The following is a 60,948-nucleotide window of genomic DNA, read 5'->3' as shown; positions in this document are numbered from 1 at the left end:
CAAAGGTGTCTTTGAGAGGCTTTACTGTCACCTTGTGGTCAAAAAGAATAAGTACTGAAAACCTTCCCATTTTACAGTTTTTTCTGATTGCTTACAGTTTTTTCTGAATGCTTAAACCCTAACTGTGATTCCTGTAGCACAATCTCTAAAACTATTCAGACTTATAGCAAAACCACTCACTGAGTTTGCAAAACTAAAAGCTGCTTTGCACTCAGTTTGCAATTTTGTAACACACACTTTGCAAAACTGTAGGCACAATTCACTGCACAACACTCAATTACCAAATTTCCAACACACTCCTAGCAAAAGTATACACATGTATGGCTATCATTAACACTAATTTTCCAACTGTCTGGCACACTTTCACATGTGAAAACCTTTTTTAGATAATTAGTTCACTTTGCAATCAGCCTAAGCACTATAATACAGGTAAGCTGTGTGTGCGGAGTACAATGGAGGGAGCAGAAAGAGTGAGAAGTAGAGGAGGCCGAGGAAGAGGACGTGGAGGTGAAGAAGTAGGATGAAGAGGACGACAAGGACAAGGAGGAGCAAGAGGAAGACGAGGAGGGGGGAGAGGAAGGGTAGGAAGAGTAAGAAATAGAATTGCTGATGACATCAGAGCTACAATAGTGGACCATGTAATCAACCGTGGAATGACCCTGAGGGAAGCTGGCCAACGGGTCCAGCCTAACTCGAGCCGCTACACTGTAGCAAGTACCATAGGGACATCTTGAAATGAGAATTGGTTAGTACAGTCACTTCGCACAAAGATTTGTAGCACTGCCATATGCCAATGAGAAACACACCAATACCATTGATGTAAAAATACTGAAATTGTTACTTTACAGAATTGCCAATAAATTAGCCAATAGTTACAAAAAATGTGCTTAAGCAATCAGAAAAAACTGTAAAAACAGAGATGCAGTGAGCAATAACTGGTTTCAATATTTTAATGCAAACATAACAAATCCTGTTTAGAAAACAGCAACCGAGTGTGTACAGCATCTTAAATAGCTAATTAAAAAAGAACAACAAAAGCAGCAGAACAATGAAAAGCAACAGTTAAAAAAATTAATGGATGAACTGAGACAAAAAACCCCTCATATTTTCTAACTGACATCATGACCAACATGCTCATGTTTCTTAAAGATTATACTGCACAAGTATTCAAAATGATGTGACAACCGTTTGCCATATGTACAAGACAGCTTCACAAGTACGAGTAGTCAGACTTGGTGACTTGACCCTGACGGTTAGCTACAAGAATTTAAGTTACAACTTTTATTCCTCTTAACTCTCTTTATAAAAACGATTTGCAAACTAGTACTTAGCATTTCTCCTGTCTCTTTTTCCCAGCCTCTTGCTTAACAAGAACTCTTGGCACTCGCAGCTTGTAATCAGTGCAGGGCAATTTTTTTATACACCTGAACTGTAATTTTGTAAATTGAAAGACACTGAGGTAAAGTAATTCGATACATGTCTTTTATTTTAACACTGCAAACTGATTACCACACGGAACACAAATATTACCAGGTTTTATAATCTTCATTATTATACACGTAATCCACATGCAGCACCAGGAATATGAAAAACATGGGAATGACATTACTCTCCAAATCAACAGAAAGAGAATTATTAACGTATGCATATTGTATACTGAAGTAACAAATAGTTTAATTGATCCAAACACAACTGTGTAAGTATGTGTAACACAACGAATAATAATTGACTTCTGCTGGACTGCTGATCATAGCTTCAGGGAGTTGACCTCTATGATCTGCTGCAGGATGTTGTCTACATCATTGGTGTCCAGGCTGATGCCGGCCAGGTCCAGCTGGGGCAGGAGTGCCGTGAGAAGCACTACCACGTTGTGGCGGATGTCATGCAGATTCTCTTGCACAGACCTGAGCGTACAACAGATTTGTCACTACAGCAAGAAACCCAAACAGCTCACATTTCACTTCTTGTTCCAAGAAAATTTTTTCTGGGAGAACTGAGCTTTTGTATCGTGTATGAATAGGTGTAAAAGGCTACAAGTGAGATGTTTACGAGGTGTTCCTTTATCATTTTGTTAAAACCTGTTAAAACCTATCAAGTTGATGTGAAATAAATCACAGTCTTGACTGATACTCGATCGATTTATCTACACGTACTTTGTGCAGATGAAGATAAATATAAATTAAGCATTAGGCATTCAAATTAGAACAATATCAATATATAGCTTGGGATCCCTGTCTACACAGCTGCATGTGGATGTCTGTATAACGCACTCACCTGTTGTCTTCACGGGCCTCAGTGTCACTGAGTCTTGTTCTCGTCTGGCTGTCAGTCTTTTCCTTCCTGGCTCTGCTCAGTTCAGGCTGGTTGTTGGACTCACTCACAGCTTTTAACCCGTGAAGTTCTGCAGCCTGAATCAGGCCAGAGGATGAAGTAGAGCACTGATAGACAGCAGGAGATAATCAAAGTTTTCATTTAGATTTCATTTAAATCAGATTTAACAGGTTTAAAATAAATCACATTACACTGCAGTATTTATCATTCTTCTTAATAATTCACTATTTTGTGCTTGATTTGTTCGTATGATTACAAAACACTCAACTACTTATTAAGATGATCAAACCTTATACTTGGGATTACCTTAGATTAATATATTTTAGTAGCTAAATTCAGCTCTGCAAGTCAAATCAAATTTCACTTTTTTTTAATTTAAAGCTCCAATCACAAAGAAGTCACTTCAAGGTGCTTAATATTGTAAGGTAAAAAGACCCTACAACATCAGAAAAAATGACGTCATCATACGATGCTCTATGAGCAAGGGCTTGGCGACAGTGCCAAGGGCAAAACTCCCCTTTAACAGGAAGAAAGCTCCTGCAGAATCAGCCTCAGGAAGCTATCCGCTGTGACCGGATGGTAGTGAGAGGAAAGAAAAGGGAGACGAGAGAGAGAGACGGGACAAAAGGAAACTATGGAAGAGAGAGAGCCAGAGTTTAATAACTGCTAATGATTAAATAAAGCAGTGGGGTGTGAAAAGATATCACCTAGAAACTCTATATTGTTGAAAATATATGCTTTAAATCAATGTATACAGGCCACTTTAACCAGAAAGAATTATTATTACATGTCCTTCAAGTGTTTAATAACTACTAAAGTAAATATCAAAAGAGGCTCATTACAAGAAGGAATGATGAGAATCAAAAGAAAATCATGATAGGATAAATGTGACTACATTAAACTTTAGTCTAACCAACATTTAAATAAACTAAAAAGGCAAAAATGGTTCTAAATGGTTTCTGACCTCAGCCATGTCCGTCTGACAGCCGACCTCTTTGCGTCCCGATGGTTTCTCCAGCGTCTGCGTTGGACTTTTTTCGTCGCAGTCATCATTTGTCATCGTTCCTTGAGTTGTCTTTGTGATTTCCAGACCTAGAAGGCTGCGGAGCTTCTCAGCCTCTTTCTCCAACCCAACCAGCCTCTGCATTTTAGCCTCCCGGTTAAGCCCTTCCGTGGGCAGCACCCTGCTCTGCTGCCCTTCTGTTCGGCTCAGCGGGGGCACTTTCACAGTCTGTGTGGAGGGGAGTGAGTGCTGCCACGTGTTGCCGGTGTGGGTTTGCGGTGGGTTTGTGTCTGAGTTCTCTACCCGGCTGCTGGCGTCCTTTTTGTTTTTTTCTGGGGATAATGTCTTGACTATATCACTTTGTTTCCCAGAATGCAACTCCTTATCCGTAACTGCTGAATCGGACTGGTGAAGCTTCCAAAGGTACCGCTTCTTTTTAACAACGCACAATATTGAATCTGACATCCTTTTGGGGTTACAAAAAAGGAGGGTTAATCGGTTAATACAAGGTATTAAACACTGATATATCTATCTACACACACACACACACACACACACACACACACACACACACACACACACACACACACACACACACACACACACACACACACAGATATATATATATATATAAATTAACTACTACACTATATCCAACCATTATCTAAAGCACAAGTTTGCATCAATACACTTGGATTAGACTGGAATTAGATTCTCTTTTTTATTTTATTCAATCTTTCCCCACCTTAAAGTTTCTAAGTGCTCCTCCTCTTCTGTCTCCATGTCTGCGTTTTCCGTTTTGTCGCTCTCTTCATCCTGAAGCCTCTTGTCACTTATCTCATTTTCCTTGGGCGACGCTCCTTTTGCAATTTCATTCTTCTTTTTAGTGACCGTGTCTCTTCCAGCGGCCTCCTCCTGCGTTTGCGTGTCCGTGTCCGACTGTGACTCCGCATCGTCATTCGCGAAAGTGTCATTTAGATCTGTGAGTTCATCTGCGTTTTCCACTTTGGTGGGCTTAGATGAACTCCGTAAGACTATTTGATGTTTAGACACTTGTTCCTCTACCTCAGACACCTGCAATGAAAACAGCAGAACGCACCTGTGAGATACAGTACGGGACCTTTACTGTTGGTGAGAAAAACACAACAAAGATAAGAAAAAAACAAATTTACATACCTCTAATGATTTTCGCTTTGTGCCTCTGGAGTACTCTCTGCAAGATAAAAACACGGATAATCACGTTATGCTCTGGTTTATCGTCAGTAAATATAATTGTCTCTGCTGGAGCTAACTAACTAACTGAACCTATGAAGGCTATTCGGGGATTGCGCACACAAGTTATTCTGCTTAGTAAATCTGAGCCCTAATCAGACATGATGAATCAAGTTGTCTGTAAGACTTCGCTGTTATTTGTTGATTTAAGGATTATTTGTGTGACTCCTGCGGGCACTGGATTTTCTGAATACGATGCCGTGCAACGGTGATTAAAACTAAACGTAAAACAATATCTTGGGCAGCTTTGTGTGCATAGTGGTGGTTTTAAATAGGCTTTGGGCTGGAAACCATCAGTATCTGGTAACGCTGGGGTATACCCTCGACTGGTTGTCAGTCTGCAGGGCTAACGCAGAGACCCGAACAACCATTCACACCTACAGCCAATTTAGAATCAACTTAGCAAAGAATATCTTTGGACTGTGGGAGGAAGTTTGAGTAACCGTGCACCGAAAAAAAACCATGTTAACTTTCCAGAGTAATGCTATAAGTAAATGCCACACAAATACCCAGGGCTGTAAAACAATCAGAGTTTCTTGGTGTAAGTTCAACAGAATATTTCTCAGTTATTTAGTTATAAAACAAAAATTATGCTGCAACAAGCAAGTCATCGGGAAAGTGTTTACTAAATTCATTAAGGAACTAAGCAGTAGGGTTGTTTTTGTCACAGACCATCAGGTTTCTTTTTGTTACATAAGTAGTCGCCCCTGTCATCCATTAGGAAGATTTCAGGTTCAAGTCACATCCATCTTTTACATACAGTCTATGGGCAGACCACAGTCACTTTAGTCTGTGCATCACTCACTAACTGCTGTCAGTGAGCGGTTTATAACCTTGTGGTTTATCTTAGTACATTTGTATTTAACAGATTTCTGTCAAAAGTTGCCAAATTTAAGCAAATTAGATGTGACCCTTTCTGCTGACGTCTGCTTAAGTGTCTAAATAACAGACCTAAAGCGTTTTGTGTACTGATGAGCAACATAGAACCATATTTTAAAGAGCTAATTGATTCTTATCAGTTAGAGGATACCATAAGTAAACTTTTCTCAGACACGCTTAGAGTCACATGGACAACCGCCGGAAATAAGTGCATGAAACCACAAAACGGCATGTGAACCCACAAGAGCAAGCAGGCATGCAGAAAGAGCTGCAGTGCGATATATCCGTCCATGTACGAATTTTCACATACAGTCAAAGTTTCAGAGGGGTAAAGAAATGGGAATTTACAGTTTCTTGTGGCTTTTCTGATAGCTCGGTGTTAACAGCTCCTCGTGTTCTTCTGTTTCCTCTGGTGACGAGCAGCTTCTGTAAAGACAAAGAGACTTGTGCTTACTTTCAATTCAGTCAGCAGTGGCTTTGGCGAAAATTGAAAATGACGTTTTGCATCATACAAGCCATTAGAAATATCTGTCTTTTTTAAGAAAAGCAGTGAAATAAAAAGTAAACAAGGGAGAAAATGAATGCAAAGGACACGCAGGGCTCAGAAAGGGCTCGTGCTCGATCAATTAACGCTAAAATATGACCATGCAGAGTTAAACGATTAAAGACAGACTAAAAAAAAGGAAATGGTGACTACTGATGCTGAAGAGGCTAAAATATCTTGACCTCTAGTCCACAGAATAGCTCAAGAGAAAAAATATAGGTCTGCCTGCCTGCTAAAATTCAGTGTCTCCACTCTGTGCTCTGACTTCATTAAGATAATACTAAAATTTGAAGTCTTAATTTTAGCAAGATTAGAACATGCTTGTTAAGTTACCTGGTAGCTGATTAGCTTCACTTGATAAAATGACGAGTATATCAGAGGAAGAGCTGAGGTTCAGCTTTCAATTTTGTCTCTAGAATGGTGTTCATTGGTGGCATTGTGATGTGAAGTGAGAGCAGGTGGAAGCGAGCCTGGAATGGTGGAGGTATGCTCTGAGGGAGGGGGAATGAAAGCCAGCAGAAGCGACAAAATGTGTGTGAATGAGAGGGAGACAAGTGGAAAGGCGAACACACACAAGCGAGGGGAAGAAGAGAGTGCAGCCAGGGTGGAGTGACTGAAAACAAATGCCAGAGGTGATTCGAGACAGAAGAATAGCATCTAGAGCGAGCATTGTAAATGATCAGAATGGGCCAAATTAGAAATGAATATATCAGCTCAAGATGAGCAGCTTGGAGAGACAAAGTTAGTCTACGTCCACATTAGCCTGGATAAATTTCAAAACAGCGTTTTCCGCGTCCACACTATCGTTTTCAGAGAGTTGTGTGTCCACATTGAAATGACCGAAAACGGCCGCATGTGCATGCGTGAAATGCGAGACGATTGGCCTGCCTCATTTCTGTCTGCCGTTTATTTACTTTCCGGCTTTACCGAGTTTTTTAAATAGACTAATAATGAGGTGGAGTTGTTGCTGCGAGTAACACAAAAGTACAAAGTTGCAAAAGCGAGTGAGAATTAAAGAATTTGAAGAAAAGCTATCTGGAACATGTACAGACTGATATTAATCTTTAATAGGGCTGTCAAAATTGAGAGCAAACAAACATATATATATATATATATATATATATATATATCGTGGCTCAAGAGTTAGGAGTTCGCCTTGTAATCGGAAGGTTGCCGGTTCGAGCCCCGGCTTGGACAGTCTCGGTCGTTGTGTCCTTGGGCAAGACACTTCACCCGTTGCCTACTGGTGGTGGTCAGAGGGCCCGGTGGCGCCAGTGTCCGGCAGCCTCGCCTCTGTCAGTGCGCCCCAGGGTGGCTGTGGCTGCAATGTAGCTTGCCATCACCAGTGTGTGAATGTGTGTGTGAATGGGTGGATGACTGGATATGTAAAGCGCTTTGGGGTCCTTAGGGACTAGAAAGGCGCTATATAAATACAGGCCATTTACCATATATATATATATATATATATATATATATATGTGTGTTAGCGTGACAGAGGAGGATGTTAGGAGTTAGGGTTATGTGGAAGCTGATGCTGCTGTGGCGGCCCAGCAATGGAGCAGCCGAAAGAAGAATAGACTGATAAATGCTGCCTGACACAAATAATTAGGTTTTCCAGCAGTGTAATGTTGCTCCTGAAAACAGTGTTGTTGAACATGATTCAGCTTTTGCATTCATTATGTAATTGTGCTTCTTACTCAAGTCAGTGGTGCAGTTAAAATCACGAGAAATAATATGAAATACCCACCTGTAACGTGAATTTGGGTTCTGGCTGCAGGTCCAGCTCTCAGGAGCAATTCTGTAAAAGCCGTCAGGGATGCTTCGCCACTTGAGACACTCTTCACACTGTAACCACATGGGACCCCTGTAAATACAACAGCTGTCAGTAAGATAAAGTTGGCAATAAAGATATACTTAACTATTTTTATCTCAGTAAGTCTAGACTTGTGCACACAACAGATCTCTTCAAGATCTATCTATCTATCTATCTATCTATCTATCTATCTATCTATCTATCTATCTATCTATCTATCTATCTATCTATCTATCTATCTATCTATCTATCTATCTATCTATCTATCTATCTATCTATCTATCTATAAATAAACTTTTGGCTTAACGGATCATATAGATGATATTTTTATGTTCCTTGTCTCTGTAATTTTACCCCAGAGCCTGAGTCTCACTCCTCTGGTTTAATATAGATATGATATTATGACTTTGATAAATAGCCAAGTTCTAACATGCACTGGCCTGCCGCTGAACTGAACTTTGGAATGAGGATATGTTATTAACACTCCACATTTTGGTCATGAAAAAACCTGAAAACTGTGGGAAACCCTTCCGAGTTGAACAGCACGTTTCCTCAAAACAGTGTGCGGCGATGTGGAACAGAGGGGCTTTGAAGTACACTGATCTTATTTGATGGGTGAGTGAGGAGTGTTAGATTATCAGCAGTGACATGTTTGTAAACCACCTGTATAGAAAAGCAGTGCACTAATAATATTGGGCGCCACTGAACGCAGTGTAAGGGTTTATTGAGGTTTTTTTTATTATTTCCTCCTTTGATAGTACTATTTACCATGTGTCTAGCTTTTTGGCATCCGTTACTTTTTTATTCCTCTAGCTGTCTGCTCCACCCTACTTATTTATACTTGTCACCCAACCTTTATTTACCTTTCCTACCTTTCTGAGTTCTACATTTAGACTTTCTGTTTGAACTGCACTTAATACTCGGCACGTATTTAGAGCCAGATGAACTGGATGAGTGTTCACTGTTTGCACTACAGCTATATCAGGTCTGGGTCTATACTCGTTTTACCAGTGATGGACTGGCTTTTCTAGTCTTACTGACTCCAAGTGCTCTAGACTACAAGTCAAAACACACCATACAGTACGTTATTCCATACACTTCAAGCCTTCACGTCTCACGTCCATGGCCTGTTTCAAGTCACCAGTTAGCCTAACATGCTATCTTTGGTTTGTCAGAGGAAGTAGCCAGAGGGCACTCACACGAGCACATGAGGAACATGAAAACTCCACACAGGGTTCAAACCAGGAACTTTCTTGTCATTGGGCGACAGGGTTAACCACTACAACACCACGCAGTTTTGTTTTTTAGAACTAGAAATAAAATTTAAAGCTGAATTTTAAAAAAAGACTTATGCTGTATGTTAGAAATGGCCCAAGGGCACAGCCAGCCTATTGCATAATGACCACTTCAATTGATCTCTGTACAGCTGCAGCAGCCTTTGTGTGAGAACAGCAACAATGAATACCACCTGATGATACAAAGCAATGACGGACATGCAAGAGAACACTGAGGCCTCACCCCTCATAATGGCAACATCACTGAGTATAAAACACCTTAGTTAGCCAACAGACTCCACATTAATAGGCCTATAAAACTTTGTAATGACAACTTTAGAAATTATTATTAGTCTACAATAATGTCAGCTTGTAACAGTGTTATAAACAAGCATTTTTTCCTATATATTTATAGCTTGGTAAAATGACAAATAACCATAGCTTAATTATCAGCTTTCATACTGTAAACCTGTATTCAGAGCCTCAACATATAATGTTTATGCAATGTATTATTTGTTTATAATTTGTAATATGAAAGCATCACACATAACTTACAATAAAGTATTAACATTCTAATAATGCAGCAAATTTAACAGCAACTATTTCCACTGTCTGACCTCACTGTTTTTCAAAATCTGGCCCTGACTTCATCTGTGTAAAAAAAACAAAACAGTTAACACTTACTCATCGACATCCTCCTGGACCTCCTTCTCATTTTTGTCTAGAGCCTGAAACTCTCGCTCTCTGGCCTTCTTCTCTGTCACCTCCTTCCAGTAGTCGTTGAGTTTTAGGCCCAAAGCTCCGAGGGTCAGTCTTGGGAGTAAAAAGAGGAAACAACTGTAAATGTGTTTAAAATAAGACAATGACAGAAAAAGAAATTAACTGAAGATTACATGATCAAATTACCGCCTTCGCTCTTAACTTTGTACATACAGGATGAAACTATTTATTCCAACTCAACAGCTCATATTCACAAACAAAACAATCAAACAAAAAAAGCAACTATCTGATTTATTACTGTTTGTTACCTGTACTCTTTGGTGTACTCAAAGTCTTGCTTGTTATGAGCAGGTTTCAGAAAATTGCACTCAATGACGCCGATGACGCCAATGCCCGCTCTTAGGCCCGAAGTCTGAAGGAAATTTAAGAGTGACATTTATTAAGCAGAGGCAGGTACCCAGGGTAGCCTCACAGTATTTGTAACACACAACATTATTTTACTTTACCTTTAGCTGGCAGCCCACTTTCTCATACGCCTTAATGAGACGATTCTTGTGGTACATCATAATCCCATAGTGATCCTTGTTTTTTGGGTTAAGTCCAAAGGTCACCTTCACTTTGTCTTTCTGACAAAAACCAGTTAAGAAAACTGACAAAGTTTAGAATAATGATGCAATTTTCATATAATTAAAGGGATGTTACTAATGTAATTGTTTTAACAGAAAAACATGGAAAAAATGTAACATTGTTCATGCAATTATTATTAATGACCTTATTATTAATTATAGTAGAGTATAATTCAGAATTTTCATAACTCTTATCCTACCCCTGAGGTCTGGTTTGTTGCATGCATTCATATATTAGATAGGCAAACAGATAAAGTTCAGATTAAAAATTCGGTTTTGTGGGCGCTGAACCGATCCCTGGCACGATAACACAAAACCCCAGTTTCAAAATCTCAGTTCTCTAGAAGACATGAAAAGATTAAAAAAAAAATAATAACTAGATATGAGACCGCATGAACTGGCACTGTGAAGCTTGTTTGGATTTTCCCTTCATGAACATCTGTTAAGCACCAAAAGTGTGTGTGTGTGTGTTTTTTTAAACTTTTTTACCAGACCCCAGTAAAGTAACACAGATGCTTCATCTCCAACAGTCACACGAATCCCACTTCCTGTTTACACTTGAATTTGGCTGTTACACACACACATAGCGTAAGGATACACTGAAGTGGGGTTTGTAGACGTCATGCTCAATGTGTATCAGCCTCTTCGCTACCAGTTTGGCCTGAATCTTCTTCCCCCTCAGTATGATCTGTGTTTTCGGCTTCAGATACAGGATACTGAGGTAGGCCTGTGATAAACATGCAAGCAAATAAAACGGACAAGGTGGAAAAAAAAGAAAGAAAATAAGCGAGGCTTAAAACTGAAAACTCTAAATATGAAATACTCTTTTGTCGGTTGAAATCCACTCGTGAACGCACATTTTTCACCAGCGGGTTTATTTTTTAATCTTGAAACATGAAAAAAAGATGATTTACAAACAAAAAGTAAATTCTTAGAATTTGCGAATTATCATTTAAAACCTGCAAAAAAAAACATTTTTTTAATGAAACTGGGGCAGTGTTACTACAAAACCACAAGGTTGACAGTTTGTCTACAGTAGTGTGGAGGTACTCAGTGTCTGCCAAAAAGTGGAAGACACTCTTACACCCAGCCCCCAACACACACAGCACTTGTATGGCTAAACCCACACGTAAACCACAACCACTACACCCTGAATTTTTCTCTAACCCTGATCACAACCTTTAACACTAAAATCCTCCTGAACAGGTCCCCAAGCCCTGACAAATATTAATATTATGGACCACAGAGGCTCTAACATAATAACAGATGGTAAAGTGTTTTTTTACCCACTCACCCTGAGACTGTAATGCATGTCTGGGATGTTCTGCTCAGTTCTCAAGGATCCGCTATTCTTCAGCCCCTTCTTCAACTCTTCGATCTGAATCTCAGGCAAACGAATGTCATTCGGATCGGTCTCAAAGTCGAGCTCCATCTTACCGTCTTTAGCTCTTCGGGATAGCACGAAAGAAAGCAGCTGTTAGAACATGTAATTGTGTTTCACTGCACACGCTGTAATGGCTGTCTAGAAAGCTCCGCAGATGGCTTTGCAAGACATTTCATTAATTGGGAACGATTTGCAACACAAAGTCACTGTATGGCTTTACCTCCTGTGTCTAATTACTAGGATTTGAATCACAGGGCAATACTTGAAATGCTGGATGGTTATACTCATTGTGGTGATCATCTCTCTCTCCAGCATGAAGAGGAAGTGAAATAGGAGGTATGAGAAACCTGACCTGGTTCTTTTTACCACTTTACAAGAACCTGACTTCAGTCGACCATTTCTCTCTAAGAAATTTAGTTGAAGAAGGAAAAGAGAAAATTCAAAACTTCAATTTAGTTGGTTCTCTGTTCTCCATTTGAATGTGGGTCACTTTGCATAGATTTGCCTAGAACCATGCTTATACAAATACTACATATGTGTTTTTGTACCCACTTGCCTCCCTCTGATACTGACTGTGCTTGCACACTCCTCAGTGTCATGTGGTATTTTCAACCAATGGTCACAACACGCCAACTTGGAAACTCTAACCGAGATGTTTTGACTTGACTGACACTAAAGAAACAGTGTAATAAGGTCTGCGCTAATCTGCTTTGTTGTACAGAGTTCGACAAAATGACTGACATCATGACAGTTATCTAACAAGATTACAGATTTCACACATTTGGCTTCGTCAAACTGCTAGTGGTGGAAGGGAGATGTTTGTCGTGTGGAACACTCTTATCTTATCATGTTTCAACTTTAATGTAACACGAACATGTGATTCTGACCTGCGGATGTTCCAGATTAATATCTTGGTGCCTTTTTTGGAGGGAATTGAGTCAAAATGTGAATGTATCTGCTCCAGGGATTTGACGATCGAGTGGTCGAGGACGGCCGTCAGACTGGCCTGTGAATCCTCGGTCACAACTAATAACTGTAACACCGAATTAAGGTCAGAACATAAGGGAGCATGTATGGTAATAAACACATATACATAATATATTTGTTTCCTGTTATCTGCCTTAAACTTGGCCTGCCTATTTTAATTCATGTCACCCCTTGCCCACCGCCCCCACCCACACACCCTGTGCCATTCAAATGATCTCATCAGTTCTCACACTAAAAAAATCAGGAAGTCATACTGATGTAGAACGTCTACGCATCAGCAAATTCACAAAGTAAACCTAATATTGTATCCTAATATTTCCCAGTCCCTTTGTGAAGGATATTGGTTTGCTGGTTGAAAGGGACAATGGGGACGATGACAGCCTGGGCTTTAATGCTTTCCAGGTAGGTCTGCGACAGCATCCCCACAGTCTGACAGCCGCCGTTCTTGGTGAAGATGAGCGCGTCACGCCCCAAGCGCATGGAGCCCGACTTAAAGCCGTTCCCGTAAACCCCGATGGCCTGCTGACTGGCCCTACCCGAGCCCTTCTCTGTAAAACCAAAGCTGGACACAAAAGCGAGCAATTGTTAATTATCGAACACTGAGAAGCAAGCTGAGAAGACAAAACTAGCCTAATGTGTGAATGTGACACAAAGCGGCACATGTGAGGCCACAGTTGGAAACTGCGCGTGTGTGTCTGTGGGTTAAATGCAGAAAAGAGGAACACAATCGGTATGCAGCACTACTGTGTCTTTCTATGTTTCTTTTTTTCCTTGTGTGTGAACTTCACACGTGTCTCACCTGAGCATCTTGTGCAGTTTGTTGGGGGTCATGCCGCTGCCATTATCGATGAAAGACAGACAGAGGTGATCCGTTTCATGAACTACATCTATCCAGAACTGTTTAGCGGACACACCGGGGTCTGAGGCATTGTCTAGAAGACGACAGGCAGAAAATTGGAAATAAGAAAAACAAGAGAAGCACATGGGATGGCTAGTTCCTTATATTTCTTTACAACGTGAACTTCCTGCAGGCATAGTCAAAGTGATACTGCACATTATAGATGAGGAGACTCATGCTGCAGGAACAAATCATTAGATCTACAACTCCACTGCTGATCTCTGGATGCTACTGCTATGTGCTGTAATCTATACTTCAATGTGGGGCACAGCCACTAATTGCGTCACACCATGATCAACAAACATCGAACATACGGAGTTTGGGACTTTCTGCAGGGTTATTGCGAATCACTGCGAGCTTATTCCAAGAAGCACGTGGCTCCCTTTGTTGTTTCTAAAGTTTAGCCTGTACTTTCACGTGGGACAGTGGTGCGAATGCATTTCTACAGCGCACTCCCTTCGCTGTTCCGGTTTTTAAAAAAGCCTCAGCAGCCAACAGACGGTCAGCACGTCTGAACCAATGAGAGCGCACAGAGTGGAGGAATGGCAATGTTGACAGCCCAGACACGAACCATTTATGTCACATAAAGGCGCAAATAAGCTACTGCTGCATATTTACCAATAAGTCTTATATGTATTTTGTCAAAAATAATCCAAACTGATTCTGTTAATGCTCACGAGAAGTAAGAGTACCGACACTGCAGAAAACCTCACTGCAGTTGAGCAGTTACTAATATCTCAGCACTATGATTTCAAACTGCAGAGCGTTAAAGGAACGAGCTCCTCTATCCTTACTTTACGAAGGGATTATTACCACAACACAGCGTCTGCAGCTGCCAGCACACGTCTTTAGGCGTGTGAGCGCAAACTCGTGAAAGAGGAAGTCCGTTCGGTCCATTTTTGCACCAACACAAATGTCTGCTCAACACGCCAACTTTGTGCGCGACAGCGGAAGAGCGGTGCGAAAGAAACCACGAAAAGCTGCAGCAACAGGTGCAGGGGACTGTGCAGCGTTTCTGTATTATGCCTGAAATTTCTTATTGCCTACCTATTAATTCTGCCACAGCGCTGAAAGGCCAGGTATGACTCGTGGAGTTGCTGTTCAGGAAGGAAGGACTCATCTGGAAATGAAAAAAAGAATTTAAAAAAACAAGTTAAACTTTCACTTGCTCTTTTTTGTGAGCCGCTGTAGCGAACGTTTTCTAAAGTGTCGAAACAAATGCGAATCCTCTACAGCAAATATCTGAAATACTTACAGAACTCAGGCGAATCCCATGCTCACTTAACCTCGCCATGTTTTTCGTCTGAATATTTTGCTTCTCGTCGTGTGAGCTCTCCGTGCGCAGGTACGTAGCCATACAGAGCAGTGGGCGCGTCCTCGGGGCCTGTGTCAAAGGAAGTCAGCCGAAGTCGCGCTTCGAGCAGTCTGAAAGAGACACAGCTGAGGTATTTCTTTCTGCAGATCTTATGTTAATATGACGTTTTACCAAGTTCTTGCATTTATTACCAAGTTGATTTATTGTTACTTTGTTATAACGCGTGTTTGAAACTGGGCTGGTTTTTTTTCATTCAAAAATTATAATAATTCAGTTGCAGAATCAGCTAAATGCTTACAGTAAATGGCCGTTGTGTTAGGCACACCTCCTTAACTATCATTAAAAGAGATCTGACATGCTGAAGGTTCAAATCTGGCATCAAAATAGGGAAGAGACGTGATATAAGTGACTTTGAATGTGGCTTGGTGCCATATGGGCTGGTCTGAATATCTGAGGTTGTACTGAGAATTTCCCATACAACTTTCTCTTTACTGAACGTTTACTGAATGGTCTGAAAAGGGGAAAAAAAATCTGTGTTCAGCAATTCTCTGCTACTCACAGCGGTTCAAGTGTCTTGTTGATGCCAGAGGAGAGTGGCCGTGCTGACAGGAAGGCACAATCCAGACAATCCAAATAATCACTTGTTACAACAAAGGTATGAAGAAGAGCACATGGAACCTTAAAGGAGATCGACTGCAGCAGCAGAAGACCACACCGGGTGCCGCTCCTGTCAGCTAAGTGCAGCGCAGTGGTTTGCTGATACTAACAGGAAACTGAAGCTGCAGTTCACACCTGCTCACCAGAATTGGACAACGGAAGATTGGAAAAACATTGACCTGTCTGGTGAGTCTCGATTTGTGCTGCAACGTTCAGTAGTTATTTGGTGTAAGCTATGTGAAAGCATGAATCCGTGCTGTATCCTGTCAATGTTTCAGATTGGTGGAGGTGGTGTAATAGTGTGAGGGATATTTTTTGGTACACTCTGGCCTCATTATTACTACTTTAGCTAGTTTAGTTGTTCAAAACACCACATCCTACCTGAGAATTGGTGCTGACTATGTCCATCCCTTTATGACCACAGCGTATCCATCTTCTGATGGCTGCTTCCAACAGGATAACGCGCCATGTTACAAAGCTCAAATCATCTCAAACTGGTTTCTTGAACACAGGTTTGTCGTTACCCATGGGTATTCGGGGCTCTACTTCCAGATGTTTTTTCAGTACCCTCTGATCTCCCGGCTGAATGAAATGTTTATTAGAGGAAACCTGTATTTAGGTATGTGTTTGCCACAATTTATCTGGGGCGAAGCCCCACTCCCATCTCTGTCCGACCAATCACAGCAGAGCATTCCTCCTTTAGGTCCAACGTCAGCACCTGTTAGCTGTCACTGATGATTGGTCTGGATCTGACAAACTGGTGGTTGCTAACCAGCTAAAGCACTTCAGCAGAAGAAGTTTTTTTTTTTAGAAAAAAAAAGACAAAGTGAGGGGGAGGCGCAGGTGGAAGGAGCTGCCTCCTGTTGCTACTGTAGCAGACACAGGGCATGAAATGGCCACTGCATTAGATACAAACTCAGGGGGGTGAATTGGTGAAGTGCTTCTGACATGTTCGTTGCTACAAATCTGTTTCTCACACACTGAGTCAACGATTCACACATATTCCTCACACCCTGTCTGACCTTCATTTTCTCACGTAGGCCTAATCTGAAAAAAAAAATAAAAAAAAAATAAAAAAAAATAATTTATCATAACAAAGTTATTTAGACCATCAAGAGAAACCTGAGAAAAATACAAATAAATCTATTGATTCTTAAAATCATTCATGCTGCTCAAAGTAATGCCAGGCCTAAACAGCAGCACTTTCTCCTCTCAACCTGCACACGCAGTTGACAATGAGTAACCATGGCTACAGTGAGTAACCCTGGTGACAGGGAGATGCTCTGTACTTCGCTCTGAAGCACTCATTCCCATTCCCAATAAAAGAGCTCAGGTTATTATGGCCATTTAAAATGAAGAATGCACGTCAGTGCTGAACCCTTGTAAAAATATACTGTGTATGTATGTAGTCAGTTATGTTTTTTCTATAGGAATCATATCAGAGAGGCACAGAAATGAACTCTTCATTTGAGTGCATTTGTGTAATTTACTGTTCCAAGATATACTTGGAACAGTAAATATATCTTTATCTTTGATATAAATATATCTATATCTTTGTATACGAAGTCTGCCATAAACAAGATGACTTAGGTCTGTGTAGAATGTTAGGTCCCACATTCACTGTGGATTCATACATGAAATAAAGGAAATGCAGAAAAATAGAGAGCGATGACAAAAATAGCACGAATGAGGCGTGATTGTTAAAACACTGTGTGCCTGTAAACACAGACGTCATTAGGTGGAGAGGGCACAGAATGCCATAGAAATAAACATCCTGCAGAACACTGAGTGAAGCACGTTGTGTCTGCCCGCATTAACCCCTTAAGGCCTAGAGTATCATATTTGATACATGGGTTTTGTCAGTTTTGGAGACTTCTGCATCATCAGTGGGATTTTTTTCCCCCTAGTTAAATTACACAGTACATTTTTAACAAATAAAAAAAACCTCACCATGTTTTGGTGAGGTTTTTTTCCCCACAATCCTGATAATGATAAGCAGAAGATAATGGATGTATGGATATAGAAAATACAATAAAAATTTAAAAACTCATATATGCAAATGAATATTTAATAAAAAAAAAATCTAAAAACACATGATTTGGGCTATAAATCATAATTCATAAATATTGTAAGTGTCACTTAGTAGTGACTTGGATAACTATTAAAGCTTTTGATGATAAGAAAATTTTCATATTCTGCATGTTGATATTTGTTGAATGATAAATACAGTGTTTGAGTCCACATATAAACTAAGTTTGTACATAAAGAGTTAATAAATGAATTCAAATGGCCTCTGCAGTCACCAGATTTCAATCTAGTAGAGCACCTTTGGAACCTCTGTGGTGAAATGAGAAATTTGCATCCTGGATGTGCCACCGACAGATCTGCAGCAACTGTGTGATTCTATCAGGCCAATACAGAGTGAAATCTGAGAGCAATGTTTCCACCAGGATGTCGAATCTGTGCCCAGGGCCCTGTTTCAGGAAGCCGGTTTAGTGGAAAAACTGAGTAAGTATACCCTGAGTTAACGAAAACTCTGGGTTTTCGGTTTCACAAAGCGAGTTCAGATGAAGCCTCAGTGAGTCACTATGACGACACACTCCGTGAAGCTAACCTGCCCCCTAGCAGGTTTACTACAACTAACCCTGACTGTCTCCGCCCCTTTGTCGGAAACCTGACAGTAGGAAGTGTCGGACATGGCGTGCCCCTTCCTTGAAGAGCCAGTAGATCGTGAAGCCCAAATTCTCCGCAGAGCTCTCCGCCGGGAGAGAGTGATCAGAGCGCGTTTGGACATTTTATCATTTCCTGATGATTTTCTGTGTGAACGTTACCGTTTCTCAGCACAATCTATAAGTTATTTGGATAACATCCTCAGGCCATATATTACGCATGTGACACATCGTGGACATCCTCTCAGTTCTGTACATATTATTTGTATTGCACTTCGGTTTTTTGCAAACGGGAGCTTTCTGTATAATATTGGTGACGCTGAGCACGTTTCCAAGGCTACCGTCTGTCGGGCAGTCAGGAATGTTACAGTTGCACTGAAACGTCTCCTGTACTCGTTTGTGTTCCCCGGTCATAGACCCACAAGATTTATCAAAGAGGGATGCCACAAAATTGCAGGTATCAGGATGACCAAAACTTAATTTATGATGTGGTGCTACTTGGACTACTACTTAAATTTTACATTTATTTTCACGGTTCCCAGGCGTGATTGGCTGTATAGATGGCACTCACATTCCAATCATTGCTCCTTCAGTAAATGAAGGAGACTATGTGAACAGGAAGTCTTTCCACAGCATTAATGTGCAGGTACATAGTTCCCTGTAGCATTTCAAACTAACAAATTATTTCATTATAGTAATGGATGCTAATTTGTGTTCTCTGCACTGTGAAGATCATATGTGATGCTGCCAACATTATCACAAATGTGGAAGCCAAGTGGCCAGGCTCTGTCCATGACTCACAAATATTCCGTGAATGTACACTGAGCACAAAATTTGGACATGGTGAGTTGAGAATACTTTAAAATATATAAAGACCAATTGCTTCAGGGACATTTGAACTGAAGTGTATCCTTCTGTCTTAGGAGAGTTCACTGGCTACTTGCTTGGTGATAGGGGGTATCCATGTTTACCCTATTTGCTTACCCCTTACCCTGACCCTGAACCGGGCCCACAGCAGCGATATAATCTGGCTAATTGCAGGACAAGAGCCAGAATTGAAATGACTATCGGAATGCTTAAGGCCCGGTTCCAGTGCCTGCAAAGACTCAGGGTCACCCCAGAAAGGGCATGTGACATTATTGTGGCATGTGTGATTCTTCACAACATTGCCACAATTAGAGGAGAACACTGTCCTTCTGGACCAAACATCAGCAGTGATCCAAACCATGAACATCCTGACCCTCCCACGGACATACAAGATGGAAGAGCAGTCAGAGACACCATATGTCACAATCATTTCCTTTGACCCATCACCTCAACATGTTGAAAGAAGAATAAACAGATTTTTTGTTCAACTGGCTTTATTGGTCGCCTGTGTTTCCTGTACACAAAGTATTAAAAGATGTAAACCTCATAAAGTGTCTCTGTTGCTTCCTCCTCTGTAACAGCTGTCAATGTTTCTTCATTATTTTCCTGTAGTAAAGAAATAGACAACATTGCTGTTCTACTGTAAACTCATATAATCTGTGGAGTATTACTCACAACTGCATGTTGGTCTGGCTCAACAGGAGGCTGCACCAGATGCAGTACACCACCACCATCAACTGATAGAATATGAGGTTTATACAGGTCACTTATAACTTACAAGGGACCAAATGGCAATTAACAAACATACCAATCACCTTACACTTCATTGTCATTATGCTCTCAAAGACAACCAAGACTGAGGCAAGGCAAAATCAGTAGGAAAATAACTTCACTACAAAATAATCCATTATGGTAAAGAGTTTATCAAATGAATGAGTAGCACTGCAAAGGTGACTGTGAAGAAAGGATGTATGCACATCATGTATTATTTTGAATTTACCCCCTATGTAGGCACTTGTGTCTTGCGGGGTTATTGACTCAGAGGATGTCCCTGCAGAGATGCCTTCGGCCACAGGGCGCCCACTGTTTTGGCTGAGGGCCAACTGCTCAGCCTCTGTGAGTGGTGGTGGTGGAGGACCCCCACCTGTTTTTCGGGCCTCCGCTTTTTTTCTGTTGGCTATAACGGGCCACATTTGAGCATACAGAGTAAGCAAATATGTACTTGTAATGTGCTCAGATAATTTCAATAAGTGCTTACAGAAAGAAAATTAATGTAGCCTCTAACTGCAATTGATTTACATCGGACAAACAGACCAAGCACTATGGCTCATAATACAATTACACCTTACCTGTTTGGACTATATTTTTATATTTCATTTTTACTTGCTGCCAGGCACGTTTGGGGCCTGTTGGGTTGCACCTGCGCTCACATCACATCACAAAATAAAATGTATAAAATAACAAATAAAATAACATATGATAAAATAACGTGTTAAATGGGTGGAAATCCCTAGATCAATGTTTATATTAACACTCACGCATTGACTCTGTCGGCTATGTTTTGCCATGCATGCCCCCTTTGTTTTGCAGCTGAGGCTGTGTTACTTTTTTTCTGAGAAATTTGCATGTTATCGGCATATGCTGCCATCAGAATTTCGGCCTCAAGCGCTGTGAAATACATTGACCGCGCCTTCTTTCCCTCCGTCTCCATGGTGACTCGCTTAATCTGTGCTCCGCTTATCAGGGCTTTATGTATCCTCGTCCGCGCGCTTCACTTGGGGTTAAAGCAACTCCGCGTTGATTGAACTAATTGTTATCAGCCTTTCTGAAACCGAATATTCCGAGTTGGACAGTTCGGGGTTACTCAACCCTGCGTATCATTTTTAACTCTGAGTTTTCTAAACCGGCTTCCTGAAACAGGGCCCTGTTGAATTAAGGCAGTGTTTTCAGGTAAGAATGGATCTAAAACGATACTAACAAGGGCTACGCAGCAAAGTATATTTTACTATTCAAATTAAAAAGATTCATTGCTTTACTGTAGAAATATCTTTTTGCCAACAGCCATAATTGTAGAATCAATATTATATTTTATTAAATATATGTGTTGTAGGATAGGCTTAATCACTGATGACATATTTCCTTTTCGTTCCCAGGACATAAAATGCTACTGTTTATTACACACAAGGCGTGCTTGGGTGTAAAGCAGTGATGCGTGTGTCATGGCAATAGTGACAGGGGTTTCACTCCTAACTTGTATTTCAAATCAAACCACAACCTTTCTGTAAACCTAACTGAAATGAAAATTAAACTGTAAGTGAAAGAGGACACAAACCACAGCTTCTGGTCATGATTGATTGATTTGTATTAGAAACAGAGGCTTCAGCTTTATTATAGCCAAACACGTTTTATAACCATCAGTTGCAAACTTACAGTGATTTACAAACCAGCTATTGACCAAACAGTAAGCAGCAATAATAATGACTGTTGTAATACACTGTTAACTAAAGTTAGCGATTCATTTTTATTAACAGTGGCATTATAAAGTGTTAAGAAGTCTTTTTGCATTTAGGAAAATCTGCTGCGTTAACACACAAACTTAAAAATGGATCAGAATCATTATTGCAAATCTGCACAGTGGATCAACGTGGCATACAAGAATATTTGAAGAAGCAGTTAATGGTAAACACGGAGTACTTATCTTTTATTTATTGGCATTTTTCTTTAGAATGCATGAGACTGATTTATTCCAGCTTTTATTAAGAAATGATAAACTATGTATTTAATTAAACATTTGGGATTTAGGAGGTGTTGCAATGCTTTACCAACCGTGGCTCTTATTGTAGTGGTTTACACATTTGCCTACCAAACAAAAGATCTCTAGTTATTTTGCCTGGAAGGAGATGGAAGTTTTTTTGTGGTTGCATGAGGAAGGGCATGTGGCATAAAACTCTGCCAAATCAAACATGTGGAGCTACCTAATGTGGCAATCCAGCCAGATGAGCAAATTGCAATACTTGCAACTCCAATTGATGGTTTTAAACTGTAAACTGATGTCATGAGAATGCAGACAGCTCAGAAAAGATGAGCTGACTGCTTCAACCAGTTTAACTGGTTCCTGTTGAATTTGTTTTCCTCAGGTTTATCTGCTCAGTATTAGCTACTCAAGCTTGTTGCAATACACTGTTTGTTAACTAATTCATGCACCTGTTAATTTAACTAGAAATAATTCATTGCATCTTCCTTCAAAAATCAATCTGCTGTCAATTGATTTTGCCTCTGCGGTTGAGAACAGTGCTATTTTTTTTAGTTCAAGAACTCATTTCAACTTGTTTACATTTAAGTAATTGGACACCAACAACCTGCTTAATCAGAATAAACCTTGATTACTCTGCGCAGTTGTCTGGACCTTCTTTTACACTCCGTTGTTGTTATACTCCCAAAAATATTTGCTCACTAGAAATGCAAGATGGCAAAGTGTAGATCACTTAGTTAAAGGTATATTGGCAGAAAATAATGAAAGAGTTGTCAGTGATTTGCTTTAAAGACAACAGGATACCCAGAAAAAGAATAATGTAGCAGAAACATTGTTTCTTTTTTCTTTTATTATCTCTAACACGGCGAGCTTCAACAGCTCAGTCTCTTGTCGCGTGAAAAAGTCCCCATCTTTGGTCTCCACTGTTGGAACGTTCCAGTTTTTCTTTCCATCCATTCACTATTTCAAAATAATCCTCTTCAGAAAATTCCTGCAGGGAAAAGATACAGGTGTGTTGGATGGCACACTAAAGGAGGAATTTAGCTTTCTGTCGTAACACAATTATGAAGGTGCAATCTTTGACACACTGTGTGGTTGTGGTTGTGCATTCCCACCTTAATGAATTCATCTTTAATGACCTCTGCTCTTTGCAGCTCTGTCTTAATCACTTCGATGAACTGGGCTGTGCGGTCTTCGGCTCGAACTTTGCTGAAACCAGCCTCCTGAATGAACTGTAGATGGGGAGGCAGAGGAGGGATTAAGCAGTGTGGGGACAGCACCATCAACTGATGGACTGCAGTAGTACATACATACAAAGTCTATTCTCTGGACATAATGTTGGAAAATTTGGCTGCTTCTATATTCTTCTAAACACATTTACTCATAAGTGGATCAGTGCACTGCTTATACTGTTAAACAGGATTTTGAATTGCAAAAACAGAAAATATAATCTACATATCAGAAAAGAGTCCAAAGTTTTAAACTACTAGCATTTTTATACACGAGTATTTTTACCTTGCCATACTCTGAAGGCGTATACAGGACATAGCCTCTTTGTTTCACATAGGCCTCGAATGCTGGGGTCCAGGGCTTCTTCCCACAGCAATAGTCACTGATAAGCAACTGTCCGCCTGGCTTTAACCATGACTGGATATCAACAAGAACAAGATGTCTGTTACATTTAGTGCTGTATCATTTTTTCTCTACAAATTACAAGAAAAGTTGGGAAATTCATGAAATGAAACCATTTAGACTTAAAGAGATGCACACATGGAAGCGTTTGAAGAGGGCTAGTTTATCATCTATGTGCAGAATTGTGTCTCTGCTGTAGATCACATCAAATGAATCTTCTGGAAATGTCCTTTTTGTAGCATCGGCAACCTCAAACCGCACCTGAGGAACAGTAAATACCATTAAAGATTTGGAAATAAATCATTAGTCCAGCCATTAACTTTGGTGTTGTAATCAACAGAATAACATACGTACTGATGGAACATTCTCTGCTTTTGCCCTCTCTATTGCAATGTCCACCATGTTGTCTGACAGATCCAAGCCGAGCACTTCCACTCCAAATGCCTGAAAAATCACATAATAATTGCCACAGTTATAGCTTTTACAATAATGATAAGTGCCCTAAAATCAACATTGTAAGTGTGGCCTGTGACTTGGTTGCTCTTACCTTTGCCATGTAGAAGTCTCCTCCACCAATGCCACAACCAACATCCAGAACCTTCTGTCCTGGCTTCAGGTTCAGCAGGTCCACAAACTCCTGTTAGCACAAAAATGTTGTCTTTGATTCAGCCTGGCTTTGAGGCCAACTTTGTAAAGGTTATTTTGGCTACAAACTTTTATTTCATAGTTACTGAGGCCACTACGGTGTACATATTAGGACAGGGGTGTCCAACTCCAGGCCTCAAGGGCCGGTGTCCTGCAGGTTTTAGATATCACCTTGGGTCAACACACCTGAATCAAATGATTAGTTCATTACCAGGCCTCTGGAAAACTTCAAGACATGTTGAGAAGGTATTTTAGCCATTTAAATCAGCTGTGTTGGATCAAGGACACATCTAAAACCTTGGACACCCCTGTTTTAGGACATCTGCAGGTCTCAGGAAAAACGTCCTCAGACATGAGCTCAAAACAGCCTCTGGCATCAGACTAAAATGTCAAAAAAAATGGCATCAGATGACATAGACCTTCGTGGCCCACCCTATCCCAGAATTCATTACGATTTTAAGGTTGAAGAAACGTTTTGGAAAAAATGGTGACCGGTTTAAGCAAAGCAGTCCAGAAATAAACCTTTAATAGTAAGTGCTGAGTTTTATCAAATGTTCAGCAGAGAAGAATCCTAAAAAGCCGAACTGAGCTAACTTTTGGCCAACTTAATGCGGCACAGGTCCTGCGTGCTTTGGTTGGTTGGTTAGTTGGCTAGTTAGTTTTCTGCTGAAGCTGCGTCTGTTTGCCAGTGTGAAGCCAAATGTACTTAAATGTTTTGGGAAAAAACGAGCAGACGGTTCACTTTTTGAGGTAAGTGTGTTCTCCAGGACCAAACATGTGACCCGTGAACTGTGGTAAGGAAACAGACTGATGTAACCAGAATGTGCTGAAGTCATATTTACATAAGCTCTCATCCTGTAAATTGCACGTTCATAAACTTAAAGTGTGTGTTATAGTATTCTATATAAGAAGTCATGTATCTGTATCATCTTTCTCCTGTTAGATGCTCCCTTTTATTTATAATAAAATATCAATAATTTAAGACGTATTTGTACCTTCAAAATGAAATGAGACTAGTCTTGTGAGCTACACTAGCAAACTAGTTTACTAACTAAAGTTAAGATAACTGTTAGCTAAAGGAACTCGGCCCATGGCTGTGGTGTTCTCAGCTCATACGCAGATGAAACATCACAATTTTCTGCAATAAAAGTAAAATAAATTACATAAAATAAAGATTTTCTCTATTTCAGTCATTCACCGCGGCTCTAGCTGATATCGTTGCGGTTGCTAGACAACAGGAGAAGTGCATCTTAGGCTAGATCTTTCAATTTAACAGCCGTTCGCTTCCAGTCTTTGCTACCAAAAAGGGTCTGAATAAAATTGCCAGTGCATTTAATGCAAATTCTGCACCAGACTAAAATGTTAGACGCTCAGAAGTCTGAATACTTACAGAAGCATGCAGTTTTCTGTGTTATTTTCTGTAATTGTGTTTATAACTCAAAATCATATTTTTGCATTTTACTTGTTAAATTTCCTTCCAAGACGCACTTATCATTTGCATCCAGCCATATTATTTGGGATTTGCCTACCTTGGTGGTGCTAGGCCCTCCTGTGCTGACGTAACCAGCCCCAAACATCTTCTCATAGCGCAGGATGCCACGTTTGGTGTACTGCTGGTTGTCCAGGAATTGCTGGAAGGTTTTGAATCCATTCTGGCTGTTCGAGGAGCGAGTGACCTTCTCTAGCAACCAGCAGATTTGATTTGGATTGTTTTTCATCTGTAAGTGTTGGATGGATGAGAAGGTGACAGAGATAAGTAGTAGTAAAATGGGTTAACTACATGTCCACACACCAGCATCAGAAACTGCCATGTGCTTTTTTCAATCCTAATATGACTCAAATGTCTCTACCTCAACGTAGGTCTGAACTCTCCGTTTCAAGACAATGTCGAAACCAAATGTTTGGCCCTCTTTTGGCTCCGTCACTTGCACTGTTGTAGTCATGTGGCTATATTGTGCCTCAGTACGGTAGCAGGTGGGGTTGAAATCCATCTTACTGTCACCTTGGTAGAAAATTATGAATGAAAACAAACTAATCTCCATGGAGCATAGAAAGTGAGCAGTTAAAAGAAGGTGTACAAACATCTAATTAAATCTTTTTGAAATATACAGGCAGAGGACTTCATACAATCTTTCTTAAGTTACCTTCATTTAGCATAAAGGTTTAAACATTGAATTTAATTCTGCATCTGTACCTGACCGGTGGTTGCAGGACTCTCTGAAAAACAGAAAGCCTCCAGGCTTCAGCCAGGTAAGCATTTTTTGCATAACCGAATTCAGCTCCTCGTCACTCAAATACATCAGTAGCCAGTTGGAGAAGATAAAATCAATGCTGAGGAAAAAAAAGCATCATTCTTTTATCACAGTAACCAACAGTATTTTCAGTATATAACAAATAAAGCTGTGTGTGTCGTCTCTCTGCCTTTCGAAACTGGCTCCTTTCAGAGTTACTACTTCCACTTGTACACCTATGATGTGTGCTGGAAACGGTGACCTTTTAACTTATGTTTCATTTTGGGGAAGTGGACAAAGTTGTGGTGAATGTGTATTGTGGCCATAATACTTCTGCCTTTTCTATGCACTGGGATTCATGATAGCATATGCTACAGTTAAGGCAGTTTCTACTAAATGCTCCTCCTAAGATGCCTTTGGCTTGGAAACTGCAGACTCTCCCCTCTAGACTATTTGATCTGTGGGCCATAGCTGACAAAAGGGGTGATTCTTCGCTCTCTGCATGTTTAAGGTCCCATAGGGACACTACAGATGTGCACGTGCAAGCCCTCAAAGAGAAAGCTAGAAGCAGGATGTAGGAAGATAGATTTCATGGAAAAAATGTGTCATTTCATTTCACTTAAAAGGGCAAATGTCAGCTTTATCGTTTCCAAGGTAAGCCTCTGCTGAAGCCACTTCTGCGTATGTTAAATATACTCATTTTCTGACAGTTTATCCAGATGTTCTTGAGATAATTCAGAATCAGGCCAGTAGACCAGCTGACTCACAGTAGTGCCATTCATCGAACCACGCCATTAGTGAGGTTAAATATTAACGACGATATCTTAACACACACCTGTTTTGGGGAACATCCATCTTTGTGACATCAGCTTGGAGGAAGGTACCATTGCTATGGTGGCCATTTTTCTGCCTGTTCTTCTCTATAAACCTTTCCATGAAGTCCACAGCAGTCACATGGGCTGCCTTGGTCAGCAGGTGCTTGGTGTAACGACTGGATGCAAACATAAGAATATAAAATGACTTTTGCTACATATATTCATCGAGTGCTCCTCAGTCATAAATCTTTATACTAAATGAAGTCTGAACCCCAAAAAGTTGATTCTGTTCATCTGGACACTGCAGGTTTCCCCAACCTTGTAAACAGTACATTCGTATAATGACTGGAACTAGCCTACTGAATGAACAATGATCTGTGAGTTCAGTTTCTCCATCATTAATATGCCATTTTAAACATTTATTAAATATTACAGTACTCCATTAGCTTATACTTCTTCTACTAAATCCCTGTCTTTTAAAGCACTGACTTTCTTGTCTTCTTGTACTGTTTTCCCAGAATTCTAAGTCTATTGCAGCTGTGTGCTCACCCAATTCCTGCTCCCAGCTCCAGCACTTTGCATCCCTCCAGGCTAGGCAGCATGGAGAGGATCTCTGGCAGCTCATGCTGAGTCAGTTCTTTGGCACGAGAATCCAGCATCATCTCCTCCACTGTAGCAGCCTTAGAGTGCTCCTTCCAAAACTCTGTCATATTGCTACGAACTATCATAAGAGAACACACAGGGTTGGCAAGAAGCTAGATATGTGTGTAAGTGGGTGTGTGCGTATGGACACTAATAATGATGGCAATGCAGTTACAATTTATGAATGTGCAATTAAGATTTAATTCCCATGGGATGATGTGTCAAAGTTCAAGGGTACCTGTCTGTGAATCATCTATCAAGTATATGACAAAAGTGATCATCAGGTTAATCATGTTACTTCTAAGTTATTTAAGATGTAAATTATTTTTTAAATTTATTTTTAAAGAGAAAAAAACAATCTGAGTTCATTTAACTCACTCAAATGTGAGCTTTTGGAAAGTTTGACAAATGTTCATATAAAGGGCTCTACCCCTTAGGCTAAAAATTCTTCTGAGATAAACTCCCACAAACACTGTGGCCACACAGATTAACCATTAATCTAACCTGATTAAGCAATCCCAAAACACTCATTTGCCACATAGACAGAATATTAAACCAGAATCAGTTTCATATTACACTCGTTCGCTGTCACAGTTTGCAAAGTTTGGTTTTGTTTGCTTTTGTTAATATGACATGCTGTTATTTCCACAACAGGTTTTAGCTGCCTTTTGTCAAAAGACAGATTATACTACAGTTGTTCCACAACGCCCCTCCACCCACCTGAAATCCCCCATTCATTCTTTAATTTTACAGAGATCCAAGAAAACCATGCACAGTAATGTGCACAAGCATATAAGACAGTAAACATCAGGCTACCGCTTTCACTCACAAATTTCCCCATGTGCTTTACACCAGAGACACACACATCCACAGGCTAAATGACGCCAACGCGGCAAAGTGGAATCTAAGATTCCAGTGACGAGGTGATAACAGGGTGAGAGACAATCTTCGTGGTCCTTTTTTGAGGGATAACTGCAGGTTAAAAGAAAATCATTTGACAGCTTTGTTCAAATCACCATCACATTCCAGCACAGAGCTCACAGTAGGATTACTTCCACCAGTTGAGTGAACAATTACAACACAATAACACAGCAGCTCAAACAAAATCCAAACTTTGGTGTAATCAGCTCCCTCTGGCTTAAATCAACTTTTCAAGAAAGTTTCACAGTAGTAAATGAATAAATAAATAAATAAATAAATAAACAAAATGAATACATTTGATCTGCTCGTACCTTTGTCCATTGTGGTTTTTGGTTGATTATTGTAAAATTAATCTATGAAGTGAGAAATCAGTCTGATGATTAACGATCGATCTCCTATATAACAGAAAGCAGATGTCACTTCGTGTGTGGGCTCTTTAAATAACGGGACGAGCGTGGCGCGTGGAGGAGGTGGTCGCCAGGTAGGAAACTGGCCATTAGGATGCGCCCAATACGAGGGCATGGGAGGGGAGCACACACACACGAATCACCATGTGGGAACAAGGGTCTGCAGAGAACATAGAACGGATTTGCATTGACACTGGGCATAATGCAAAGCCTACGTGCACAACACACCACAGACGTCCAGAAAAATCCCTGGTAGACATGTCGGCCACAGATAGTAAGTTGACAGAATGCACTCACATCTTTTTGCACGATCGTTGCCTCGTGTATTTCCCCGCGGCAGTCTGCCTCACCGGCTCCCGGCTCGTCGCGTCTCGGTTGTGCTGACACGTGGAAAATGTCTGGCGGCACGCGCAACATTGTGCAAGATTGCCTCATACTGTTAAGGTGGAAAGCGTAAGGTTATGAAATGCGCCAGGAGTGTAAGTAGCCCACAGTTTTCACAAGGCTTTATGAAAACTGTAATTAACAGTTAATTGCTAATATCTAATTTTCGCCCTCTTTATAAAGAAAGCATTAGCAGCCAGTGGGGTCCCAGGCTGTGAGCTATGAGAAGTTAGTGAATAACATATATTACTTAAGTATGCAATTAAAAATGTATGAGAAATTAGTAGAATTAATAAGTAAAATAAAACAATTAATTTGTCATTAATAATAATAAGTTAATAAACCATTAAACGATGATAAACAATTCAAAAAGCCTGCAGAGAGTGTGTAACTGAACATTAAGTAGGCCTAAGTTGTTTTAAACCAGACTGAATCGTACAAAGAGATCAGACTCTTTTATTTTGTTTTACTTTACTAAATGCCATAGACCAAAATCTCTGAGGAATGTATTCAGCTCCTTTCTGAATCTTTGCCGCAAATAATTAAGGCAGTTCTGAAGCCAAAACAGCATCCAGCAAAGTACTAGAAAGTACCAGTAGGCCTACTGCACCAGATGATCTCTCCTGTAATCTAGTGCAGCTCTTTCAAATGTTCCTAGAATCAGATCCAAGTATGCTAAAGGTGCTTTCAGGTACTGTGGTTCTGTTCTTTGGAACAAACTACTTTTACATCTGTGTGTACGTTCAAACAGGCACACAGGCCATTACACTTAATAGCTGTGCATATTTTTATTGTTTTATTTTGTTTTCACTGCCTTAAGGCATAGTAAATGTGCAGTGATTTTTTATGCTTTTACTTTCTGTTTTAAGCACATTTAATTTACATATACCGTAATCAAATGTCCTATATAAGTAAAATTGGTATTGCCATTCTACCTTATAAAATGTCCAGTGTGTGTATTTATTGACTGTTAAAATCATAATCACTTCTGGGTAATCTTGCCTTTTGCTATCATAAATGACCTAATCCTCCTGCATCTTTATAGCTTAAGGCATTAAGGCAAGGGAAAGTTGCTTGGCAATGTCTTAGTCAATCTTCAACAGTATATTAAGCTTATTATGTTTTAACTAGTAGCTACATCTATCAGATCTAATAATACAAAGTAATTTCATCCTTAAAATACTATAACTGAGGATAAGTGAGTAGCGTTAAATAGAGCTACAGAAGTTAAAGACAAGTTCCTCAAAATTGTATTTAGAGGTGCTCTACGTGCAATTTAAAATCAGTGGATGAACGTTTATGGCAATAAGAAACAAAAGAGATCAAGCCACAACCATCAGCACACACGAGACTGTGAAATACAGCAAATGGCTTCTATGCTACTGTAAACCAATTAGTGCTCCTTTCTTGCTGCTCTTCTTTGTTTTCTGTGACAGCGTTTGCCTTCTGCTCCTCTCAAGCAGTAAAGGAACAGCAGATTCTCACACAGAGTGCACCTACATTATAACATGAATAAACACTCTAAAACACATTGTGTTTTGAACTGTGTACAAGCTGCACTTTGCTTTCTCACCTTCACTTTCACTTTCACTCTGCTCTATTTATAAAAACAAGAAGGTTTACTCAAACCACCAAAGCACAGAGTAGAGAATCATGGATTAGGCTACAAACTGCATACAGCAAACGTGACTTTGCTCTCTGTTACCTAAAGGATATAATTAAATAATATTTGCAAATGAATTCAATCTGACATTTAAGTTTCCATCCTTTAATGTCCTCTGTTTTGCTGCTGAGATGTAACAGAGCCTCAGCTGTGACATTTCCACATAGATCATGCTGTTTCGGGTGGAGACCGCGCTTCAGTCTACTATCAGTCTGCTGTCATCTTTACATTGGTGAGTGTTCTCAGGTCGTGCACTTTGTGTGAACTACAGTATGCGAGATGCTGGCGTTTATCATACTGACAATATGACACATTCCAGTTGTTAGTCAGTTCGTTGCAGTGTGGCTCGGTGATGTCCTGTAGTCTTTGATGCTTTTCACCATGTTGCTGTTGGTTGTAAATGTTTAACATTTGTTGTATTTCTCCCGTGGGTTTCTTATAAGTCAAGTTGTTTCTTGCCTGGTTGTGAAAACTTTAATTGTGCAGTTTGTTTTCTTTAATGTTTTTTTTTTTTTTTTAGCAAGTTTAGCAAACCTGGTCAACTTCAAGAAATACAGACAATTTTAGAAAGACAACAACAGAACAAACAAGTGGACATGAATAATATCTATTTTCACTTGTATTCATAAAATGAGCACTGAAAGTTGTCTTAACTTATTCACGTACAGCATATCTGTACACGACGGTAGACCTATTGATAGATTAGTGAAAATGACAGTGGTGCTGAAACACATGCAGCATGAGTGTGTGAATCATTTTGTGCTTCTGAAAGTGTGCTTGTGTGTGCTGCTTGACTTTTTGCACAGTTCCAACATAACAGCATTCAAAGTTCACTTTAGCCACCCTGAGCTGGATCACATGAGCGGACAGCAAGGCTTTTCTGAGAATTTCAGGTACCAATGGAGGTTGGGAAAAACCCTAACCACAGTCGTTTATATTCAGCGTACTGTAGGCGTTTAAGTTGAAGTTCAATGTACTGTAATTCAGTTAATGGTAGAATACAGACCAAAGACAGGTGTCCCCAAGTAATCAATACATAACTTAGCTTTGTGCGCATAAAAAAACTTGAACCGGTGAGTCTATTGTAAAAATATATGAAGTTGAACTGCCATAAATGGATTTTAAATTCAGTTCATGTTAACCTCAGTTGATTTCTAGAGTGGTTCTGTGTAGCCGTACTCACTGTTCATTTGGCCTTTTCTCTGGTGAGTATTTTCTTAGTTGTAAGTCTCCTTTAGTAAGAGCTTAGTGTGGAGACTTTAGTTTATTTTTAAAATAGAAGGACGGAGTAATTGAGAGTAAAATTGAAAACAGAAGGCGAATTCATGTTGCAGATTGAATGAGATTAAACAGGAAATGGATGTGAAGACTGAATAAAACAGGTGATGACATCATGTGAGCATTAAATGATGACGTGACATCTTCTAACGTGGTTGCAGTATTCTAGAGCTGGAGTAGCAGGAAAAGGAGGACAGACTTTATTATGCTGATCGTGTTTAACAAAGACAAATTCAGTACAAAATGAGCAAACTCTACTAATTATAGAAGCGCAGTTCCAAAAGTCCGAATGTCCTGCAGCGAAACGCCTGTAAATGATTGCTGAGAGTGAAAATATTGACACGGCTGATATGAATGACTAATCTCCCGTACTTTCCTGCAACTTTAGAAGCAAATACATTCAGAGCTGTTGTTGTTGTTTGCGGTCTAATTTTCACTGCTGGCCTGTGCTGGTTAGTTGTCCAGGTGTGAGGACAAAACAAGTATGAGTTCAACAGAGGTATTATTTCCGAAACTAAACATAATGTGGGTGTGAGCTTATCTTAACAAAGTCAGTGATGTAAGTAATTTTGCCACTTGTTTCGATTTATAGCAGTTAGAGACGCATATAAACTACAAATACTCTTTCTGCCCCCGACTAATTGCCAGCTGTGCTGACGTCCTCCAAAGCTGTGTGTTTGGTTTTGTTTGTTAGTCAGCTGATTTATATGCGTTACCTGGCTTTAGTCTCCTCATGCAGAAGCTTTTCTTGTTTGGTCTGTTGCTCATTTGGTCCTGAGTGAATCCAAGATGAACGTGCTTAAATCACAAGGTGTCTGATTCGAGACTTATAGATCACAGGTACATAAATTACTCATGGAATTCTTAAAACCTCCTCAAGAAGTCATTAGGAATGATGGCATAAGTACAAATCAAAGAATATCTTTAAATATTCATCCCCTGGTTGTAGCCCCGGGCCAGCTGACAGACATCTAGTGAACTGTGCGGTTAAAAAAAAAAAAACAGAAAAAGAGGAAGTGGAAGTCTTAAAATTAATCTGACGCCATCATCTCTTCCGTTTATATGAAAAGACTGTGTTCAAAGAAACTTGTTTTCACCAGTGGATAATAAGAGAAACAATATGATGAGGAAAATGTCACACAATGACAGCAGCATTAAAAAGAAACAGTACAATCCCAGTACAATTATAGGGTAAATCGTTAGCATTTTATATTTATACATATATATTATATTCAACAAAAGAACAGGCCAATAAAAAGTACATTTGATGCATATTTGCAGTTTGTTATTTAGATATTCAGTCACTTCAGCAGTGAAAAAAAGGTCATGGTGGTTACAACTGACTGAAAGTGTTTACTTTGTTAAAAATCTAACTGTATAAAACATCGACGTCAGAAACGTCGAGAATTTTAAGATGTCTTTTTTCTGTTGTTTTTAGCAACTAAAATAGAGGCGTTCGCAAAAAATGATACCTAGGGCGAATTTAAACTACAAAGGATGATATCTTTCATAGTTTTAGGTTCATACTGTTAATTGCAGCATAATAAAACACCAGAACACATTCACCTTTATCCACTAGGTGTCAGTAAATGTCCACAAGAAAACAAGAGTCCTGCTACACTAAAGCAATGAATAAATATATACAAAAACATGTGCTATCTTCTTCTGTCTTCAAGAAAATATCATGTTGCTGAAACAGAAAGCATCAAAACTCAAAGCTAAAGAGAGTTAAAAAAAATATTTGTACTAACAAAACAGGACATCATAAATCACATTATAATATTAGAGCTTTTACACCTTCACTGGCTGATGCCAGACAACAGGGAGTTGTGGCCAGACTACTTTGACAGAAAGGCAACAGTAACTTAAATAACCACTTGGTAGAACCAACGTATTGCAGAAGAGCATCTGAACACACAACATGCAGAACCAGGAAGCACAAGACCACAACAGGTGCCACTCCCGACATCCATGAGCAAGAGACAGGCTATAATGTCCATGGGCTCACCAAAATTAGACAATAAAAGATTGGGAAAATGTTGCCTGGCCTAGTAAGTCTTGTTTTTACAGCAACAATCAGATGGTACAAACAGAATCGAGTCTAAACAACATGAATGCATGGATCCATGATGCCTTGTGTTAATGGTTCAGGCTGTTGATGGTCGTGTAATGGCCCACTTTGGGCACCTTATTACCAACTTAGTAGCTTATTAACGCCATAACCTACCTGAGTATTGACCACGTCCATCTCTTTGTGACCACAGTGCACCCATCCTCTGATGGCTGCTTCCAGCTGGATAATGCAACATATCACAAAGCTCTGATTTCTTTAACATGACAATAAGTTTACTTTACTCAAATGGGCTCCAAAGTCATCAAATCTCAATCCAATACAGCACTTTTGTTATGTGGTAGAACAGGAGATTTGTATCACACATGTGCCATGAAGATTTAGTGCAGTTCTGATCGTGGAGACACTTTATCGCCTAATAAAGTGTCTCAATATATGTAGTATATGTTCCTTCCACAACAATGTAATATATTGTTACATTGTACAGGGAAAAAATAAAGGAGTGAGTTTTGTCTTTGATGTGTTGTCACTGTTTTCGTCAATTTTATTGAGTCACAAGTTTGTCACGCAGAGTTGAAACTTTAATTTGAATTTCATGTGTGCATGCTTTACACTTGTTTCATGCATACAACTCTGCGATCACCACTTATAAATATTAATGACGCCTTTCATGTGTCATCGTTTGCTTTAAAAGCAGCCTCATCCCCTGGGAGAGAAAACCATCTTCATCCAGCTTCATCTCCACTTTCTTCTAACACAGGAAGACTCTTAGGTGTTGGTGCTGTTGTAAATCAGGTGGAGTAAAAAGAAAACATTTAATTTCATTATTTCGTTATGATCTAAACAAAGACATATCCTATGAGTTAGGCCTTAGGGAGAAAATAAACTAATTGTGCTTCACTTGAACAGGAGTGCAAACGAGGCTCTAGAGAAAAGAAAGCATTTGTTGGAAACCTCGCAAACCACAAAGCAGTCCTTTCCAGTTTATGTGTTCCCATGAGAGAAGGTGAAAGGTGGAATAAAGCATCAGAGCCAAATACTATATGTATTTGTTTATGGATTTTACCAGTGGGAGAGCTTATGTGCGTGCATGCTTATTCCTCATGTATTCCTTCACCCATTCACCCATTATTTTGTCCATATAGTCTTGCTGTTTTCCAGACACAGCTATGCTGACGTTGATTGATCTCTGAGTGAACGCTTTGTGATGTGCATCTTCTTTTACCTCGTTTCTCTTATCTGTCACAGACAAACGGGGAGTCAAAGAATTTGTCAAACATCTTAATGCGCTTCCAATAGGATGTCTTCTCAGTAAAAGGCTGCAGTGGATCATGCTGGCAGAGTTTGCTCAGGATATTGTTTTACTTTCCTCAAAAGTGGAAATGAAAGAACTGATTTTCAGATTCACTTTGAGGACCTCATGTTACCCGTGGAGATCAATGAGGTGTAACAAAGCAGACAGTGTCACCAGCTCCTCACCTTCATCCATATGGGGCTTATTTCTTTTGAAATGGACATTAGGAAAACAACAGATGGATCGTGTCAAAGAATCCTGGCTCTGTGGCAGTATGATGGAGATGCAGCAAGATCACCGAGCTCAACTTTAATTCGTGTGTTTTTATCTGGGGATAAAAGAGTTTCCATGTTACACGTTCTCCTGCTGAGCATTGGGCTTACAGCTGGAGCCTTGATCAGAAAGTTATTCACAGCCAGCGTGCAGGGGTTAGAGTTGGGCTGCTTTCACAGGCCCTGCTTACATTTACAAAACGATGCTCAGTCATCACAAACTCTTATAGTCAGACATGCTATCATAAATTTCAAAGTCAGTATTTATGACACATTATTTTCAGCAGTTAAGTTGAGCAGTTAAATTCCAACAAGTTAACAGTATCAGGTAATCTAAAATTAGTTTATAAAAAAATCCCAACCTTAGCAGTCTCACAATACTCTGTCATTAAGCTTTACAGCAATCACTCACATCTATTTGCCAGTGTTTTAATACTTTGGGCATCTAAGTCATTTTGTAAGTTTTTTGCAAATGAGATATAAACTTCCTCAAAAGTCTTGAAATTCTAGTATTTGCTCTCCGGGGTTGGACTTGATGGGCAGGTTGTGCTTTTTAGAAACATAACTATCTGCTGCTCAGCAAAGAAGCCCCGTCTGCTGAAACACAGAAAGGGAATATTCTACTAAAAAAAGATTTTTTTCAAAGATTTATACTTAATTGGCTGTCACAGACTGCCGGGGCCTTGCATTAGCTTCAGTTGAACTTAATAATGCGCTTTGGCACAGAACAAAGACTGTGGATTTTGTTCCTCGTCTGTCATGCTGGGAACAATCAATAACTCATTCAACATACATAACGTATGGGTATGTGAGTATTGTGGTAAGAAAGACCTTTGTGTCTTTTTCCCTCTGTGGGAAACTTTTGTCTGTGTGTTTCTGCTGGTGACATCTGAAATATGAATACTGTGAGGGGTGGCTCAGAGGTCTTGTCAGAGTGTGATGTCTGGAAGCAATTGCAGTGACAGCAAGCGTGGGTTCCCCAGGAGCCCGGCGTGCTCTGTGAGCATTATCTGATTCATGGAATAAGTCTTCCTGTTGTGGCAAATCCTCACCTTACTAATCTTTTACTGAGAGACTTAAACTATGGTTTGGGGCCATAACCAGAAGATGGTTCTCAAAAGTGAGGAAAAGTGAAGGGGAAATATGAAAAGGTGATATCTGTTTATCTTATAATAACAACAGACTTTCAAAGACCCTTCAATAAAAGTTCCTGAAATTATAAGTATCAAGACATCAAGAATTTCTAACCAGCCTATTCATGAAGGCATGACTGGATATGGTGGGAATTTAAGTTGAGGAAATTATTCTCTGATCAGCAAATGATTGTGAAAACTACCTTTCAATGTCAAATTCTGCACATATACACACTGAACTACACTATAAGAGAAACACTTTAGATTTTTACCATGAAATACTGGGAGCAGGTTTGCCAGAACCCTAAACCCATATTTTATAGTTTTTCACTGTATTTTTTTTACAGTACAATGCTATAAAAAAAATAACAATGCAACATTCTTTTTACAGGAATTTATAAAGTAATGCTACATTTTCTAAAGTGTATATTTAACGAATGTCTACTTCTATGCTATTTTATGGTAATACCCCCCAACACCCCCCCCCCCCCCCAAAAGCAAACAGAACAAAACAAAATAAAACAAAACAAAACAAAAAACAACAAAAATAAGAAATTTTAGTGATTTAAAAACAAAAATAGGAAAAGAAAGTTAAGTGAGGAAGTAATGAAGTGTCCTCCCCCTTTTCCAGGAGGCTGGTTTTAGTTTAAATTTAGATTTAGATTTTCTAATTTGTCTCACAGTATCAAAATGGTACTAATTTTACCAGAAAATACTGCAGGAATGAATTACTTGAAATATTTTCAATGTACTACTAAGTAAGACTATGACATCTTAGATCAGTTAGGGGGAAAAGATTCTCTGATCAGAGAAAACAACCTTTTTTTTTTTAATGTCAAAAGAGCCCTAAAACATTTATATTCCTTCACAGCAGGGGGCAGTATACACCTTGATGTTGCAACTGAGTGTAAACTCTGTGGAGAGTAGGCCAACTACCGTTTTATTTAATCTGCTGGCTAATTACAGTAGTTATTTATTACTTCACAAAAATCCCTTTCCAACAGCGATGGTCTAAACCTGTTTGAAGCCGTTTCTCTCCCGTTTTTCTCTGCAGGTCAGATTATTCTGCCAATACCACCTGCTTACACAAACAGACCACTGCACCATTCTTTTGTATTTTTGCCTCTCTAACATGGCTCACCATTTCTTTGACTGGGCAATTCAGGCTGAAATCACGTTTTTGTTGTTGACAATTCTACATGTGGACCATTGTCATCAATATGACAGCAACAGATGTGAAACTTTCTGTTTTGCAGCTCCAGCTTTATATTAAAAGCTGGATTTTAAAGACAAGATAAGCTTTTCGCCCTATGACAGCTGGGATAGGCTCCAGCGCCCCCCGCGACCCTGAAAAGGATAAGCGGAAGCGAATGGATGGATGGAGATTGGTTTCAAGGGCAGCACGGTGGCACGGTGGTTAGCACTGTTGCCGCACAGCAAGAAGGTCCTGAGTTCAATTCCACCATCAGGCCGGGGTCTTTCTGTGTGGAGTTTGCATGTTCTCCCCGTGTTTGCGTGGGTTCTCTCTGGGTACTCCGGCTTCCTCCCACCGTCCAAAGACATGCAGCTTGTGGGGATAGGTTAATTGAATAATCCAAAGTGCCACTAGGTGTGAATGGTTGTCTGTCCCTATGTGTTGGCCCTGCGACAGACTGGCGACCTGTCCAGGGTGTACCCTTCCTTTCGCCCTATGACAGCTGGGATAGGCTCCAGTGCCCCCCGCGACCCTGAAAAGGATAAGCGAATGGATGGATGGAGATTGGTTTCACTTATCAAACTTATCAAAAGTCCCATAATGAACAACAGTAATTCTAACATTCACAGTAATGTTTGCAAGTGTTTTGCGATTACCGTCCAAAGCCAACTAACCCGAACCTGAAGTGTGGATCTATCTGGAATTTGTCAAACAACAGCAGCGACACTGGAATACACTCTCAACAAGCAGCCAAAGTGGATTTTTTGGTTCCTTTTACAGAATTAAATGCATGAAAAGATCTCAATTTGTTGCTTGGACTCAGATGTAAGTTTTGCTTTGAGTACATTAATCTGTTTTCCAATCAATGAGCCTGCAGCTTAGAGTACAAATCGTTAAAAGACTGAACACTAATTATAAAGAACCTGACCCGCTGGATAAAAAGATTTTTACAGAATTAAATACAAAATGATTACACAATGACACATCTGTTGTTATGAGATTTTAGCTGTTTTCCAGTCGCTCTTCACCTTGTCGGTCCTTGACTTTGTTTCCTGTTTTTTCTAGATTTTAATGAGCAGGTGAAAACAAAACATATTTTTATCTGACACAGCCTAGAGGCAAAATGTGCCTTAAGGAACAACAAATTAGATAATTTGAAAATTAAAAAAAAAAAGACTGTGATATTTAAGCATGTCAGGTCAAATTTAGACCACCAGCTCCTAAAGTGTCTAACACCTCCTTGATGTTACTTTTTATAGGCGTATTTGTCAGCACCCTGTGGTTTATTTTCTGTAAGAGGTCACAATGTTTAACATGAACTTGTGCATGACGCTTTAGGGAGCAAAAGTCTCCACAGAAACCAGAGATGACCTTTGCCTGCCGGCTGCCAACAGAGCAAATCAGTTTCTGCACAGGAGGGGTTGTGGTGCATCTACAGGCTACGAGCCACACTCTGTCCTTCTCAGATTTTTACCGCTTCCTCTGCAGCGTTACCTGCAAACTTCAACCCTGGAGGGCCTTCCCTTTTCTCTGGCTTGGCTCCAATCTCAGCTTGAACTTGTAGTTATATTTATATTGCATCGCATCATAAATATCAGGCAGCTCCAAACATGCACAAACACCACAATTCTGGATAGGTAATAACCAGCTTTAGGAAATCTCTGTTGCAGGCCAGGGCCACCAGGGCAAAAGTAATTACACAATCTGTTTAGGTGTCATCAGCACATAATTTCTGTGGTCGCTCAAACATGAAGGAGACCTTGAGGTGTGTGTGTTTGTTCCTGTGTGTGCTTGTGTTTGTGCTTCTGATCAGGCTTTCCAAGCTGCTGTCAAGGTGTGGAAATGTAATAAAAGATGCAGTTCTTACTATTATTGATTTCAGATGCCCTTTGCAAACCGTCATTCAACAAGAGGCTGAAACTGATGCAAAAAAGAATGAAGGTGGAGAGAAGGAGAAGTAAGAAGTTGCTAAAGCTAATGTCAGACTATATTGAGGAAAGCCTTAATATAGAAAAGGGAGGACTCAACAAACACACTGGAGGTATGGACAGCACTGAACTAGCTATAGAACAACAACAACTACTAGGGTAGTACAAATACTGTAGTAATTCTAACAATCATAACAACAGAATAAGTTCTAGTAGTCCACTTTTGCACCCATATGTGTTATTCTTAAGATTCTCAAATCGATTTTTTAAGAAGCAAGAAAAGAAGCCTTTTAGGAAGTACAAAAAAAACCCTCAGTTGCTGTGGGAACAAGCTTTTGTATGTTTGACAGGAGCTGGCCTGGGAAGATGAGGCAAACCAAACTTGTAGCTCACAAACCATGCGCAGGCAGTGTGTTGTTAGGAAGGCTTCTGTAGAATAAGGACTACACCAGGACTCAGATTAAAGTAAAATTAGTATCTCAGTTAAAATGTGTCACATACTAAAGCTTGGTGAGGAAGCAATTCACACCATTTGTAATGCAATTTAGTGTCTTTTTCTGTTACATTGATTTCCATGGGTTAAAACAACTTATTCACAACTTAAAACATAATCTACCACAAGCTTCTATCACATACCACATGTAACCCAGAACAGAACTTTTGTCCTGCTGAAGAAAACCTACTAGTCTTTTTTGGACCACCCGGCGTGATAGAAAAGACACTTAAGGGGTACCCACTGTTTATACCATAAAGCCAGCGAGTTGGGCGTGTGAGCTGGGAGTGAGATGTTGTGTAGATGCCAGCTACTCAACTGTGAAACTGAAAAATAAGCCAGTGCTGAGCTCTAAAAGCGATTTAATCTCCAATCTGATGTTGACAAGCATTAAAAAGCATATTTACAGCTTGGTCCAAAAAAATAAAAATAAAAGAAGGCCTCTGTGGATAGGCTATCTCATCATAACAACTCCGAGGAAAGTGAACTTTTTTCGGTAACTCGTCCACCTTGACACTGGAGTTAGGGGCGTTGCTGCGTTGACTGACAAGTGCTCCAATGAGGAACACCACCAGATGTTTTTAATAGGGGTGGCCATATGGGGGCCACTAAAAATATTGGGCTGCCAGAACAAAAAAATAATTTCCATTTTTTTTATGCTTTGCCAAATGTAGATTACTCAAAAATATGACAAACAGAGAGAAAAAGAATTATATACTTAGCTAGGTAAAATAGGTACATATGAAAAGCAAATAAGATTTTGAAATTCCAATAATGGATTGTGGATTATCCAATAAAAGTTACAGCTTGCTGTGTGATACACACCATTCAAGAAGTTTCTGTTTTTGTGAGTGAAATTCTAGCCTTTCTTTACTGTTTTAAGGAGAAGTAGTGGTATCTGTAGGCACTTTTGTTGCTAGAAGCCTGTTGCAAGAATACATAATTTGTCCAACTTCTTTAGTTGACTCTATAAAAAATGACATTCTTCTATAAAGAAGAAGAGTTGGGCTTACCGACAGCTGGCTCACAGTATTTGAATGTCATGTCATTAACGGGAAAAGAAATCCACCAATGACCTGACACAAGACCTGATAAATGCATTTAAGCCTTCAGTTGATCCATCTATTATTGAGTGAATCTCATTAGAAATGGTTTAAGTGGCAGGATGGCTGTCAAGAAGCCATTCTTAAAGCTGAAGTATGCCAGATTACACAAGCACAGGAGTTTAGGTTCACCAGTGGTGTTTGGGATCTTGTTTAAAGTGATGGCATTAGGAATGCAGAAAATTACCTTCAGATGTTGATCCACCATGCATTATATCTGGAAAGCATATGATTGGCAACAGCTTTATCTTTCAGCATGATAATGATCCCAAACACACTGCCAGTGCGGTGAGATAGTGCCTCCTGTGAGCCCGGACCTCAACATTACTTAAGCAGTGGGAGATCATTGTGACAGAGAATAAAACAACAGGCAGCCAACATCCAAAGAAGAGCTCAAGGAGCCTGGATAACTATTCCTGAAGGCTACTTAAAGATGTGACAGGAACGCTTTCCTATGAGAGTAAATAAAGGCGGTTATATCAATTATTGATTTTCAAGTTTGTTAGAAATATTCAAACTCTTTTTTCCCCATACATACTGCATGTCCATATATGTTTGCACATCTTAATAAATCATGGTGCCTGTTTATCATTTTTGTTGCAAAATATAAAGAAATGAGGGATGACTTTTGCACAGTGCTATACGTATCAATAAAATATTATTGTTGTGCCGCCTTGGGAGGGTAAAACTAAAGTCAAAGATGATTTTTTTTCTTTTAAATTAGCTGTTTTAAAAGTACTTCAAAGTAAAAGTTAGGAAAAAAAAATAAACTTCATAAATTTTAGCCCAAGCACAAACTCAGGCAGCTAATACCCAGAAATGCAGTGATGAAGGATTGATTGATTTCCCACCTTTGGAACTGCAGTGGACCGCAAGCAATCTCATGTTTTATGTGAAAATCAATTTTTAGGGTGAGTGTATGAAATCTTTCAGGATTTATTAGACTGCAATTTTTTTAATCACATTTTCTCCCATCAGGCTTGTGAATTACTGGGTTATGTGACACTACACAGCTATTCGGAAACTTTTGACCCGGTAGGTGCTGCTGACCAACTCGGTGTCATTGGCTTTAGTGTTCTCATCGATCCAAAACATTATAATCATTCAAAATAGTCACTCTGGCTTTCTTGCTCCCTGGTGCACAGTCACACAATTTAAACGCTCCGACCACAATTGTAACAGAAACAAGCGGTGGTAGGTATTTGTAAGTAAGTGTGTGTAATGGGATCACTGGACCAGAATTTAATTAGGGACTAAAATTCTATTTCATCTCAGAACAGTAAGCAGGATAACATAAACCACAAACACACTGATATTCATAGCTCGATTCATGGAGTGAAATGCATCGTTAAGTTTACGTTTGAGTTTCTAAATGGGTGTTTCTGGTCAAACTAAATTTACATGCAACTTACTTTAAAGATTACAGAAAAATTACAGTCCTAGTGGATGAAAAGAGGTGTGCTTCATTGGTTCAGCAACCTTGAACTCAGTGATATTTCTACCTAACCTTTTTTTATGATTCATTTTGTATTAAAAAGCAAAGCTGGGGCATTGAGGTCTGACATTTAAAAGCTGCTGCGGGTTTGCAGGGCCTAGAAGGCAGTCGCCTCCCTTGCCTCTCCTCTCTTAACACCACACGGCAGAGCTTTTCCTCATGCTTAAATTGACACCTGCAGACGTAGGCCACTGGATAACAGTGCAGTGAATCAGACAGCGAAGGGGCGTAAAAGGCACTGCTCCAGGCCTGCATGAAAGCATAAATCAGAAACCCCAGGTAATTATTTTCATTTCTCCATCAGCTCAGGCATCTGTACCCTTGAGGGGGTTTCCTGCCTGCCACATTCCCGCTCCCAATATAACTAACATTTAGCTCTGACAATTCAAACTTCTAATCCCATTACATCCCCCCTCCCATCACCACACACACACACACACACACACACACACACACACACACACACACACACACACACACACACACACACAAGGTTGATGGAGATGGTAGAGAGAAAGAAAAATTAGATTTTGATTGCAGTAAGATAGAGACGAACAGATACAAAATTGTAAATGTGAATAAGAGTAAAAAAATCAAGTCAAACTAAATCTGGGAAAAGATTCTATGAGGATCAAATTCCTGTCGGCACAAAGGTCAATGAGCACGGATTGGAGCTGGAGTGATCTTGGAGGATGTTAAAAAGTTTGGGAGAATTTCTGAACTCTGCTTTGTGTTCCTGTGTGAGCATGTGCAGGTGCACATTTTTGTGCATTTCTGCAGCTGTGTGTGGTGCTTTTCTAAAGTATGTACAGCACACTGTTTATTTTTTTCAAGGAGATACACAACCTACAGAAGTGCCTTTCTGGGGTATTTTATAAAGCCGAAGAAAAAGGCATGCAGAGATAAAGCAGTAAGAACTCTGTTTAGTCTGTCAGGGTTATTCCCTTTGGCTCAGGAGCAACAACATTTCAGTAAGAAGAGCGGCTAGACCGACATTCTGTGGTCTGCAGAAATGTTGCTTCACAGAATTCATGGCTGCTGCCCAGGTGATAAACTTACTCTCTGGCTCTTCTTTCATTCTATCTATACCCAAACTTGAGGCACTTAAGAGCTTTGTGCACAGTGTAGCAAGATTCCTGCAAGGCCTGTGAGTCACTCATTATTGGAAAGCACCATAAAAAGCACTTTTCAGTGCTTTGCCATGGACATAACATTTCATCTAGAGTATTTAATGATAAAACCATTTCTTTTCAACAACAAATGCATTTTATAAAGTACATATAAACCTCTGGAACTGTATTAAACCTTCCTGTACGCTGATGATTAAACCAGAGAAGGACGCTATTTGGCACTCTTTTCTCACTCCAGTCGGTATATCTGTAATCACACATGAGCTGAGTTGAACTGAACAATCTGTGAAAATTGTAGCTGATAAAAAAAACAGGATTTAAGTGAAATGTTATTTAAGGTGTGCCGTACATTGTTGACCTCTTCTGAGCAGGAAGATGGCAACGTGGCAACCCCCCCAAAAAAACAGAGTGAAGAAACACAGATGAACAAAAAATAAAATCCTTGTGTATGAAACATTTACGTTGCTGACATCTGATGTTAAGTTGCAGTTAAGTTTTTCAGGGTTAGCGATCAGATTAATGACATTCATGACATGAAGAAAGAAGAAGGAGAAGATGACAATGGAGAAAGTTTGCCTGTAATGTAAGTTTAGTATAATAAACACTAGACCCACAGATACTCATCTCCACGGCCCCTTTAAGACTGCCTTGTATGGGTGATTTCAGTAAGCTCAAAGCTACATTATGCAGAAGAGAAGTGAAGCAAACAACGTGACCTTTAAAGCTGCCATCTGAGCACATTTTCAGACCATGAAACAGAGTAAACAAAACTCAATTAGCTTAATATAGATGTGTGCCATTAAAGACTTATCACAGATAATGACGTACTCCGGTTCCCTAGTGTTTTTTTAAGAGGAGTGTTTTGTGATGCGAGTAGTAATGTTTTTTTATTTATTTGTTGCTGCTCTATCATACTGTTTATTTTGACCAGACTGTTTTTCAGTTTATATTTTCTCGTTAATGCACTTTGTTACTTATTTGCTCTCCTCGGCCTATTCACTTGAGGTTACATTTGCACTCACTGGCCACTTTTGTTAGGTACAACTGCTTGTTAATGCAAATATCTATTCAGTCAATGACAGGGCAGCAACCTAGTGCTTCCAGGTCAAATCAGTGTACTGAATTTTAAACTGAGCATTCACCTCTGGGGTTTACAGAGAATGGTCTGGAAAAAGGGGAAAATATCGTGAGCCGCAGTTCTCTTGGCGAAGATGCCTTTTTTGATATTGGAGTTCTGAAAAGAAGTGCCAGACTGCTTTTTGCAGAAGAGCATCTCTGAACACACAACATATTGAGTCTTGACAGAAATAACCACACGGGTGCAGCAGCAGAACTTGGCACCCAGTTATCTGATTGACCTTCTTAATCTATATATCCCTACAAGGGCACTCAGATCCTCTAATCAGGGGCTTCTAATGCAACCAATGTCTCGATTAAAGACGAAGGGGGATCGGGCATTTGCTTTCGCTGCACCAAAACTCTGGAACAGCCTACCGGTTGATGTCCGTGTGTCGGAAACTATCCAATCTTTTAAATCTCGGTTAAAAACCCATCTGTTTAAGCTCGCTTTTCAAACTACTTAGCTTAATTTTCCCTGATTCATGTCTGTTCTTATATTATTATTTTATAATTTTATTCTTTGTTAACTGTTTTCTCCTGTTGTAAATTGCAAGTATGGTTCGTTTGTGAAGCACTTTGTTGTACTTGTGACTTTTAAATGTGCTATAGAAATAAAATTGAAATTGAAATTGAAAATTGAAGCAGAAGATCACACTGGGTCCAGCCACTACTGTCAGCTAAGAAAAGAAAACGCTGGCTAATATTTACCAAAACCGGACCACAGAAGACTGTAAACAAGTCTTGATTTCTGCTGCATCAGTTAAATGGTAGGGTCAGAATTTGGCATAAACAACATGGAAGTGTGGATTCATTCTGCCTTATATAAATGATTCAGGTGGTAGATATTTTGTTACCACACTTTGGGCCCTTTTCTACCAACTGAACCTGGTTGAAATCCCTCCGACTATCTATGCTGACTATATCCATCCCTTTATGACCACAGTGTGTCCGTCTTCTGATGGCTGCTTGTCACAAAACTCAGATAATTTCAAACCGGTTACTTGAACATGGCCTCCACAATCATCAGATCTCACACAGAGCACATTTGGGATGTGGTGGAATGGGAAATTTGCATCATGGATGTACAGCTAATAAATCTACTGTAACTGTGTGATACTATCAAGTCAATAGTGGCAAAGCAGCTTGTTCTGATGTAAATTATTTAAAACTATTAAAAAAAAATCACATTTTTTGCCTTCTCTTAAATCTATGTCAAAGGTGGTCCAATCTGGTACAGCAAAGTATACCTGATAAAGTGTCTCACGATCATATTTACTAGCTGATTTGGAGGAAATAATTATCAAAATACAACAGCTACCACAAAGTATGTCAGTCATCTATGCTTCTACGAACATGAAATCATATGGACTGGTATGGCTCTCAGTCACACAGGTCACGGTAAGCTGAAGATCTTGGAAAAAAGGAAGACAGGTGGAGTTATTTACAGTTGGACAGTTCAGACCCTAAATGCTGCCTATATGGTTCATTTTTCTGTCTTTTCCTGCAGTTAAAAATGGGATATTAACCATTTCAATATTTCTTTGCTATTTGACTGTATATTCCAGGCTTCCTCTGATATTTATAAGCATCCTCTTCTTTATATCCCCTGTTTGTGACACACTTTTCCGTATCAGGCTGTAATATGCTCTGAACCACCGGATTATCAGCCGTAGCTCATTTCTGATGCTGTATGAATCGTCCTGCCCGTGGCTTATTCCACGGTCATACAGCAATGGTTAGAAAACAGGCTGCTGCCAGCTGACACGTGCATGCAAACTATTACATGGTTCGTGGAGGGGTTTGCCTTACAAATTGTCTGATAAAGTACAAATAACACCAGTAAATGCTGAAATCATTATGAAGTGTTTGTAGCTTGTTACATAGAGTAACTGCTTGACTGCATGACAAAGAATCCTTATTAAACTGAAAGCAAATAATTTGTTCTGAATCAAACAAAAGAAGCACTATTATTCCAAATCTTCAGACAAGCTTGCAAACGTCTACGGAGCTTTTCAATAAATCATTATTTGAGCAAAGAAAACAATTATTTTCCAAGCTAATGTTGCATAACGTCTGTGTTTTCAAGACTCATTTACCAGTCTCGTCTTTTAATTTTTTTTAATTTATTGGGTCACCACCAAAGATGAGTTCCCACAATGCATCTGAGTAAAAGTGCACATACACGCATTTATTGAAACCTAAATATATATGGTATATGAGTTATTTAGATGTTCATCTTACTTGAAAGTGGTCTCTGTGGCTTAGGTTCAAGTCACACAGGCCTAGAGACTAGTCAGTGGCAACAACAGGTCACTAAGGGACTGGCAGTTGATAAGTGAATCTGGTCACAAAGTGGCCATTGCAATAAAAACTAGAGCAGGGTGATATACAAAGTATACAAAGTAAAATGTGCTAGCTAACATCATTTAGCTAGCACGCCCATGTTCATCGCGGATAAGCTGAATTATCTCCCTTACTTGGTCACATTAAACACCCTATAAACAGGAATTTTACTCCAAACATTTTACTTTAAATAAGTTTCAACTTTACATACATATTTCTCCTGTTTTGGCTTCCCTTCATTGGCTTCCTGTTAAATCCAGAATTGAATTCAAAATCCTGCTCCTCACATACAAGGTCTTAAATAATCAGGCCCCATCTTATCTTAATGACCTTGTAGTACCATATCACCCTATTAGAGCACTTGGCTCTCACTCTGCAGGCCTACTTGTTGTTCCTAGAGTATTTAAAAGTAGAATGGGAGGGAGAGCCTTCAGTTTTCAGGCCCCTCTTCTGTGGAACCAGCTTCCAGTTTGGATTCGGGAGACAGACACTATCTCTACTTTTAAGATTAGGCTTAAAACTTTCCTTTTTGCTAAAGCATATAGTTAGGGCTGGACCAGGTGACCCTGAATCCTCCCTTAGTTATGCTGCAATAGACGTAGGCTGCTGGGGATTCCCATGATGCACTGAGTTTTTCCTTTCCAGTCACCTTTCTCACTCACTATGTGTTAATGTGTTAATAGACCTCTCTGCATCGAATCATATCTGTTATTAATCTCTGTCTCTCTTCCACAGCATGTCTTTTATCCTGTTTTCCTTTTCTCACCCCAACCAGTCGCAGCCTCCCTGAGCCTGGTTCTGCTGGAGGTTTCTTCCTGTTAAATGGGGGTTTTTCCTTCCCACTGTCGCCAAAGTGCTTGCTCATAGGAGGTCATATGATTGTTGGGTTTTTCTCTGTATCTATTATTGTATGATCTACTGTACAATATAAAGCGCCTTGATGCGACTTTTGTTGTGATTTGGCGCTATATAAATAAAATTGAATTGAATTGAATTGAATTAAGGGATAACTTTGTCAGTCACTCATTTCTCTGAGCCGCCACTGCCAACTACTGGCGAAATGACCTCATTAAAAAAACTTCAATAAGAATTCTGAGACTTGTTTTTAACACTTAAAATACTCAGGGTGCCACATACAGTACAGCTTTGAAGTTTTAATTTAATCTGTGTGAATATTAAATGATCCCAATACCCTTAATCATGTTTTTATTTGCTAATTTTTAAAATGTTATTTTTAACTCAGATTGTTTCTGGCTGGTTTGTCCCGAAGAAAATTATATTCTAAAATCTTGCCTGACAATTGCACCTTTCTTTCTCTCGTTTTGTATTTTAGACAACATTTGACTTTAGTTCTTGATATTCTACAATAGTTAAAACAGGCTGCCAATGGATGCAGACATTCGCTCTAAAATGTTTGATTTGCATTGCTGGATGGAGCTAAAAGTCATTACACCTTGAACAGAGCCCTAGGGGAGAAGGAGCTAAACCCAAAGTGGCAGGTGAGTGCGTGTGCACGAGCACAACATATGAAACCAGAACAAGACCTTGAGGCAAGGCGTTGTGAATCCTTTTGCAATGTCTGCAGTTCCTCTGTGAAAGTGATGCATGCAGGCAGAATTTTCTGTGTTTTCCTGAAGAATCCTTACCCCTCTGTTGGGGGCCTATTAAGCGACTTTTCAGCTTTTTGTTGTTGTTTTTTTTATATTGGAGTATAAGCTAAGTATCTGCTGCTCTGATTGTTCAGCCTTTATTTACTACTAGTATTGCTGTGTTCTAAATGCACAGGCAGTTGTGCTCTTGATAATAGGAGCTAGCTTTTGCTTCACTGCTAGCTGGCTATATCCAGATGAGGATGATTTACATGGCTTGGAGCTGACATTTAAGTGGCTGAGTATTGGTTTGCTTGTATCAGTGTGGTTTCATTTGCAGTTTCTACAATTTATGTGTATTCACATTGATATTATCATAGTGGCCATCATGCTGTGTGATGTCACGTGATAATTCAGTAATCTTCTTCTATAGCTTGGTCTATATCTTGGTCTATATGTTAGCAATGTGCCTTATGGGGTTTTCCATAAATTATTCAGAGAATACAAACAGTATTTGCAGTATTTTTCCTGCAAATCTTAACTGCATGATGATTTACTAGCAGATAGCTCGTTGACAGTGTCTCTGAGTGAACCTTAAAATATGTCATTATCCACAGATTACCATATTGTTAGGTTAGAATGGATCATTATATAAAATGGTAAAATCATAAATGAGTAAACACAACAAACCTGACCTTTCATAGTGCATCATGCCTACTAAGTGCATAAAAGAAGACTGACCTTGTTCCCGGCTATTTTCTCTGCAGAGCTAACAGCACATGGTGTCATCATGAATGGAATGGTGCTAATAGTCCTAAGCTTCCCTGACCTCATGGTCAGGAATGACATTACGTTATTCATGTGCATTATTACCCTAATTCTATTCATACCAACATTACAAGTGATTTTCCTGAGATCACAGTGATACCGCTGTAAAAATCTGTGTAAGTAGTTTTGTTTCCTTCTCCTCTTCATGTGGTGTTACTGCCACGTCTCTCTGCTCTGTATTTTTTGAACATTTTTAATGCAGCATAGTTGATGGTTTTGCTGGTCTGTGGATTAGGAAGCATTTTCAGACATGACTATAAACTATGCTATTAGGCTGCGGGAGAAAAGTATGTTAAAGAGTCTGGAGGACACTAAGAGTTTCACGCCTCCTTTCTCAGATCATTTCCAAGTAAGAATGAAAAAATGACCAGAAAATGAAGGGTCAACTGTGGTCTGTCTGGTAGAGGCGGTCATCCACTAATCAGCGTTTGGCAGTTCACTCCTTTTTCTACATGTCGCACATGTCCGCATAAAATGTCCTTGGGCGAGATGTTGAACCCCAGCCCTGTGTGGAAATGAGATACACTTTGAAGCATATGTTTGCCAAGGTATGTGCAGCCCAAAACTTAATTTTCTTGCAGTATTTCCTCTTCTCAGTTTTGATATTTACACAGTGATCTTCATACATCTCTACATAAAATTTGTGTCCTTGGCCACTTGCCTTAAACCTAACATAACTTGAAATATAGCTTTTCCATCCTGTGGTAACTGAAAGACATGGATGTCATCCAGAAACTTCACGGAAACTCTGTTTTGCTTAGTAGTGTGGAAAAATATACAATTTGCATTATGTATTGCACAAATCAGGACGTTGATGGCTGCTTCACTTAGACACCCCCCCCCCCCCCCCCCCCATTATATAACTGTCACTTGTCCTTAAGGAATGCGCTTGTGAAAATAGCATGGAAAATGTACTCATACACACATGAATGAAGGAAAGAGCATGAAAGGCATGAGCACAGATAGACACACTGACAAGCTTAGTCACTCACTAATCATCTACTGACTCACTCTCTAACAGTCAATTTGCAGGAATGAAAGGACAAAAATTAACATCGTTTGGGCTTAAATTCACTGAATGACAAACAATGGAAGTATAATTGAACTGCTTTTTAAAATATGAAATAATGATGGTGAGGTTTCTGCGCTGCACCTCGCTTATTGTGGCGATGTGATTTAGCAGCAGCTTGCCTTGTGGTGGAGGTGGGATGCAGTGTAATGGCCATCAATCAATGGCAGGCCTAACACCGATTTTATTTGCGCTCAAATTAACACCTTTCATTAATTTAGAATCACCAGTTAATCTAACATACTTTGTACTGTGGACCTTGGGAGGTAGCCGGAGTACTCAGAGAGAACTCATTCAGGCAAAGGGAAACATATGCAATCTCAACACATAAAGGCCCCAGCCAGCTGGTGCGTTTAAACTGTGTTAGGTGACAGTGGTAACCACTGTGCTGCCCACATACTCACATACTCTGTGAATTCACTAAAGTCAATAAAGTTCACTTTTATTTATATAGTGCCAAATCATGACAACAGTCACCTTGAGGCACTTTATATTTGAAGGTAAAGATTTTACAATAATACTGAGAAAACTCCAACAAACATCGGCCTCCTACAAAAGAAAAAATCCCTTTTAACAGGAAGGAACCTCTGGCAGATCCAGGCTCAGGGAGGGGCAGCCATCAGCGGTGACTGGTTGGAGGTGTAGGAAAAAAGACAGGACAAATGACATGCTTTAGAAGAAAACTAGATATTCATAATACCCACTGATTATGAACGCATAGTAAGTAAAAAAAAAGGCGAGCGATAAAGTAATAATCAGTGCATCACTGGACACTCCCAGCAGCCTAGGCCTTTTGCAGCGTAACTAAGGGACAATTCAGGGTAAAGCACATTGCTTGTGAGGGGAAGGATTTTAAATTTGACTCTAGATTTAAATAGGAGCCAATGAAAAGAAGTCAGTATTTTTGAAATATATTCTCAAGTAAAGTCAGAATCCTTGTTAGATTACTTTTGTGTTACTCTGCGACTTGGCCTGACATCATCTATAAAATCAGCAATTACAGTGTAATCATTGTTTAAATCACAACATCCTAATGAGGCCACACATAAGACTGAGTCTTTCCAGGCATTTGTGAAGCATCATATGAGAAGAAATAAAATTGTATTGTAAGTTATGGCTGCACTGATGGAATTTTGACTATGGGGTTAGCTTTGTGAACCAAATACAATTACAGTCTGCAACAAATTTATTTTCTTCCTTCAAGGTATTATCCTTGTGATAATCAGCATACTGTGTTTACACTACATGTGGACCAAGGGGACGAGTTGCTGTTGTTGCATGGAGAGATGTGAAAATGCAGGTGGGGCTGTAACCACAGGCTATGCTGAAGGGTGTGCAATAAGCTATGCAGCTGCAGTGTAACTATGATGTAGATTTTATGCAGAACTATGGATTTACTTTTAATTTCAGTTTCTATTATGGACCACATTGCTCGCAAGTTTGTTTATATACACAGTATGTTGTTGAAAGCATTGTTCTTACTTAATGCGCCCACGATCAAACTTTGATCACGAGGTCCAAAAAGATGAAGTTTAAATATTTAAAGTGGATTCTTACATGTTTTTTTTAGCTAAAAGAGAAGTGAGTCTTTGAATGTTTGCAGTGCTTTCGTATTGTTTCCATCATTATGTACTTTTGTCGAACGTCTCTTCTTCCGGCTGCTGTGGACGATCCAACAAAACCAACCCCAGAATTCTCAATCAGCCATCTGCAGTTAGAACAAAGCAGGGTTTCTGAGACCTCCAGGGTGCTAAGCAAGCTCTGACAAGACGAGCAGTGTAGCAAACTGATGGGATGCAGCTGGGCTTAACGGCGCGGTGTTGGTTGAACAAAACCAAATGCTCTGCTAAGCCTCGAAAAGTGAGAATCAGAGAGAGCATTACCTAAACGTGCGGGAGAAACACAACCTCACTTCGGTGTTTGAAATTAGGTTGTATTGTTTTCTTGGTGTGGAAAAGGGCAGATACTGAATGTGTATGGTTAAAGCTGAACATTATTTTGCTAAACTGAGTTTATGCCCATTAGATTATTTTTACACACCTTACAACAGTCTCACGAGAAACATATTAAGTCCCTTACAAATCAAGAACCATAAAATATGAAAAGCGTACAACAGATGTTTAATCGTGGTACATTACCACTTAAATGGCTATTTCTATACCCAACCACCGATTAAACCTCTGTGCTTAGTGTACGCATCAATTCATCTGTCTAAAATGACGTCCATTAATTAAATTAATTGAAGTCCTCTACATTTATTCAGCGTCTCCATATTTCAGTCTTTCTGTACAGAAATGCACTGCAGTGGACAAATCTACAGTTCTGCCAGAGCTTGAGCTGCATTAGATTCATGACACAGTTGTATGCCTCACATGGCGACATTTAACTTTTGGCTGTGGTGAAATGTCAGCTTACTGAGAAAAGAAGCAAGTTCTTCACCCCACAAGTGGGGAGGATGGCAGATTTAGAACTGGTTCAAAGCCAACTAAAGCATATGAGACCTGCTGGCTGTTTCTCCACATGTAGTGTGCTTTATATTATATTATTATAGTACAGTAGATCCCTACAATCTAGTGCACAGTAATAGGAAATGTCTGTCCAGCTCTATTTAACTCAGTCAATCATTAGATGAAAACAGGCAGGAAACCTCTGTGATTACATTGAGAAGTTCTGTTATTTATAGATCATTTATGGTGGATGGGATAACATTGATGTAAAGCTTTGTGGGGCGCTGCAGCCTGAGGATAACAATATATGTAATCCCCGAGTATATCTCCTGCTGTTCATGCGCTCGAGAGATAGAGAGGATATTCTTACACGGCTGTTTTCTAAAAATCTTAGTCTTTTTGTGTGATCTATGATTCACACCCTACTATGATGACTAAATCTTTATATTAGTGCTTATTATTGAGTCCAAATGCAATCAAACCTGGCAGAAAATCCTCATACTTGATGGAAAAAAACGAATCGGTCAAAGAAATTCTAAAGCACACACGCTGGCAATTTGAAGATTGTAATTAGTTATTAAAATCCTCTCAAAACATCACCGTAAAGAAGGATGGAAAGAAAAACGATGGCACTGTTATTTCTCTCCTCTCTGACAGATTCGATATGTCATCTGTTGCTAAACAAATCCATGTCATGTTCAAACAAAGCTATTCACTGAGTCTGTTTAATGTTCGCACCAGTTTCTCGCGTTGAGATTAAACACACGTCAGTAGCGTAAGGGGATATCAGATATCTTTTATGGAAGTTCTACAATATTCACCACTGTTCAAAAGTCACAAAATGTTCACTCATTTTCAGGCAAGTCTTTCTGTCTGACCATTTCAGAGGGTTGTTTTTTTTTGTGTTTGTTTCTTTTTTCAACCACCTATGAATCATTCAAGCATAGAAAAGGCACCCAACTCCAGGGATGAACCAGTGCACATAACAAACAACAGCAAAAAAATAAATAAATAAAAATAAAAAATTAAATTGCATCAGTAGGCATTTTGTTGCCAGCACACTGGTGCAAAAACACATAATTTGTTTCCATTTTTCCATTTCTTTAGCCAATTCTATGAAAACACCAACGATAACACAGTTTGACAGGTATAGAATACTAGTATTTTTGCACTAACAAGGTGATTTCTAAAGACCTATTATCTAAAACTTAGCATATCAAGGCAAGGTGTGAATTGTCTCCTTAAAACATCTGAAGAAACTAGGCGGGTCAGGGAAAAAGTGGTAGGCCTCAAAACTATCTACAGCACATGAACAGTATTTGAAAGTCTGCTCATCACCACTGCAATAAAAGTATATCTGGAAAGAGAAATACGCAATGAATGCTCTTCAAAAAACCTGGAGAACTAACTTTTACAGAAATTATAAGAAAGCTTGCCTGAGATAGTTCAGGCTGTGTTGAAGAATAAAGGTGATCATAGTAAATATTGAATATTTACAAACTCTTTCCCCACTTTTTGTCTTATATATTCTGTATTTCAATTTCACATTTCTCCCCGTTTTCCTGGTGAAACACACAGCAAAGAAATGGAGGGTGTTTTTCAGTCCAAATATCTTTGCATTTCTGATTGAAATCTGGACTATAAGTGCTTAATTTCAGCTATTCACAAACCATGGCAGTAACAGTGGTAAAAACAGGTGTTGATGTGTAGTTTTGTATCTGTTCAGAAATCTCATTCTAAATCAGAGTTGTCCACGATTAAAGACTCTGGGTAGCAGTTAAGATGCTCACAAGCCTCCAGCTGAGTGCTGCGCTGGGAGCGAGGGGGTCACCTCTAAAATTGATTGTATATGTATGCAGTGAACAGCAGCTCAGAATGCCTGGCTTTCTGGGTGATGTTCTGCCTGGGGACTGCATAGTTTTCCCGGGAGACTTGTTCGTCCCAGTCACCCCTCGAGGGGGTGATTGTCTAGTAGTGTCAAATTTATGTCAGTATGGCTTCATTATTCACCCTCTCTCGCAGCGCACCCTTATTAGAGAATATCTCGTATGCAGACGGGGAAAGACACGTGTGCCACGGACAGTTATTTTTATCATGAGATGTAGCTTATTAAGTCAACATGTCAACCTGAAAGCATCTGCAGCTAATGGGCTTCCATCAGCATGAAGGATGGATTGATAAATATCAAAGATGAAAGAAGACAAGAGCAGAGGCGGCTTGATAGTAATCATAATAAGGAGCATCATTTAAATGGTGATGGCTGTTTTGGCGCACAGATCAGATATGCATGGATCAAAGAGTCATCATGGTTCACTAAACAAAATTATCAGGCTGCTTTTAATTATTCTATCTCCCAGGAGAAGGATTTATATTAGGAGCTTAAATAATCAATCATAATGCAGTGACGTAGGCTGTGTTTATGTGCAAGCAGGATATACGGAATCAAAGGTTTATTTTTTTGCTGCTAATAGTTACAATGTTTTAAAAGATGTTCCAACAAATCTCATTTCTGAGCACTAAATCATCCGACCATCTGTGCGGCGCAGACGTTTTCAGTTGGTGCTCCATGTGAAATGTTATTCTTGTTTCGGTCCCTGCAAAACAGGAGCTCATGCACAAATACTGACTTCACTGCGTTTTTATCTCCCGCTATCAATTTTAAAATGCACCATAAACCGCAACCCCCAGCTCCTAAGTAAGAAAGTCCTGAGTGTATTTTCTTGATTCATTAACCTGTGAAAGTGGCTGTAGAGGATGATGAAGAGCTCCTCCGAGACACTCTCCCCTAAAGCTAAACCAAAAGCCTCTTCTGAATTGTTTCATCCAAATAGAAACACTCAATCTTCAAGACAGCTTGGTCAAAACGCTGCACTCTAACTGTGAGTGTGGGCCACCTATAGTTGTTACAGATACACTTATACCAAACAGAGCTGACAAAATGACGTGTAATTGATACTTGAATTGTTTTATAGTTTTCCAAACTCCTCATATAAACTCACAGTGTCCATTTTTTTTAAAAAAAAGGAGAAAAACAAGGTGCACGAAATCTCTGCAAAGGTAATGCTTTTAATATTCAGATAAAAATGCAGCAGAGAGAGAGGGAAATGCCTGAATATAAATGTAAATTATTGACACACAGCACATGGTATTTATAACAATAATGGAGCATGAGTTTTTGTCTGGATTTTTAAACAATGGATCCTTGATTACAGAATGTTTTATGTGAAAGTTGGTGACTCATTTAGCCAGCAGCCATTGATTTGTTGGTGATTTTGTCACTTGTTGGCACGTGTGATTTATGCATCCGCCGACTGTATATCTTTAATTTGGGGCTTCGTAATAACCTCCTGTAAACATCAATGGAATTAAATCAGAAATCAAAGCATTGTAAAGTTTTCATTTTCACATCTATCTACTGGAAATACTCTGCATGGTTTATCCAAAGGAGTTTGTGTAGCAGGACTGGACTGGACTGTGCTAACTATTACCTACATTATTCTAACATTGGCGTAGTCATAGAGGGTTTGTACTAGGGAGCTGGTAGGTTAAAGACTGTTTAACGTACTTGATGCCTGCCTTCCCATGTGCACTGCTACAGAGGTTAATAATAAGGAAACTGCGACTGTAAACATCCTGATCTGCTGCAGATTTAGGATGTTTTATCAAGCTGAATCTATGTGGTTTACATAGCTTTAGAGGCCAGCAGCATGGTCATTTGAGGAACGTCAGTATTTGTCATTTTTTGAAAATGCCAAATACTGAAAATGACACAATTATAGGCCCTGTCCTCATTTACATGGGCATTTTCTACACGTTTTAACCTTTAGTTCACACAGAAATCTGCATTTTAGGTTGCTGAAAAACTTCTTCCAGGGTGGGGACTTCTGTGTTTAAAGTGTGGACAAGTAAAATAAAGATATTTATATTGGGAAGTCAAAGACTTTACTTTTAATGCTCTTTTTTGGACAGACTGCATGCCTGTTGTTTGTAGACTTCTGCTTAGCCAGCGTTTCTTTTAGGTTAGCATTAAATTACCACCTGTTGCTTTATAGGTCATTCAAATCCCATAATGTTGCCAGATGATCTGTCCTTCAGGTAATGGCTGGCTTGGAGTTTATGCCTAATGTCAATAGGCAAGAGGTGATTACCAACCTATTGCAGCATTAGCATTAGCAATGCAAGAGATAGGCATTGGTCATTTTAGAGTTACCAATTTACCTGATGTGTTTATCCAGAGGAAGCCGGAGTCCCTGGATAGAATCCACACAGACACAAAGAGAACATGCAAACTTGCATTGCTGTGAGATGATGATGCTGTGCTGACCCTACAATGTACCATCTACACACATATATTATGCCTAAATCTGAAATGGAAATGATCGCACATGTTTTAATTTCATCATAGCTTGATTATTGTAATTCGTTGTTGCTGTGCCTTAGCAAACGTTCACACTGGATCACTTTCATTTGTTTCACAATTGTGCTGCAGTGCACAATTCTGAAACAACTATAAAGTTTAAGATTCAGGTTTTGGTGAACACTTAAGAGCTCTTTGTGGTCTGTTGCCTCCTTGTATTAATGAACTTCTACATGCATATGCAACTTCAAGGTCTCTGGGGTTAGCTGATCCGTGCTTGTTGGTGGTACCTTGGACCTTCAAAGTTGTGAAACTCACTTCCATTGGTTTTAAGTGGACGCTGTTGATGACTTAAATGAAGAAATTCTATCCATTTATATAGTTTTGATTGATGTATCTTATTTTTATTGTACAGCACTTTGTGACCTTTGTTCTTGAGAAGCAAGAATATCCTTTTATTGTCATTGTACATGTACAAAGAAATTGTGGATTTTCCTTAGATTTTCTCCCTAGGCTCTTCATCCATATGTCAATGACATGGTGTTAGCTTCATATCTCCTTGAAACTAACTCGCTGTCAGTTTCATGGGGAAAGATGGAAAGGCAGAGATTTCTGCTGAGATGTCTCTAAAGCACCTGGACATATCACTCTCTTTCAGCGGGACCATCAAGCCTCCGGGGCTCTCCGAGATGCCACCGGGTGTGTTGATTGATTCCTCCCTCAGAGATTAATCTAGACATTGACTGTGGAGTGTGAGTGTTAGAGTGTGTCCGGGTGTTTAAGTCTTAGAGAGAGAGAGAGAGAGGGATGCTGTGTCTGATAGAGACAGAGCCAGTGGGCTTGGTGATCTACACTCTGTTTAGATCCTCATTTCCCAGAGTTCATAGCTCTCCTCCATCAACCTGCAGGCAGAGAGCCAAGCTTTTGCTCTCTTCTCCATGGTGGTCTAATTCATCCTCACTTAGGAAAGGTAAAGGCAGCCTCTGTCTTTCTCAACAGGTCTAAAGGCAACACTCCCCCACACACTTTGCTTTGATCCTGCCTTTTTTGTTTGTTTTATCTTTGATTTATTATCTGATTATTTTTTTTATTTATGTACTGGAAAATATAAAAAAGAGCTTCAGTCTCTGAAGAATTTCCTTAAGCAAAGGTTAAGTAGTTCAAAATGAAGCAAAGGGAAGAAAACAACCTTATTACAAGACACGTGCAACCACCCACGTTCAAGTAGGCTTACACACACACACGCGCGCATGCACACACACATTCAGGACTGCATGCACAGTTGCACTCCCACACACACTGTTGCAGTCTCTCATTTGAAAGCAGAGGAGCCTCTGCCTAACAGTTGCACAGTTTAAATAAGCCAGATTCTAAATAAAGTGTCTGTCTTTCTCCTAAGCAGATGGTAATGAAATTAGGCCTTCTTTCTTTTTTTTTTAAGTCATTCCATTCTGGGTAAGTAGTGTATAGGTGCAGCTGGGACAGGTGTGTGGGTAAAACAGTGCCAGGGGCGTAATGCATATTTCTACTTCACTGTATCCAGCTGTGCATTCGTAGTTCTGGCAGATATGAACTGCAGTGACACGCACAGATGGACGTTCACAACTCATGAAAAATCTGGCTGGATTTGTGTCAAGGGGGTAGAATTAAGTGATGGTAATAGCAATAGATTTTAATACTGGTGACAAATGACCAAATATTGCTGATAGGCCCCACTTGCATTTAGTCCAACTTCTTTCCCCCATAGTGAAAGAACTGGATATCATAAAGCTTAAGAGATGATAAAATATTGCTAGTATTCTGCATTCATTTCCCAGCTAATTATTGTTCGCAGGATTTATTAGGTTATTGGTGAGTATAGAGGCAATGCTATTATGCCTAACTGGAGATGGACACAGTTGGAGTCAGTGTTTGCGCATTGCTTGATTCATATACATCTGCACTGTTTATAGAGCTGCCAAGTTTACTGCCTTGAATAAGCAATGGTAAGCAAACACATGATTTCATAACAGCTATTACTGTATGGTAGGATCAGCAACAAAAATAGTCGAGCTCTATTGATTGCTGGACTTATTATTTCAAAAGAAAAGAAAAGAAAACTGTCTGTGTTCTTTGTTCATTTTTTGACTCGTTGGAGTTTTATTAAGAGCTTGATGTTACCTGGAGCTGGGGTGCAACCTCAGCGTTGTCCTGTTTCTTCTATATTCTTTTATCTGTTCAAAAGATGCACTTATGTTGACTGTAATTCATCCCACACCTTTGCCCAGTTATTACTGCAAAACTGTTGAATAAAATTGTAGTTTTGTTTTTTTGTTTAAGTTCTGGTAAAAGTCCTGACAGAACTGTGAGAAGCAGTCTCCTTTGGAAGGCCAGATGGGGTACATTACAGCAGTATATCATCTGCTTTTGATAAGATCTTTTTTTTTTCCACTGTTCTCTGTAGAGTGAAATTACTTGACCTTGCTGTAATTTA

General features: G+C 39.6%; 2 protein-coding genes across 3 annotated transcripts; both read right to left on the bottom strand.

Moving 5' to 3' along the window:
• Positions 1–935: 935 nt before the first annotated feature.
• Positions 936–15,156, bottom strand: LOC113006823 (MORC family CW-type zinc finger protein 3). Its single transcript, XM_026143019.1, has 17 exons — positions 14,987–15,156; positions 14,779–14,851; positions 13,633–13,765; positions 13,175–13,395; positions 12,734–12,881; positions 11,757–11,910; positions 11,061–11,189; positions 10,343–10,462; positions 10,145–10,248; positions 9,801–9,929; positions 7,777–7,893; positions 5,834–5,911; positions 4,511–4,547; positions 4,080–4,408; positions 3,296–3,800; positions 2,275–2,438; positions 936–1,904 (listed from the first exon to the last, which is right to left on the bottom strand). The coding sequence occupies exons 1-17, from the start codon at positions 15,086–15,088 to the stop codon at positions 1,748–1,750; spliced, it is 2,700 nt and encodes an 899-aa protein (XP_025998804.1). The 5' UTR covers positions 15,089–15,156; the 3' UTR covers positions 936–1,747.
• Positions 15,157–22,718: 7,562 nt separating this feature from the next.
• Positions 22,719–29,658, bottom strand: pmt (phosphoethanolamine methyltransferase). 2 transcript variants are annotated; one of them, XM_026143007.1, is made up of 12 exons: positions 29,582–29,658; positions 27,864–28,035; positions 27,335–27,490; positions 26,463–26,599; positions 26,119–26,270; positions 25,798–25,986; positions 24,171–24,260; positions 23,978–24,067; positions 23,762–23,884; positions 23,507–23,638; positions 23,107–23,223; positions 22,719–22,982 (listed from the first exon to the last, which is right to left on the bottom strand). In XM_026143007.1, exons 2-12 carry the CDS (start codon positions 28,022–28,024, stop codon positions 22,872–22,874), a joined length of 1,458 nt encoding a protein of 485 aa, XP_025998792.1. In that variant the 5' UTR covers positions 28,025–28,035; positions 29,582–29,658; the 3' UTR covers positions 22,719–22,871. The 2 variants fall into 2 exon arrangements, with proteins under 2 accessions (XP_025998792.1, XP_025998784.1); XM_026142999.1 differs by lacking the exon at positions 29,582–29,658 and adding an exon at positions 29,189–29,360.
• Positions 29,659–60,948: the final 31,290 nt, after the last annotated feature.

The sequence above is a fragment of the Astatotilapia calliptera genome, chromosome 2 (assembly GCF_900246225.1).
Source record: "Astatotilapia calliptera chromosome 2, fAstCal1.2, whole genome shotgun sequence".
Classification (NCBI taxonomy): Eukaryota; Metazoa; Chordata; class Actinopteri; order Cichliformes; family Cichlidae; genus Astatotilapia; species Astatotilapia calliptera.
Note: the sequence above shows the minus strand (reverse complement) of the source record. Positions and strands in the feature narration are given on the sequence as shown.

What these genes read in the sequence shown, in the direction of transcription:
- LOC113006823 (XM_026143019.1), bottom strand. Translation starts at nt 15,088, where the DNA reads ATGGCTACGTACCTGCGCACGGAGAGCTCACACGACGAGAAGCAAAAT. An exon ending in AAGTGGGCTGCCAGCTAAAG is followed by an intron (nt 10,249 to 10,342) that starts GTAAAGTAAAAT and finishes AATTTCCTTCAG; the next exon opens with ACTTCGGGCCTAAGAGCGGG. An exon ending in GTCCAGGAGGATGTCGATGA is followed by an intron (nt 7,894 to 9,800) that starts GTAAGTGTTAAC and finishes TTGTATTTACAG; the next exon opens with GGGTCCCATGTGGTTACAGT.
- pmt (XM_026142999.1), bottom strand. An exon ending in CCCTCTTCAAACGCTTCCAT is followed by an intron (nt 23,639 to 23,761) that starts GTGTGCATCTCT and finishes GTTGATATCCAG; the next exon opens with TCATGGTTAAAGCCAGGCGG. An exon ending in TTAAAGATGAATTCATTAAG is followed by an intron (nt 22,983 to 23,106) that starts GTGGGAATGCAC and finishes TTTTCCCTGCAG; the next exon opens with GAATTTTCTGAAGAGGATTA.